Source organism: Malus domestica, chromosome 14, assembly GCF_042453785.1.
Source record: "Malus domestica chromosome 14, GDT2T_hap1".
Taxonomy (NCBI): domain Eukaryota; kingdom Viridiplantae; phylum Streptophyta; class Magnoliopsida; order Rosales; family Rosaceae; genus Malus; species Malus domestica.
In genome coordinates this window covers 4246927-4306666 of record NC_091674.1, presented here as the reverse complement: position 1 = coordinate 4306666, position 59740 = coordinate 4246927, and the positions used below count along the sequence as shown (strand labels likewise).

Genomic DNA, 59740 nt, shown 5'->3' with positions numbered 1-59740 from the left:
AGTGTTCCTTTCCATATTCTTATCATCCATCTCTTCTTGTATTTGTTTGGCTCGCTCTTTATGTCTACACTTCCTTTTTTCCGCCTCACGGGCATTTTGCTCCGTCAGTAATCGAAATGAGGCCGCCACTTCATGTTGAGCGGCGTAATCAGCATTTGCCTTGCCCTTTTCCCTCAACCTTCGGACCTTGTTTCGTCCCATAGCCCTAGGTAAAGAAATTTCGAACGGAGTCGGATTTTCTACCCTTGTTTGTTGAATGGTAGGAGATTCATCTTCATTCATATCTACAGATGGGGATGCAACTTCCAAAGAATGATCTTCAAATAACACCCACCCTTTACAAATTTCCCAACAACCATGAAACTGAAAGGGTTTTGAGCTGCCCTCCATATACAATTCCTCCGCTTAGCGTACCTAGAAAATATAATTAAAAAAATTTTAAGAAATTAATTCACGAAATTAATGTAATATAATTAAACATTTAAAATAAACTGTAAAAACACTAACTTCGTCATAGTAATTGGCGCCGCTTTCATGTCTACTTGCTGCTGCTAATAGTGCTTGATGCCATTTATTCAAACTTGGATGAAGATGTTTCTTCCATCTTGAAGAACAACTTTCGTGGTTTCGGGTATTCGGTGGAATGGTGCCTTCGTAGAACTCTAAGTATTTTTTGGACACACGAGTCCAAACACCTTCACTTGTTTGAGAAATCCCCCTCACACTATCTTCTGAGATTCATCTATAAGCCTTGCAAAGAGCTTCATCTTCTTTTCGGGTCCAAGCCCTACCTTTCATTGCAGATGAGGCCATTTTTTTTGAAAAAAAATGAAGGAAATATTGAAGGAAATATTGCAAATGAAATGAAGAAATATTATAGATGAAGGAAATATTGGAAAATATATTGAAATAAATATTGAAAAATTGAAACAAATATTATAGATGAAGGAAATATAGAAAATATATTGAAGGAAATATTGAAGGAAATATTGAGAAATATATTGAAGGAAATATTGAAAAATATTGAAGAAGGAAATATTGCAAATGAAGTGAAGAATTGAAAGAACTTCACCATATTTATAGAAGAAAAAAATGTTTAAAATAAATTTAAAAAAAAAAAAAAACCAACGGCTAGTTGCAACGGCTAGTTGAGTCAGCTAGCCGTTACATTCAAAAATATTTCAAACTGTTAGTGTCGGTTAACCGACACTAATAGTAGAACTATTAAAAAAAAGCTCTTTAATGCTGTCGGTTTTAACCGACAGCAATAGGAAACATTAAAAAAAAAATAGCCAGCCCGGGGCTGGCTGGCTGGCCGAAAGCAGCCAGCCCTCCAGCCCTCTCCGATCCCGTGGGGCCCTCGCAGATTCCAGAGCCCTCTGGCCTAGCCCTCGGTTGGAGACGATTTTAGGGCTATTTTCAGCCCTCTGGCCCTCTGGGCCTTTCGGTTGGAGATGGCCTTATTTACTCTTCGCCACACAAAACATATTTATTTTTAAAAAAATATTTAATAATTTTGGTGGACTGTAGGACTGTGTGGACCCCATATGGGTAGTACGACGAATGGATACGGGTGTCTTGAATGCGTTGAATGTGAGCGTGGCTGAGAAAGAACATTTTGTAATAGAGCATTAAAGTTGAGATTCTCCGTCTGAACGATATGAATTTCTAAATCTAACGGCTCCGAACACAAATATTTAGAAAAAATCTCAACTCAATTCGAAGCAAAGATGGACCGATGGAGATATTTTTATGGATAAAACTTGTTTTGTTATCATTATCTAAGATTATTTTTTTAGGATACACTGCTAATCTCTCCCTCTCAACTTTTACCTAACATTTGATTTACCTTTAAACTTTTGAATTGGAAAATCAAGGACTAAAACTTTTTTTTTTTTTGCTAATTTCCCCTACTGTTAGTTTTTCATTCATTCCATCCAATTTGAGGTTAAATGAAAACACGTGCACAACATGTGAGCGTTATTTGGTCGCTTTGTATTTTAAAATAATTGAAAACCTTAGATTTCTAAAATGTTGACTTTTGCAAATATGTGTGATTCTATAGGTTTTGTAACCAAATGTCTAGCGAAGTGACATTTTCATTCTCAAAAGAGAGTCATGTGGTCTGCACGTGATAAGAGAAAATAAAATTTTGGATGGAATATATGAAAAACTTACGGTGGGGGAAAATCGGCCAAAAAAATTAGTTTAAGTTCTTGATTTTCCAATTTAAAAGTTTAGGGATAAAACTGAAAATTAGGTGAAAATGCAAGGGTGACACACCTCAACTCGGAATGTCCACGTAGACACTCAAATCGCTATGTGCTGGCCGACACCTAGAAAGTGGCGAAGCCATAAAATGTAGTGATGTGGAAAATGTGAATAAATTAAAACCTAAAAATGACTAACTTAGAGTGTGCATGAGAGCAGGATTGAACTCATATCACACAAGTGATGTCAGAGCATAGATAAATTGTAGTAAAGGAAGAGTAAGGACATTTATACCAAAAGAAGAAGTCTCCTACATAACAGCTTTCACTAACAATCCTTGTCATCAAGAAACCTCTGCCACTAAATGGAGGGGTGAAAAACAAGGGTGAGTGGGCCTGAAAATAAAATTTTGTAAAACCTTTTTGAAAAGTGTAATCCCTCGCTGAAAAATAAGTATATGGTTTCCCAAAAATATTATATTAATAGTATGTAATAGGTACCCTGCAATTGAAGAAAGCTAAAGGATGTAGGCACAACAACAAGGTATCTCAACATCAAATCTCAATTCATTATTATAAGAAATCAATGCTCATTAATTTATGTAGGCACACAAGTCCACTGCAAAGATATTCAACAATGGAACTGACTGGGTGTAGGTTTTACATTCTAGTACTACATCACGTGAGTTGCGCTAGTCACATCACATATGAGTCCAAAACATCATACAAAATGACAGGCTGGCACCTAACTGTGGATCCAAAATGAATGTAAACAGTGCATGTGAACTACACGCGAAGCTAGTCATTGGCCTAGGACAGTACAAATAACTAAGAGACATTGTGCAAACATGTAATAATGAGCAGATAAAATGCAAAGATGTCATGCCACAAGTTTATGCTCACAAATAATATTAAAAACATAAAATGTACGAAAAGTCTATTTGTAAAGCTAAAAATGACATGTCACATCATAATATATAAAAGCAGTTGTTGGGAAAATTACATATACATATACATATACGTAAAAATGAAAAACCGCACTCACAGGTTCTTGCAATGTCACATCCTTTTGAGCTAAGAAAGTCGAAATCTCCGATAGTAATCGCACATAAGCATAATATTGGGACCCATTAGTAAATCTCAACTTAAACAATCAAATTTAGGAAAAAGAAGTGCAGATTCGAAATTTGAGCATCGAAATACACTGAAAGGGATCCCGGGCAATTTTCGTAAAAGGTCAACGAAAAGTCAACGGTCAACCCTAAAAAAGTCAACCGAGACACCCCAGCGGTCAACTACGTTAAAACCTAGTAATTTCCCTAAATGGATGTCAAAAATGAACTCGGGACGTCAAAATTAGCCTAGTAGGGTTTTCGAGAAAATTTTGAAAAAGTCAACTAATGGTCAACAGTTAACTTTAACAGAATATTCCATCAACTAGGAGGTTAACAGAATATTTCAAGGGAATATTCCCTCCAAAATCTGAAATTGACCATGGTCGGATCCGGGTTAGGGTAAACGGGTCGTGGGCTTAGGGCGATTCCAGGTTTAGGCTTTCTTTTTTTCTTTTTTTTTTCTCCAGTCAGGTTAACCTAGTCCTTGTTGCAGGTTTGGTAGTCGAAATCTGGGCAGCGATTCCAGAGCTCCAAACGAGCTCAAAACTCAACCATTTTTCACTCTTCCTACCAAAATAAAGATAAACGAGAGTAGTTTAGGATTATACCTTTCCCCGAGTCAGCCGTGGCTGGAGTTGACTTGAAAAGGCCTGCAACTCGAGGCATAGGCCACTGAAAAAACTGGGGAAGACTCCCCGAGGTATCTCTGCATTCAAATGTCACCAAAAACACTAGAAATGTATAGTAAAACACGATCCACGAAGATTTTGGTGGTTTTCAAAACTTACCTTCATCGGAAACGATGAGGAGTTGCCGAAAGACATGGCATCATCGATGATTTTGGTGCCTCTGCACCGTGAGCATAAAGAAAATGAGGGAGACAAAAGATTGAGATAGAGGGAGAGTGACAGGGGAGAAGGACATGGTGGTTGGAGACAGTGGCGGAGCCAGAATTTTATATGAGGAGGGGCCTCACTTAATGTTAAAAAAATAGATAATGTTTACCAAAGGGTATAATACATGCTGGAGTTGTGATCTAATTAAATTTTTTTGAGGCACTAAATGCTTTTTCCATGTTAAAATTAATCTTCCAATATCAAGTCAATATAGAGAGTAGTTAATCAAGATTAAAGAGGATTAAAAGAAATTAACCTTCCAATATCAAGTCAATGAAAAATGCTAGGGGATCATGTTTTTAGATCATATTATTAGTAAAAAGTTAAAGAGAACACAGAGATTTACAAACCTTAACACTGTTTTGGGTTGAAAATTTGGAGGGCAAAATACATGAAATTCAACAAGGGAAGGAGGAAAAGCTCAAAGTTTATTATTCTTTAGGTTGACAATATAAAAGAATATCTTTTGATAAAACTAAAGTAAATTTTAGATTTTAATTTTAAGAGTTATTGACTTGTATACAAAATAAGAGTTAGATTTAGTTTTAGGATGAGTGTCGTTGGGTGAAAAGAAAAAAAGACCTCTTGTTTTAATTATTGGTGAATAGAATTTAAAGATTTCATGTAAACTAAAAGATGTATAATACTAAGTTTATAAAAAATAAATAAATATTTAATACTAAATATTTAGAGAGCCTCTCCATAAATTGGGGTAAGGCTAGCCGACATTGACCTCTCCCAGACCCTGCGTAAAGCGGGAGCCTTGTGCACTGGTACGACTAAATATTTGGAGAGGCTTAAAGAGTGAGAGTAGGCCTAGGCCTATGCTAGGCATATATTGCCTCCGCCCCTGGTTGGAGACAAGGACGATGGTGGTCGTGAAACAGGGCGTCGGCGATCGCCATGGCTACTTCTATGCAGTGAGCACAGAGTGATCAAAAGAGGTAGGGAGTCCAAGGGAGATGTGAGAGAGTCTGACCCCCTTGAATTTGAGTTTTGGAAAAGATGACAGGTAGTGGCCTTAAGGTGGCGATTCATTAAAGCTCGCCGGAAGTGTGGTGGTGATGGTGGATTTATGCGTTTACAGAGAGTGAAAATAGTGAGAGTGGGGGAGTTAGAGTGTTGAGGCAAATGGGTGATAATGACAGAGCTTTTGTGAGGGATAGCACCTGACGGAAAGAAGAGAATAGAAAGTGGAGATTAAAGAAAACAAAAGAAATGGATGTGATAGTTAAAATAATAAAAGAAATGAATATGAATTAAACGTGGGTCCCACCACTCAATTATAGCAATAGGTAGAAAAAATGCAAATTTTGAATTTGTTTCTTCTAAAAGAAAGCGTAACTAAGGGGGGTGTATTCAATTGAGAATTTGAGAGATTTTAATGGATTTATAAGGGGGGTGTATTCAATTGAGAATGTGAGAGATTTTAATGGATTTATAAATCCAATGATTTTTATGGAGTTTAATTGATTTGTAGAGATTCCATATAAAATTTTGATTCAATTCCTTCGAAATCTCATGGAAAGAGGTGAGATTTGTGGATACTTAAAATACACTATGAAATCTCTCAAATTCCCTCTAATTCCTCAACTTTCTCAAATTCTTTAAAATCAATTTCTAATTGAATACACCTGGAATGTTATAAACTTCTTTAAAATCTTAATTGAATACACCTGGATTTCTAAGGATTTTAATAAACTATTTTAAAATTCTAATTGAATACACCTAGAATTTCAGAGAATCCCTTAAAATCCTGATTGAATATCCCTAGATTCATTAAAAGAATTAAAATACCTTAAAATTCCAATTGAATACACCCCCCTAAATCCATGGATTTTTATGGAGTTTAATTGATTTGTAGAGATTCCATATAAAATTTTGATTCAATTCCCTCGAAATCTCATGGGAAGATGTGAGATTTGTGGATGCTTAAAATACATTACGAAATCTCTCAAATTCCCTCTAATTCCTCAACTTTCTCAAATTCTTTAAAATCAATTTCTAATTGAATACACCTGGAATGTTATAAACTTCTTTAAAATCCTAATTGAATACACCCAGATTTCTAAGGATTTTAATAAACTATCCTAAAATTCTAATTGAATACACCTTGAATTTCAGAGAATCACTTAAAATCCTGATTGAATACCCCTAAATTCATTAAAAGAATTAAAATCCCTCAAAATCTCAATTGAATACACCCCCCTAAGACTCTGAATTCAGTTTTGTTTGCGTCCACGAGTTCGTGTCGTCGAGTACTACAAGGATACACCAAGAGAATGTTTCATACGTCTCACAATATGTTGGTCAATGAAAGTCAACATCCTTGCATATATGGGCATTTTCGTCAATTCACTCTTTTAAAATCAATTTAAAGATACTTTGTCACACTTAAAAATTATATAATTACTGATTCATTGTGAGAAAGTTATATATATATATATATATATATTATTTTGACTAATTCTTTGTGAGGAAGTTATATATATATATATATTTTTTTTTTTTTTTAAAGGAAGACAACTAGTGGCAAGCCACAATTATCCAACCCTTCCAGGGGTCGGGAAGACTCACAAAGGCATGTCAGCCTCCCCCTGGCCACAAGTCTGGCTTCTAGAGAAGCAATGGGTTTCGAACCCGAGACCTCCATTTTTTAGTTTTAAGGAAGTATCGTAATCCGTCCTTAATCACTAGGCCACCAGCTCGTGGTTGGAATTTATTTATTATATTATTATAGTCATATTTTTGTTAGACACACAAGGATGACTAATTGTTTTCAAACTAAATAAATTTACCTACACGTGATATTTAAATACTAATAAATATGATAAACGATTTTGATGTTGAGGTTGTGTGATGAAATTATGAAATGACCATTCATATGTAAGAAGCTAAGTATTACCCATTCTACTTCTAATAGAATGGGCCACACCAATTTCTTCCAAAATTCCACTACCCTGCTTAAATAACCTCTTGATAACTCGTAAACTTTCGCAGCGAGTTCAATCCTTTCCGTCATATAAATGTATCAAATAAAATTAAAAATTATGATCCCAAGACAAGAAAACTCTCACTCTCTTAACATATAAGTAAACTTTGTAATTTGATTTGGTAGTGTGATTGGATAAAAAAACTCATAAGATAAAAGAAGTTAGTTTCTTAGAGGTGCTTCGACCTTTGAGCCCAACCCATTTGATTTGATAGTTGTTGGACCGTTGGGGTAGTAATTTACCACATTTATCATTACAATTGGGCCAATTTACCACCTTTGGTTAAATTCAAGGATCCATCTGAGAAAGTTTGATACCAACAATCCTTGATATTTTAGTTTCTTGACCAAAGTTAGATTTCAACTTAAACAAATTCCTACAAATATATAGGAATTAGGAGGAAGAATCTTGTAAAACAACTTGCATACACCAAGATGCACATTCACGGATTCCTATAACGCTCGTACACAATCATGAGTGTTGATGGAGAAGAAAGCAGAATATATATACTCCGAAACAGACAAATTTTTTTCTCAGAAGGCTTGGCATCGCCATAATCCTTTGTCTTGTCCATTCAAGAATCTAACAATACATATGTGCTTTTTGGCTTGTCCGTGACCATCCATATGTGTAATAGTAAAAGGGTAAATGTGTTGGCCAATAAGCAATGGGCGGTTTAATATTTGTCGTGGTGAGGCAATGTGGCCATTTGGTTGATTGGTAGGTTGACAAGAAATAGAAAGCAACACTACGTCGTCCAATGCCAGGCACCATTAGTCCTCCTGGGATTCCTTCACAAATATATATTATGTGCATCCACGCGAGGAGTGGAACCTAAGTGGAATACATGGCCCTTAAAACTCTCGAGGCTTCCCACCCACCACTAATGGACTATCATCATTGTTCATGGCTTACTATTTGAAGGTCAAAATACTACTCACCCCATGTTTATACTAATGGACTATCATCATTGTTCATGGCTTACTATTTGAAGGTCAAAATACTACTCAGCCCATGTTTTTTATAACTATTATTATTATTATTATTCTTATTATTCTTATTATTTACTCTTGTATTCAAAGTTTTGGGTAGGATTAAGACACATGGAATATTTGGAGATAACGAAAGACTTTACACAAAACCGAGCGCAATGACGTTCTAGAATTCATATAACCAATCTCACTTAGTAGAATAATGTTTTGTTGTTGGTGTTGTTGTTGTTACTCTTGTATTCAATTCCAAGTTCAAATTACCTCTCTTTAATAGTGTTTAAATATATATATATATAAAATAAAAAAATTTGTGCTATATCCTATATATTAGTGCAACTCGCTGTATATGAGTCCATATAAGGGGAGAGATTATCTCATGTCATCAATTTATTATGTGTCAATTGTCTATGAAGTGGATATATGGTGCACTTCTTTTGCACATGACTAACATTTATAGAATGGTGATGCTGCTAACACTAAATCTTAGTTGCATGATAGAATCTCTCGTATATAGGATACTCATGTGAACCATGGTCCATTCTTCTCAAATGATACACCAATTTTTCATCATCTTGTTGAGGGCTGTTTATTGGCCATTTCTCAGTTTTCCATCATCAAAATTGTCATATACTCCCAATATTTTCGCATCACTTGAATGTTGAACCCTATTAGTTTTCTAAAGTTTTACAGAGTCCTGCAAACTGTGTTTCTCGAATTGTTTACTTGGATTATACGTGGCCATTTTCTCAGGCAAAACTTAAAACAATATTTATCAAGTTTTTCAAATTACTTTTTGAGGTTTATTTATTTAGTGTTAATTGCTTGGATAATACATGGCCATTTTCTCAGTATTCCATCGGCAAAACTTAAACAATATTCATCAAGTTTTTCAAATTACTTTTTAAAAAATATGACAATTCTCATAAAGCAGTGGCTAGATATTGGAAATAGAATATGTTGTATTTGATGTAAACCCTAGCCCTCTTCAAGAAGGAAGGATCACTGCATCTAATGATGAAACTGAGACATGAATCTTTCCAATTTACATAGAAAGATTTAATTTGATCATTGGGCTAGATGATGAGTTGGTTGTATATATAGTGAGTTGTGGGAATTGTTGATGATAGTTAGAAGATATTACTGCAAAACAATTGCATGTTTGGTTCTATAATCTTGTATGCGATATACATGATATAGACACGATATATATAATATTCTTTGTATGATTTTATCTTAAAGATTTTCATGTAATCTGGGTTATTTAATGCTTAATACAAACCAATTGTTTGGTATAGATGCATTTGTATGGTTATTGTTTGACAGTACACATATAAGTAAATGCTTTACATATCAATATGAAGCATATCATTTGACTTCGATGAATGCAGTGCAATAGCGCTTATGAAATACCATTCAAAAACCATGTTTGGTGTTGACTCTTATATTACAAAAGAGGTGATGGTTAAGGCCGAGTGAAATGGCTTATTAAAAATTTTGGTTTATCTGCAAATGTAGAACGGTTACAGTGATATACCGATTCATGAAATGATCAGTTCCTTTTATTTTTTTTCAAAAAGGGATGAATCTGAATTGATGCATAGAATCCCATTATTTAAAATGGAAGATGGAATGGCTTCATGCCCGGACAAATCATGTCTTGATAGGGAGGATGCAATACATTGCATATGATTTGACGAAGCCATATCTGGGCTTGATATCCCAATGTGATGTTTTTACAAGCACAAGAGTAGAGGCAAAGTTCTATCTTTAGATTGTTGGAGCAATATTAGAAAATAACAAAAGAATTCTAAGGATAATAATCATAAAGAAAATAACAACATCAATAGTATACAAGATTAATATAAACAACTAGAGATAAAATTAGAAAAACTGACAAATTTAGAGATTGAGGCTTGCATAAATGCAATGTCCTAAATATAGAATTTCGCCTCTACTCTTTTGCTTGTAGTTCGGTAGGTGTCTATATCCCAGGATTCAACAATCTATAATTTGAAGTCAAAGCACTTCAATCTTCGGACTCTGACGAACTTTATATATTCCATACGCTCAAGACATAACTTAGAATTTGACACATGAAGTATGAGTGAAACAAAGTGGTGGGGAAACCCTATTTCTCAAGAGTAAAAATTAACTCTAATTTTCTATCTTAATGATGATGGTTTCATGAGTTTATATAGCACCCAAGTACTTCTTGTTAAAGAGATGTAACATTTTATTTATAAATATACATCATTTGACAAAAGAATGCACTTAAATAACATAACCTTTTTAAGAAATATAATTAACACTATTTTTCATTCAATTATTAAAATTATATATTACAATATTTTATATTATAATATATAATTACCAACAGTTTATTTATTTAGTGTTAATTGGTGTCCAGCATTGTATGCATCACTGCTTTTGTTTCGAAGCTGCCCCTTAATTTTGTCCTTTTTTCTGTGGTACGTCCGTGGGGTTTTGGGGTTCCACAAATCACATCTTGTTTTTACCTTACTTTGGAGTTCCGTTACAAGTCTTTGATTTTAGAAAAAGACATTTGGTTCTGTGCTTAACTTCTTTTTATGACAATCTAAGACGCAGATTTTTTTTAGAGTTTTGTACACTGCTGCCCACCTAGAAGAGCCACTCGCCAGCCTGCTTGCTTGCCGGAAGAATTCACCATGTCGTCTTGTTGCATGAAATGCATCACAGATAGGTTTCATCAAACACAATTTTCGTATTCGCTAGTTTTGAATTTCTAAAATTCGATTCTTCAAAACACTACAACGGTAGGCACATAAATTTAAACATTTAAAAAAACACCAACGGCACAAAAAGTATATTCAGAACTATATAAAATGGGTTAATATAATATGGTGTGGATCTGCTGTGATATATTATTTTATAATTATTAGCTTTAATCAGGGTTAACCAGTTGAGGTCTTACCAGCCCCTTTGACCGGGAAAGTTGGAAGAATATCCGACAGATTAGCTGGTTAATTATTTATAATTGTTTATTGAACAATGAAGTATACTGTATAAAGACAGAGAATAAGTGAATATGTGATGACAAAATATACGTCAAACCAAATCATATATTAGTGTTGAACACGTTAAAAAATTATTATTTGTTTAAACCTTAATATAAGAAGAATCAATCAACAAAAGGCTCCAACACCTTGAGTGTTTAGGGTTTGATGATTGGTCCTGTGGGGTTCTGTATCAAACTAACGGTGTAGGATCTAGTAATATATTCATGATGAACATATTTGGGTGACTAAATTATTTCCAATTTGAATGAGTTTTTGTAAAAATGATTTTCAAATGAAGATTAAGAGATTGAATGATTCCAATTATGAAATATTTACAGTCAAAATACGTTATTTGCAGGTGGGATGATGATCTCATCCCTTAAAAAGAAATGCAAGTATTATCCTTATCATTTAAAGAGTTGGTTAATTAAGTTTTACACCACCAAAATATACACAAACGATGAACAACAAGATAGGGGTTGGTGTCAATACAAAAAAAGCTGGTGTAAGAAAAAAGATAAGCGTACATTATTTTTTTTCCATACAAATATTCTCGTTTGTAGTATTTGCATTCAACAAATAAAATGAGAATCAACAATATAAACAAGAGTGTGCAAATAAAAATGATGTGCATAAATCATTTTCTTTAGTGTAATTACGTTTTGCTATGAACTTTGACACCTTGATTTATATAACATCATGTTCAAAGTTCATGCTTGAAAAAGACAAAAGACTTTTGCAAGTTGCCCTTTCCAAATAATCCAAAGTTCTTCAACTTGAACTAAAGACTTATTACAACCCTGCGTGAAACAACTAAAGCATGGGTAGCCCGTTACAAGTTAAAAATTTAAAACCATAATCTAAGTGCCAAAACTTCTCTATAACCCAATTGTTCTACACTAAAATAAATTACATGATTTTTATATAGTAGGCTCTAGATTAACACCTTCCGATAACCTTCTTAGTTTCATAGTAAAATTCTTTTCATTTTTCTATCTCTATTTTCGTAAAGTTTGAACTCATTTTCTAATTCTAACCCTTGATCTCATAACTCAGCTCACGCGTAAAGGGTAATGCGTATAGTTAAAGCAATATTTACTAGTCATAGTTAAGGGGTCATTTGATAACCATTTCATTTTTCAATTTTTTGAAAACTAAAAACTAAAATTTTATTTGGTAACTATTAAAAAGTGAAAACTCAAGGCCAACTTTTGAAAAATCAAGAAAATAGTTTTCAGCTTTCATTTTTTTGATAATTGAAGTCGTTACCAAAACAAGATTTTAGAGAATGTGAAAACAAAAACTGAAAACTGAAAACGAAATTGTATCAAATGGCCCCTAAGTGGTTTATTTGATATTTGAAAAAGTTTTAAGGCATAGTGAAAAGGTGAAGAAAAATGTCTAAATAATTGTGACTTGGTTTACAAGAAAATTGAGCTTGACGAACCTGATAAAAGCTATGTGGAGCAAGAAAATGATTATTATTAACCAATAAAAATGTTAAGTGATAAGTTTTTTTTTTTTTTTTACAAAATTCGATTGTACGATGAAATTTTTATTAATAATGAAAAAAAATGTTACATCTAGTCAAGGGGATATAAACCTTACCACTCATAAAACAATAAAGAAAAAAAAACACATAAAAAAACTTATTACCCTAGAAACATGAACCTTACCCCTCTAGAAACAAAACAAGAAGATACGAAGAAAAGAAGGGGGGTCATGAAACATAAGCCTCTAAAGTTAAACCTAAAATGTCTAAAAGTCGAATAACACCATAATATTAGGGGAAGAAAAGAAAGTGAGAAGAAGCCAGACAAGCCAACATAGTTAAAAAACAAAGCAGCACGAGCCGCCGACATAGGGTAAACATGGCCTCTTAAAGTTGGAGAAGACAAAGTTAGCAAAATTGTCCGCACAACATTTCTTTCGAGATTATGTGAGAGTGAGGAGTAGAAAGTTATTTTTTGAATGCGGTTCAAACAAATAGACCATTGCATATGAAGAGGTCAATAAGGATCAAAATCAGTTGATTGAAGAGCAGAAATAACATTAAAAGAGTCAATTTTCAACCAAAGACTATGTCAATCACCGCTGATATGCAAACTCTATACCAATAATAATTGCTGACAATTCTAGAAAATAAATGCTACAATGACCAATCTATTGACATAAATTATCGAAAATCCGACCATGGCAATCCCTATAAAGGAACCAAATCCCCTTCGGACCTAAAGGAACTGAGCCCAATGATCAAATGATTCGGACCATTGAAATTTGATTCAACGGCTACAAACAAGGGGTTCTCTAAAAGTTATAATAATTGTAGCCGTTGGATTAAATTTCAATGATCCGGATCATTTGATCATTGAGCTCGGTTTTTTTTGGTCCGGAGGGAATACGGTTTCCCCTAAAAATTCCTAACTGGTGCGGCCGCTTTCTCCTACAGTGACAAGGTCGAGCAATCACTCTCTGGGCCAATAAAGGCCATTCTTACTTGACATATGGCAGGTTTTGATTAGTTGAAGGGTTCTTCTTTTTCATGTGTGATTGTGATTGGTGGTTCTCTCTAGGCCCACGACGGTCCTTTCCTCGATTTGTGGCTACTTATTCCACATGTCGCTTTCTGGCTTTTTAGGGTTTGGACTTTGGAACATTTCTCTGTGCCTGCAGTCTTTTCATGAAGTTGTTGGACGTGTGTTGAAAAAAATATAATTTGCAATTATCTTCTTGCTTGTTGCAAAAGCAATTTAATACACAGACAAGGTCAAATATTTGTTAGTGGTTACAACCGATCATATGAGGTCCTCAAAATCTTCATAAAAGCATTCAAAGATATGGAAGATGCTGAAAGAACGGCAAATTACTTGAATTTTCAACTTTATTTGTGAAATATCACATCCTGGTCCGAGTCTCCATCACATCCTGGACTCGACTTTACCGTAGCACGATATTGTCCGTTTTGGGCCTCGACCACGCCTTCACGGTTTTGTTTTTGGGAACTCACAAGAGAACTTCTCAGTGAGTCACCCATCATGGGATTGGTCTCGCACGAACTCGCTTAACTTCGAAGTTCTGACGGAACCTGAAACCAGTGAGCTCCCAAATGCCTCGTGCTAGGTAGAGATGAGAATATATATATAAGGCTTACAGTCTCACCCCTGGGCGATGTGAGATGTTACAATTCACCCCCCTTAAGGGCTCGACGTCCTCGTCGGCACACTTCCTCCCAATGATTGGCTCTGATACTAAAATTGTCACATCCCGGCCCATGCCCCCACCACATCCCGAGCTCGACTCCACCGTAGCACGATATTGTCTGCTTTGGGCCCCAACCACACCCTCACGGTTTTGTTTCTGGTAACTCACACAAGAACTTCCCAGTGGATCACCCATCATGGGATTACTCTCGCGCAAACTCGCTTAACTTCAAAGTTCTGACGGAACCCGAAACCAGTGAGCTTTCAAAATGCCTCGTGCTAGGTAGAGATAAGAATATATATATAAGGCTTACAGCCTCGCCCCTGGACGATGTAGGATGTTACATCAAACCATACAAACTGAATCTCTATTAGAACAATGTCAAAAGAGCAAATTCTACTTTATTGAGTATTTTCTTTTCGGAGGACATATATTTAACGGGGGCGTCAAAGTGATCGGTGTTTTAAACCAATCAGGCATCACCATGTTAAAAACTTAAAAATGTGCGATCATGTTATTGGTCTTGCATGTCACGATAGAGTTCCATGTGCATGGAGTTGTGTTATTGGTCTTGCATGTTACGGTAGGGTTCCATGTTTATGTACCTGTATTTTAAATCAATCATGTAACATCATTTTGTTTTTGATAAACTTGATCGTGAGTACCTATATCTAAAATTGTAAATTGAATCAAATATATTAGGTTACATTATATACACGCAATGCATGTGAAATACGTAGTCTTGGCTCTTAAGCATGATGAGATATAATCCTTTCATTCTTAGCTCTTAAGCATGATTATATTTAATTTACTACTGTTTTAGACTATAATTTTTCTTATTGGGGATGGCACGGTGGCATGAAACATGATCATGGTTATATGTGCGAATTTTAACAGCTAATACATTAGAGAAAACAATGTGCTAAATTTACGACCTAATTTTATTTTTTTTTAAAATTCAGATTTGATGAAAATATGACTAAATTTAAAACCTTTCAAGTGAAGCTAATTTTTTTTTTTTTTTGAATTGAGATCCAGCTTATGTGGTGGAGCCAATGAATTTGTTAGGTAACTAACTTTAGAGCCCACATATTTAGTAATAATAACTTGATCAATCATGATAATCATCATCTGTAGCTAACATGAGGTTATGATTCCTTCAACTTTCAACCAAATAAACAAGATGCATCCCATCCCAAGTTCAAAGGCTATCTTTAAACCTTCAAAACCAATCCAGTTTCCTGACACAACGATATTAGGGGCAGAGAGTTAGGTTAACCACACAACTATTTAGCAATAATTTGATATCGAACTTCTTTTTTATTTTTTATTTTTTTATGAAATTTGAATCTACTTACATGTGCTGTAAAACAGCACTAGATTGTAGTGTTTGTGGCAAAACCGATTTGAATTTTTTTTTTTAACGAATGGTATTATATATAACTAAGAGGATAGAGGAGTGGGTTAAGCCTTATGATGTGATAGGAATAATGTGGTTCAAATTCGTTTTTGGCGAGAACCGAACCTAAGAACTCTCACTTACAACTGAAGAGGAAATATCACTAAATTGTATTATTAAGTGTCAAAATGATTTGAAAATTTTAAAGTGCAAGAAAACCAAGCTGTAAAACCAAAACTGTCCTTGAATGAAAGAAACTAAAACCCTAATTGAGGTTGGTTTTGGTTTCCCCTTATTTGGTTCACATAAAGAAATATTAAGCTACCTGTATGAGTAGTCTAGCTTCAAAGGTCTTCGATCCCTATCCAACCTATCACATCCCGGTCCGGGCCTCCGCCGCATTCCGAGCTTGACTTTGCCATATCATGATATTGTTCACTTTGGGCCATGACTACGCCCTCACGGTTTTGTTTCTGGGAACTCACATGAGAACTTCCCAGTGGGTCACCCATCATGAGATTGTTCTCGCGCGAACTCGCTAACTACAGAATTCCGATGGAACCCGAAGCCAGTGAGCTCCCAAAATGCCTCATGCTAGGCAGAGATGGGAATATACATATAAGGCTTACATGATCCACTCCCTTGGGCGATGTGGGATGTTACAATCCACCCCCCTTAGGGGCCCGATGTCGTCGTCGGCACACTTCCAACCAGGGATTGGCTCTGATATCAAATTATCACATCCCAGCCTGGGCCCCCACCATATCATGGGCTCGACTTCGCCGTAGCACGATATTGTCCGCTTTGGGCCCCGACCACGCCCTCATGGTTTTGTTTCTGGGAACTCACACGAGAACTTCCCAATGGGTCACCCATCATGGGATTGCTCTCGCGCGAACTCGCTTAACTTTGGAGTTCCGATGGAACCCGAAGCCAGTGAGCTCCCAAAATGCCTCGTGCTAGGTAGAGATGAGAATTTACATATAAGGCTTACAAAATACACTTCTTTGGACGATATGAGATTACCCAACCCATGAAGCAAAAAATGCACATGCAATCGAATCGAGTGCAACATGTGACATGTTTGTAGTGCACATGAAGTCAAAAAGATGCAAAGCAATTAGTTAGAACTCAGCATTTGCAGAAACAGTCAATTCAAAATATCGAAAAAGAAAAAAAAAAGGGTTGGATTTAATTATATCCCACCAAAAAGAAAAGAAAAAGGAAAATGGGTTGGATTAATTTAGACATTGACTCATTGTACATTGCTGGCTATCGAAGCATGATATCATAAGCACAATCACTTGTAGAGAATCAAGCTTTTATTTAAATAGTCATCTTGCATTCCTTTTATATCAATGCAATGAAGGAGCGTTAAAATTAGATGAGTCTATATTAATTTTTTTAGAGTGTCAATAATTGTTTAAAGAGATATAAGCACATTGTAAAAGAAAAGTTAATTGGCTTTGCAGTTAGTTAATAATTGAAAGGTGATGAGTAGAACAAATGGCTGAAGGGATCGAAGCAACTTGAAAGGCATAAAGTCTACAACAAGGTCAAAGCACTATCGATTTAAGATTCAATGTCTAATTCAGGTCCATGACTAATCTTTTTAAAAAAAATGGCGAGCCGAAATAAACTCGGTGCTTTGCTATGATATAGGGCATTTTTTATCTTCGTTTAACCAAGCTGAAGTTTTAAGATTTTATAATCTTTTTGGTATTTGATATTTGTTTATTTTTTTTATTTGTACTCATGAATAATATAGAGTTAAGAGTTAAGACCATCTCTAACCGAGGGCTGGCCATATGGCTCGTTTTAGCCCTCTGGCCCTCCAAGATTCCCCAAGATATTAATATTTTAATGAACAGTACATGACCATATTTGCCTCCGTCTCCAACCAAGGGCCAGAGGGCCAGATGACTCGTTTTAGCCCTGTCACAAAAAACCATCTCCAACCGAGGGCCAAAGGGCCAAACATAATTTATTATTTAAAAACTACAACTAAAATGTTGTTTAAGTTTTATGTTGTATAATTTTTATGTTGGTTAATGTTATTTAATGTTGTTTCATATTGTTTAATGTTGTTTAATGTTACTTAATTTAATTTAATGTTGTATAATGGCTTAGGAAGTTATAGGAAAAAAAATATGAAACAAATTTTGTGAAATAGAAGTTATAGGAAAAAATGGAATTTAAAAAAAAATGAAACAAATTTTGTGAAATAGAAGTTATATGAAAAAAATGGAATTTAAAAAAAATATGAAATAAATTTTGTGAAATAGAAGTTATAGGAAAAAAATGGAATTTAAAAAAAATATGAAATAAATTTTGTGAAATAGAAGTTATAGGAAAAAAAAATATGAAACAAATTTTGTGAAATAGAAGTTATAGGAAAAAAATGGAATTTAAAAAAAATATGAAACAAATTTTGTGAAATAGAAGTTATAGAAGTTATAGGGAAAAAATGGAATTTAAAAAAAATATGAACCCAATTTTGTGAAATAGAAGTTATAGGAAAAAATAGAAATTATATGAAAATTTTTGTAAATAAAAAAATAATAATGTAAAAAAAAAAATCAAATCAAATGCAACGGCTAGTAGCCGTTTCATTTGAATTAAAAAAAAAATACTGTTGGTTATAACCGACAGGAATACATGCCATTATTTAGTATATTAAATAATAGCATGTATTCCTGTCGGTTATAACCGACATGAATAACAAAACTATAAAAAAAAAAAATAGCCAGCCCGAGGCTGGCTGGCTAGCCGAAAGCAGCCAGCCCTTTGGCCCTTTGGCCATTTGAAATTCCGTGGGGCCCTCCCAGATTCCCAAGCCCTCTAGTATAGCCCTCGGTTGGAGACGGTTTTAGGGCTATTTTCGGCCCTCTGGCCATCTGGACCCTTCGGTTGGAGATGACCTAAGCAACCGCTAGTAGATTTTAGTTTAGAGTACTTCGTTTAATTTTTTGGTTCGTTATATCACGTTGTGATATATGGAGTAATTAGGGAAACCCTGAATTATGAAATTCAACCCCCATTTCAAAATTAAAACCCTAATTCCCATTCACAATTTTTTAAACCCTAAAATCATGACACGCCTTAGTAATTTATTCCAAATTAAAACTCTAAATTCTAAAATTCATCCCCAATTCGAAATCAAAATCCTTAATTTCACAGTACCACAATTTGTAATTAGACTTACTTTGAAGGAGATGGACGAGTGAGATGAATTGGTGGTGGTTGAATGTCGTTTAGAACGAGAGGGAGAAAACCGATTATGGAATGATGGTGGCAGCTGGGTTTGAGATGGAGAGGAAAGAAAGGGAACGAGACAATTGTGTGGTTTGGTTTGGCCGAACAAGGAGAGGGAGAAGTCATCGGAGTTTAGAGAGGAGAGACCGTCAGAGTCGAGAGAGATGTGCAGCGTCGTCGAGGAGAGAGAAAAGTTCTGAAGTTTTGAAGTGAGGTCGAGAGAGAGAGTTGAGTTTAATTCAATGGTTGAGATTAAATCTTAAACAATCTGACGGTCACAAAATTTGGGTGGTGTTATTCACACACTCATTTTTACTCCTCACACACCTCTCTCAAATTTCGGTTGTCGAATTGAATGAATTGAAAAAGACTGATCGATAAAAATTGACAAAGGTGTGTGTAGGAGGTAAAAAGAGAATGTGTTAGTAGCATTACTAATAAAATTAAAATTAAATATATATTTTTAATTTCGGTTCAGTTCGGTATTACTGAAGTAACAAGCCTGTGATCCTGCAACTCGGATCGGACTTTCGAAATTGTTCAGTTACAATTACTAAATGGTTTAGTATAATCGGTTCCGTATTGTTCGAGCTGGTATAGGCACGGTTCAGTCTTTTCAAATATTTTTTCGAGCCCTAGTATAAACTAAGAAATACTTGGAAATCTCATATATTATATATATGTCGAGTTAGGCCATGTACATAGAGATGAATCAGATGATGAGTACATATCCTCTCCATATCTAAAAAAGCTGAACCGAATGATCAAATAATCCGAACCTTGAAATTTAATCTAACGGTTACATTTATTATAACTTTTAGAGGGATCCCTTGTTTGTAATCGTTGAATCAAATTTCAACGATCCAGATCATTTGATCATTAAGCTCAGTTTTTTTAGATTCGAAGAGGATTTGTACTCTCAAATGATAGCCACTCAACGGATAACCTAACCATTGTAGCTGCCAGCTGGCGAAAATAAATTATGGATTACAAAATTGTCCTATATTTCCAGTTGAACATTATCTTATTGAGGATAATTATTAAAAATATCAACTCACGTCCAAAAAAGAAAAAAAAGGTTTATTTTTTAGGTAAAAAGTTGCTTTGTGTTGTAAAATCGACGGTGGGTGCAGTGGAATAAATGAAACAAGACACAAAATTTACGAGGTTCCTCTACAGTCAGTGTGACTGGAGTACGTCCTCGGGGCAGCAGTGGTGCTTTCATTATAATTTAGAATAATAGGAGTACAAAGATAACTCTCTCTATTATCTCCTCTCATCTTCCTCTATTCTCTCTCTTCCTCTTCCTTCTCTCTCTTCCTCTTCCTTCTCTCTCTTCCTCTTCCTTCCTTCCTCTCTTTCTTTCCCGTGAACCCTTCACATCTATCTATCCCTTTGTTGTGTTTCATAAGGCTTGTTTTTATACAAGTAAATCACATGCTAAATAGTGGAAGGGCAACTTGCCCATTATTTGAGTGGACATCCATTTCTACAACACTCCCCCTTGGATGGCCACAAGTCTTCGATTGACTCGTTAAAATCTTGATCTGTTTTAGATGCTCCCCCTGATGAGTATCTCCCCCTGATTTCAAATCATTTAGGTTGATCGTTGATTGTTCTGCTTTAGTCTCTTAGTAAGAAGAGTTGCTGAAAGATGTGCTTTACTTGTTAACTTTCCACAGGCTTTTTCTGGAACTGAGTTGTAGGACTTTCTGCTAGACTAGTATCGAAGATCTGAATTTACTCCTTTTATCTGGAGCGGAATTTGATTCAAAAGTGGTGGACAATTGATCTTGAATCGGACTTGTGATTTCTTCAAGGACCTTCGAGGATTGATCTTGAATGAAATTGGACCATGAGGAGCTTCATGTGGCAAGTGATCTTCAGTTTTGTTAGGGATGAATCAGCACGCGTTTGTTGCGCTTGTCTCCACATGCTTCAATGTATCATTTTCACTTTCCTTACCTGCTCCCCTTGCTTAAGTAGTATTTTCCTTGCTTTTCCCCCATGCATGTGTGGCATCTTCTCTTGTAGGATTTGTCCCCTGATGCAGGAGAGGAATGCAAACCCTTGCATTTGAATGGTTCATCACTTCTTGGTGACTGGAGACCCAGCTCCAACCGTTAAAGATGACTACTCGAGAGCAACACTAGGTAAGCAATCAGGAAAGGTTCCAGGCAGTCGGTTCCTTACCGGGAGTTTGAGTGGAAGTTCCGACATATTGCTTTCTTTATCCTTGTCTTCGTAGGCAAGAACAAAGACAAAGGAAATGACAGGGAGATTGCATGATATGAGATAATCTTGCTCTGGTCCCTGAAGATATGTGATAATCTTGCTCTGGTGTGACATGTTTGAAGAGGTATTCTCGGAGAGGAAGAAAACTGAGTATTTCGAGATGCTATGTTGAAGATGCATTCTCGGAGATGAGGAAGAGTTAGGTATTCTTGCAGTGTTGCGGGTCTGCCTTGTTATGGAGAACAGAGGTCGACATATATAGAGATTTCTCAATAGCAAGTGGTGGTGCTGTGCTTTTACTCTTATCAGCAACTGTGGTGTAAATAGAACAGTAAGATTTACGCGTTTTCAACTTTGTCAGAGATCTTTGACAAAATTGCACGCGACATCTGAAAAAGTTGGGATTACGTCTGAAAAATGCCAACGAACTTTATTCAGGAAAATCTGGCTTTTGAAATTCGGAGAGCGGTGCCTCTTCGATCTTTGAACAAGTGGCTCTGCTGCCTCTTCTTTTATAGATACATCAATTGTGTTCAAGGGTATGCTTAGAAAATTGCTGCCTGAGAAATTTCCACCTTCTTGCACTTCTGAAATTTTATTTGACCTCTGTTTTTCCTTCATCATTTCTGAAAAATGACTTGCCCATCTAACATTTGCTTAGATTTGAGTCTTAGGAGTGATACAGACGAGCAGCGTCAGGATAATATATGGCGCCCGTCCTTCTTATCTTCTAATGGTCCTCTTACGGTTGGGGACTCTATGATGAAGAATAACATAACCGCTACTGTGGTAGCTAGGAATCTTCTCACTCCAAGGGATAACAAGATCCTTTCAGAACGGTCTGAAGAGTCGGCCATTCAAGACTCCTTGGCTCTCAGTGTTCAGTGTGCTGGCTCTGTGTCCAATATGGGCCAACGCCTACTTGCTCAAACTCGCCAAGTTGAATCATTGATGGCGGAGGTGGCAAGTCTTAAACAAGAGATCAGAGGGCTCAAGCACGAGAATAGGATGTTACACGTGCTTGCAAATAGTTACTCTACGAGCATGAAAAGAAAGCTCGTCCAACTGCAGGAATCCGAAAGTCGGATTCAAAGTGATCACCAGAGGTTCGTTGCTAGATTCCGAAAGCAACTGATGCCTTCCCCTTCTGGTGTTTTGCTAAGTACTGGGGTGCCACATGATCAATCTCCAGTGCCTCCCCCTTCTGGGGTACTTCCGAGTACTGAGGCTTCACATGAGCAACCTTTGTGAAGGCTCCATCCTGTTTGTTTGTTTTAACTCATGTGTATGTATATATCTGTAATTTCTTGGAGATATTAATAAATAAGCTTTATTTCATTCAATGTATTGTGCCAAATACAATAAAGCATATACTTCACTAAGATGTGGTACTTCTGGACCAAATATTAATTTATCTTTACCCTCACGAAGATAAATGATTATTCTTAGTGTCTTCATCATATGAGTATTCAACTCATAATCTTCAATCCATATGGTTCTTTTAATATCATAAATATCATGGATAAGATTCGTGTTGGTAGATTGTTCGATCTGCAGCTCGAGACAATAATTCCTTCAACACTTTATAATTTTTCTAGACTCTTCAGGAGTCCCAATTTAATATCATCAACTCTTCAAGAGTTATAATTTAATGTCAATGACTTTTGCAAGAGATTGTAGTATGTTGCAACAATATCATAATGATAGTACTCACTAAGGCAATTTATATAATCCATTGGTATTGAGTACATATTTTATGTTTTACCCTTCAGAGGCTTACTTCAAGCAATTTGAATCCTTCAAGGGTTTTCTACACTTCATGATACATTTTCCTTTGGAATTTATACAGAGCAATTCGCTCCCATGTATACTTGAGGGATTTACTTATGGAGATATGATGTGGGCGACTCACAACCCTTCGTATATAATTCTCCATTTATATGAACTCGTTTACAACCTTGTGTCATATCATGTAAGTGTATTACACTGTATTACAAATGCCCATATATAACCTCCTTGGTTCAACATCTTTTGGCTATTTGTATTGTATTCAAATATATATAGGTTCATTTGCCCACGTTCTTACAAAATTGTAATGGAATTGCCTTTCTCCATTTTGGCCAATAATTTTTCTTTTGTCGACGAACAAAAGAACGTGACTCAATATTAACACAGTTCATTGATGAATTTAGTAGCTACTTGTAAAAACCAAAATTACCATTGGTTATCATCAATCCGTGATCCCATATTCTCATGTGCATGCGCATGCATAAAAGCTTTTCATTTCTTTGGATATCCATTGCCTCTTCAAGGGCATGACGTTATCTCTTCCAGGATAGTCATAATTGAGAGAATGTGGATCATAACCTCCTCTTGAGCGTTATAGAGCTTGGATTTTCTCCACTTCCGGGAGTTGAGTCTTTGGAACCTATACATCTATCATGCTACATGCATGAGACATCAATATTCCCATGTCTGTGGATTGTCCTATCTGGGACGTGTATCCATGCGGCGACTGTCATGCTTCTGGCATGCAACAGTTATGCTTCGGGAATGCAATAGTTCAGTAGTGCCATATTATTCTTCTTTCGAATAACTGAACCTTTTGAGTCTAAAAATCTGCCACGCTTCAGGCGTGCAACAGATAAATCATTTACTGTCTCATTATTTTATCCAACAGAGATATCAATTCTTGTAGGCACATTTGCAGTAAGTATATATGATTTCATCACTTTCGTTGTATCATTCAATTATCCATATTTCATTTTCTCATTGATTGCTTCGTGAATCAAAATAAGACAAATTCTCTTCGTTCTTCTGGAACGGTCTTTTCTCATCATTCTTTTGGAATGATATTTTCTCATCGTTCTTCTGGAACGATATTATTTTCTCCCCCTAATGGCAGGAAAATTGTCTTATCAAAATGACAGTCCGCAAACCATGCGGTAAACATATCCCCAATCAAGAATTCCAAATATTGAATGATAGATGGTGTTCAACTTCAATGCCTAATCTGCAATGATGCCTCATTTCAGTACGTTGTGGCAGTCTTACAGGCACATAGACAACACAACCAAAAACTCGTAAATGTATAATGTTTGGTTGGTTCCAAACCCGAGTTGTACTGAGAAGTATTGATGGTCGGTAACATGTCTCAACCGAATTAATAATGCATCATGTAAAGTTTACATGTCCCCATGTAGAAAATTGGCAATTTCGTTTTCATGAGCAGAGCGCGGGAAATCAATTTCATTCGATTAATAAAGGCTTCTGCTAAACCATTTTGAGTATGGACATAAGGAACTTCTGGTCCTTATTTAATAGTCTGTAAACTGAGACTCTTATGGCTTTTATTACAATTAAGTTAAGGCACTGCGGCACTTCAAACTTACGGTACTCATCTAGGAACTTCATGTCCTGATCTTCAGGATCAAGGGACTTCATGCCAGATCCTTTTGTATGATGGAACTTCGGGTCCAATCATTTTATATGATGAGGATCAAGAAACTGCAGGTTCTGATCTGATCAAGGAACTTCAGGTCCTGTATATACTCATAGTAACAAAAGATAAGTACAATAAATAAATTAAAGCAATAGACGGTAATTCCAGCCATAATGAATAAATTGCATTTAAGTAAATAAAGCTTGTGACAAGGGCTTTAATTCAGCACCATCAAAACTTAAAGCAATAGGCGGTAAAACCGTCCATGGTAAATAAATTGCTTTAAAGTAAATAAAGCATGTGACAAGGGCTTTGATTCAGCACCATTCACATAAATATCAAAGCTTTAAAGCAAAGGGTAATAATTCTACCCACTATAAATAAATTGCTTTAAATAAATAGAACTTGTGACATGGGCTTTAAACCAACACCATGCACATAAATATGCCAAAACAGAAAATGCAATGATTAAGTCCTCATGTTTTGCTTTTTCATTTTCTTGGTCTGCCACTTCTTTTGTTTCATCCCTTTTATTTTTATTATTATTTCACAGTTCGAAGTCATTTTGGTTACTCAGTAAATAATAGTAACAATAAGTTCCAATTGGTGTTCCTCTTCCGGTGAGTTTCGAAAAAGTCGAAACGATTCCCATAAGTTTTGGAGTCAAGAGTGTCTGCAACTTATGAGAAGATCAAACCGTTAGATTTAGTTCAAAATTTAGTATGATATGGATAAGAGGATACCAAACAACTTTCGTGAAGAAACAATTTCGATTTAAACTACCGAAATGGAGTTTTGGTACTCATAAGGTGGCTGCCCAGTTTTCTGCGGAAATTGGAAACGGGTTTGGTATTTCAGACATCTGCGACGATCGCACCGTTAACATTTTCTGAAATTTTGATATGTTGTAGATACTGAGCAGACGAACAACTTTCAAGAAGAAAGTATTTCAATCCGAGGTCCGCAAGTTGGAGTTCCGAGGCTATTTACATGGCTGTCAAATTCTCTTACAAATTTTGAGTCTTTTACTCTTTTGCTTCTGCAAAGGATGATATACAGTCATATAACAATATATATAGTTGCTTCAAGAAAATCAATTGTACTGAGATTTGAAGATGAAATGAAATTTTTTTCTTATCTATGAGATTCCAGCTGGAGGAGGTGAACAGGATTTGTGGCGTTGTGCTTTCCACTGACATGAGAGCTTCTCGTGCTGATAACGTGTTGTAAAATCGACGGTGGGTGCAGTGGAATAAATGAAACAAGACACAAAATTTACGAGGTTCCTCTACAGTCAGTGTGACTGGAGTACGTCCTCGGGGCAGCAGTGGTGCTTTCATTATAATTTAGAATAATAGGAGTACAAAGATAACTCTCTCTATTATCTCCTCTCATCTTCCTCTATTCTCTCTCTTCCTCTTCCTTCTCTCTCTTCCTCTTCCTTCCTTCCTCTCTTTCTTTCCCGTGAACCCTTCACATCTATCTATCCCTTTGTTGTGTTTCATAAGGCTTGTTTTTATACAAGTAAATCACATGCTAAATAGTGGAAGGGCAACTTGCCCATTATTTGAGTGGACATCCATTTCTACAACACTTTGTACCTTAATTATACACATGTGAGAAAACGACTCGCATCAGTCAGTGACGGTATAGCGGCCGGAAAATTTGTTGGGAAACGTCTCCGATGTCCTCTTAATTATTCGAGTAGTAATCACTTGTGCACATAAGGTATTCAACAAATTTAATTAACACTTTAGTGGTAGAGTCAAAATTTTAGCTTATGAGCTCAAAAGTTTCAATTTGAAACTCTCCTAATCATGTGGTGAGCAATTGACACTCGTCGTTTTGGGTCTGCTATGGTATCGTCATCATCATCTTTTTTTTTAAAACCTAAACCCCAAACCCCTCTGACTCTCTTCCTCTCTCCCTCCTCCTCCAAGCTCACAAACAACGAATTGCTTGAACAAAATAAGAGCCACTGACCTTAAATCAAATCCGATAAAAGAAATTAAACTAAAAATGTCAGATTGGGGCACCGAGCGTACAAAAAAAACCTTGAAAATCATAACCATAGCACTAAAAAAGTTAGGTGGGCCTGTGACCAACGTCGTCCCTTCATTTCTCCTCCTTTGCAACACTTGGTAATGTCTCTGTGTATACTAAATGGCTCGGTAGATGACTATAGTCTACCAACCATTCGACAAAATGCCACACTAAAAAAATTACAAGTTGCTTCATACAAATTTTTTTTGTGCCTAGTGCGCAAAATTTCATTTCTAACTTTCCTCAGATTTTTTTGGGGATCCACTACTGCGCATCACTTAGTACTATAAATAGGTAATGTTTATTTTATCGGTAAGTAAAATGTTTTAAATTCAATAAGCGACAAGTTTTATTAATATAGTATATCGTTATATTAAAAAAAAACTTTGGTTTGAGAGCGTGAGACAATGAAGTTTGTTTCAGTTTGAGGCAAGTTACAAACTCATAACACTTCCAACCCTCTCAAATAGCCTAGAGGACGGCGGATTAAATCCCCTCCCTCCCCCTAAAACTCCTCCACCGCATTCCAATCCATTGGGCTCTAGAGGAGCCTAATTGCTCACCTAGGCTAAAATTGACTAGCCAAGCCCCTAGGCCATGTGATGCAAGGATAATCTAAGTTATAATTAAAAAATTAATACTAAAAAAATATATAATTAAAAATTAATAAAAAGTATAAAAATATAAAAAAGTAATCATAAAAATTAATTAAAAATATAAAAATATAAAAAAAAAATTGTTTTTTATCTATAAATACCTAACAATGTTCTTTCACCTCACATCACATTCCAATATTTTCAAATACTTTCAACCAAGCTTTATTATCATCCGAAATTAAAAATAAATTATTTTTATTATTTTATAAAAAAAAATATTTTAATACAAATTGTCTGGACTATTCAGTTTAGGATGAAGATGCACTTAGACAATTACTACCCACTAAAGGTAGTTATTATTCACTTACGGGGATTGAATTGCCTATTTCCTGTGTGCTTTTTAGGGTGGAAATACTCTGATAGATAACAACTTGGAATAGTGATTGCACTACGAAACAAAAACATATTCATTTCTTCGATAATAGTTATGCCCTCACAGAAATATCTCTGTTTACAAAAATGGAGGGACAAAATACTTGAAAGCTCCATCATTCAAAATACAGAAATATTTAACTAGAAGAGTTAATAAATAAATAAAACATATATTTTAGCTATATTCACAGGCGGCGTTGCAGCTAGCCTAAGAAATTACAAACAAATTAAGAAACACCCCTCGATTACTATGGTGATAATTGCAATTAAGGGCGCTAATACAAGATCAAGTGTATTATGTGATAATTGCATTGTTACACTTCTTCAAATGACTATGGTTGAAGAAACACCCCTCAATTACTTGAATGTCTCTAAAATCAGACTGATAGAACAAAGATATTGTAAGTTCATTCGTAAATTATTGTTCATTTGATAATATGCGGAGGAATTTAAAACTTCGTAGAGTATGTTTTGTTTCTTGTTTATTTAGGTTTTTTTTTTAAATGATTGAAAGCGTTTTTGGTGAAAATATTTCTTAAACCAATCTTTATTAAAAATTCAATTGAATTTTGATAAAACACTTTAAGTGGTCATAAGAAGCACACATTTGATGCTTCTTTCAATAAACACTTAAAGTACTTTTGGAACACAAAATCTATTTCACCACAAGCACTTTTAGTTATTTTAAAAATACTTCCAAACAGGTCTTAGAAGGAAAAGCAACTTAAGAGCTTAGATTTTTGTTCTCAAACTATAATTCCCCAACTTAATGTGACACTATTGCATGGAGAAGGATTCTCCTCTCTTTTTTTTTTATCCCATTTCCTCTCCTCCTATTTGAAAGGTCACGGTTAAACTACATCAATATCTTATATTAATTTTTTTATAGAAAGAGAAAGGCAAAATAGAGAATGTGAGAGAAAAAAATGAAAGAGGATGGAAAGAGAGTGGGAGAGAATTCTAATCCCTATTGCATACGATATAGTGTTCACCCAAATGTGATAATTTTACTGTCGATCAAAGAAAAGTTGATAGGGAAAGCTGAGGGTTGTGTAGCATTTTGCTGTTTGTTATACATTTAACATATTTTGGACATATTTTTTTTCTCAGGCCTTCCTCTGTTTGTGAGCTAGAAAATCGAGTTACTCTTCCAGTAAGTCGGAGAGTTTGAATTCTATGAGAGTGATACTAATTCTTAAATTGGATCACTATATTAACTTCATGACTTCGATTCTTATATGATAAATCGCCAACTATTAATAATAGTGTTATAAAAATCGAACTTGAAATGTCTTATTTGTATACAGTATTTTAAAAGCTCTGCATAGGGTTGCTTAGACATAATCTAACCCTTGCAGCAAAGTTCAAATTTTAGGTTCTACATCTACCCAAACTTGCTCTAACCCTTGGGCAAAATATGAGTTTTAACCCAAACTCATTTTTGAGACAAATTTAACTCATGATTCCTCTTGGGTTAGTGGGTTGCCCCACCATATATGTGTATTTTTTTTAGTTTTATATTTATAAATTCATAGAATTTAATGGGTAAGATCTAATATAATCAAATCTAACATTAAAAATAAAAGATCTAACAGTCCAAATTTAAATCGAACGGCTAAAATAATTAATTTTTTTTTCTTCCATGTGTTTCATATTCTTTCATAATGTTGCACGTGTTTCATGGTGATGGTTTAGTGATTTTTCAATATTTATTGGAATCTAAATATTTATAGATTAAAATGTCGATAAAATTAAATTAGAACCGTCTACATAATTTTTTTTTAAAAGTTACTTAAAAAAATTATCCTAAATTCATTCTTTAATAATCTAGGGCTAAAAATTTAATTAGAAGGTTGGAACAGAAAAACTATTTCTCGGTTAAAAATTTTAGATTTTAATCCAAATGTTAGAGATGATTTTAGACTTGCCCAAATGCTAGGCAGTTGGCTAGCCACAATGAATCTCTAGACGTTTTACAAATAAATAAAACACCTAAGCCTTATTTGTATTATTGTATATATGAAAATCATACTCATCTGAACAAATGTGAACGAGTTTGATTTATTTTCAGCATGGAGATCTTTAACAAAGAAAAACAACTAAGAAAAACGTGATGCATTGCCCAGTCAACATAAGAGAGAGCATGCTGCACAACGTTTTTCCACCTTAACAACCCCAGGTGACATAACAACCGCAGACAGACAGTAGACTTCGAAGCAAGTATGGTGTGCGTTACAGCCAAAGTCAACACGCCTTGTCTTTTAACACGGCTTTAGGTTGTATACGTGAATTAAATCAGTTGATAACGATATTCCGTCGTTTTTTTTATTCTAGTTTAACACACTTTATTGATAGTGTTTATTTTTTTTATATTTTTTTTACAAACAATTGTGGGGAAGAGATGATAATCACACTAGGGACTTGAGGTCATGCAAGAGCATGGTAGAAAAAAAAAATAGTGTTATCCACATATTTTTTTTTCACATTCTACACATCCTTATTAATTTTGACAATTGATCTTCTTTAATTTATTCGATCTGAAAATCGAGAATAATATTTTGATAAGAATCAATACGATCTTTATAAGGTTCTTCCTCCGAATGAAATTCAATGGGATCCAGAGAGACCATGTCTTCGTTCATAGAATCCCAAAAATTGAGAGAGGTTTGTCAGAAGTAAAAGTTAGTGTGTGAATAACTACAAAAAAAATTAACGTTATTAGGTTCGTTATACGGTATAGGAATTACCGGTTATCGGTACTGCGTAGAGAGTATAAACTCTAGGGTAGAGTGCGACTAGTAACCGTAGGTGAAATATTTAACCCAAGTAAACAAAAAAAGGACCCAACCAAACTCAACCTTTTCTCCTACACTGGCAATACAGGCACAAAATTTTCCTCATTCAACCCTCTTCGCTATACTTTCTCTCTCTAAAATTTCCATACCAAAATTAACGGCATATTCCTCTCTCTCTCTCTCTCTCTCTCTCTCTCTGTTCTTCCTCCCAAAGTTTCTCGGAAAATCCTTCACTGCAAACCCAAGAACCCATCTGAAACATTTATTTTCCCGGGAACCAAACAGCCCCCAGAGTTTTTTTATTTTTTTATTTTTTATAATTCAGATTAAGGGTTGCTCTCCTCAAATTTTCTTTTCCGGCTTGGTGGGTCGGTGGGTAGGGACTGATTCAAAAGAATGGTGGTGAAGATGATGAGGTGGCGACCGTGGCCGCCTCTGACGACGAAGAAGTACGAGGTGAGGCTGGTAGTGCGGAGGCTGGAGGGCTGGGATCTGGTGAGCGAGGGTGCAGGCGAGGCCGGTCCACAGGACCAAGAAAAAGAGGACAAGTGGTCGGCGGAGATTAGGTGGAAGGGATCCAAGGTCAAGGTTGGGGCTTTGAGCTCTCTCCGGCGCGCCGTCGTCAAGAGGAACTTTACCAGAGAGGTCGTGGCTTCGTCTGAAGACGGCGTCGTTTCCTGGGACGAGGAGTTTCACAGCGTTTGCTCTCTCTCGGCTTACAAGGACAATGTATTTCACCCTTGGGAGATCGTATTCACTGTCTTTAATGTAAGTTTCGATTTTTCGCTTCGATCTTTCTCAAATATTTTTTCTTTAATTTGAAATTATGAATTAAATTTGTGATTTTAGAGAATTTATTGTGAAATTAGCTTGAAATTAGAGACATGGTTTTGTGAATTTAAGTTGAGATAGTTTTTTTTTTTTTTTTTTTTTTTTTTTGTAATTACAGTTGCTTGCATTTGATTTGGACGGATGATTTGTTTTTAATTTTTGTTCATGGTTGAAAAAAATAAATCTTTGTGTATAATCGAAGGGTTGGAAATTAATTTGGTCAATTTTCGGCTATGGGACTTTTTCGGAGGGGCATTGACCGGAGGATCTTTCACTCGACTGAGAGTTTACTGATTGAGTTGGGGAAGGGTTATTTGGAAATGAGATCCTGATCCTCAAAGGGTTTTTTTTCATCCCATAAGTTTTACAAGTGTATGAATAGTCGCTTCAATTGCGGATTCGTTGGTTTAAATCGCTGCAAATTGTAATCTGTTTTTCACTTGGTTGCATGATTGGTTTGAATTCAACACCTCTGTACTAAGAATTGGTTATTTTGTTATGGGTTTTCCGTGATTTGGTGCCCAAAGCAGATGTGATTTTTTGTAAACTTTGATTACTATTTTGTAGAGAACTAAGGTGCAATTATAATACAGGGTTTGAATCAAGGTGCCAAAAGTAAGGCTCCTGCTGTTGGAACGGCATCAGTGAACCTTGCTGAATTTGTTTCGGAAGCTGAACAGAAGGAGATTGAGTTACATATCCCCCTCGCCTCATCTGGTTCTGCTGCTGAACTTTGTGTATGTTTCTCCCCATTAGTTTCTAATTCTTTCTTCTTCCACGCGTGTTGTCCTTTCTCGGTAGAATTAGTTTGGTTCTGCTGCTGCCTAACTCTTTGAAGTTCTACAATTGCTGATATCAAGTTATGCTAAACTTTCAGATATCACTCAGCTTATTGGAACTGAGAACTACTCAAGAAATTACAGAGCCAGTGCAGAGATCAATTTTGCCTGTTCAATCACCTCCCCAGTCAGCAGAAGCTGTATCTCTAGAAAAAGATGAACTTTCTGCTCTGAAAGCTGGTCTTAGAAAAGTAAAGATTTTCACAGAGTATGTATCTGCCAGAAAAGCAAAAAAGCCCTGCCATGAGGAGGATGGCGGTAGTGAGGGCAAGTGCTCTGCTAGGAGTGACGATGGTGATTATAATTATCCTTTTGACTCTGATTCGCTTGATGAATTCGAGGAAGGTGAATCAGAAGAGGTCAAAGAGGATTCCAGCGTTAGGAAGTCATTCAGTTATGGCACGCTGGCTCATGCAAATTATGCTGGGGGATCAATTTACTCCAATATGAGAATCAATAGTGAAGGTGAGGACTGGGTTTACTACAGCAATCGCAAATCAGATCTTGAATGCTCACAAACTGAGGAGCCCACTGCACCAGTGTTTGAGCCGCCTGCAAGTTCAAAACGAGGCTTACTATCTTGGAGGAAGAGAAAGTTGAGCTTCATTCGATCTCCCAAGGCCAAAGGAGAACCTTTGTTAAAGAAGGCCTATGGTGAAGAAGGTGGTGATGACATTGACTTTGATCGTCGGCAGCTTAGCTCTGATGAATCTCTATCTCTCGGCGTAAGTATCCACTTCTATATCTTCTCGTTATCATGGTTTAATAAGATCTTGGTGTTGTGGTATACTCATTTTGTTCTTCAGTAGCGGATAAAAAACTGAAAGCTAAAAATCTCATATGGTGTTTTGAAAGATTAGATAGGTTGTACTGTCAATTACTCACCACATGGCTAATTAGTTGAAGCTTGATTACTAAGTTTGTTGATTGACTCAGGTTTAGTTGTAATTTGAATTCTAAATTCCTTGGAAACATCTCTCTTAATGGTTTTCTGTGTGAAAATTCTTGTGCAAATCTCTCAACTTGTCCTGAAATTTACAACGAATTAAGGTAGTTGAACCTAGACAAAAACCAACATCCAATCAAAAGTGTCTGAACATAGCTAAAGTATTAGACGTGTTTATCATTTTCAGCATCTAATAGTTAATTTCCTCTCAGAATCTCTTAAAAATAAAAGTTAGTTGCTTAAGTTCTGATTATAGTCAATACAATTTGGCAGTGGAATAAGACGGAGGAGGATTCATCTGCTAATCGGTCGTCAGTGTCTGAATTTGGGGATGATAATTTTGCCATCGGCAGTTGGGAGCACAAGGAAGTGACAAACCGCGATGGACACATGAATCTTCACACCCAGATCTTTTCTGCTTCTATTGATCAGCGTAGTGAGCGAGCAGCGGGTGAGAGTGCTTGTACAGCTCTGGTTGCAGTGATTGCTGATTGGTTTCAGAATAACCAAGAGCTCATGCCCATAAAGTCTCAGTTTGATAGTTTGATTCGGGAAGGCTCATTAGAGTGGAGGAATCTCTGCGAAAATGAGACCTACAGGGAGCGATTCCCCGACAAGCACTTTGATCTTGAGACGGTCCTGCAAGCGAAAATACGTCCTCTTTCTGTAGTTCCGGGGAAATCGTTCATTGGGTTTTTCCATCCTGAGGTTGTGGACGAGGGACAATTTGACTTTTTACATGGTGCAATGTCCTTTGATAACATTTGGGATGAGATTAGCCGTGCTGGATCAGAATGTGCTAGCAATGGCGAACCTCAAATTTATATCGTCAGCTGGAATGACCATTTCTTCATTCTCAAGGTTGAAGCTGAAGCTTACTACATCATCGACACATTAGGGGAGAGGCTCTATGAAGGCTGCAACCAGGCCTACATCTTAAAATTTGACAGCAACACGACAATTTACAAAATGAAAAATATTGCACAATCATCTGATGATAAACCGAAAACCAGTGATCAGCAAATTGTGGCAGCAGAAGCAGGAGAATCCAGGAACCAGCAGGTCAGTGCAAAGGAGGATGAATCTACAGCAGAGGCAGAGATAACCAAGCCAGAGGAGCCGAAGGAGGCAGAGGAGGTGGTGTGTCAAGGGAAGGAGTCCTGCAAAGAGTATATAAAGAGCTTTTTGGCTGCGATTCCAATAAGGGAGTTGCAGGCGGATCTCAAGAAAGGACTAATGTCGTCCACACCTCTCCATCACCGGTTACAGATTGAGTTCCACTACACCCAGTTACTAAAACTGCTGCCGGCTACTCCAGCAGCAGAAATGGCCGCAGACGCTTCACAAAGTCCCCAACTTTCAACAACAGAGGTTGCGGCATAGGAGAAACGTAAATGGTAGGAAGTGTGATTACCCTAACTGTATTTTCGCTTGTATTATCTTTTTTTCTTTCAACTGAGTGTTCTTAATGGGAACTGGATTAACCGATAGGAAACCACTTAAGCGTTTTGAGGGTCGTGGGAGAGGTAAAAGCTGTGTGTCTCTTCTAAGTTAGGCTGGAAAATGGAAGTGTAAGTTTCCACTGTTTTGAATCTCACTGGGAAGTGAGTAATTCTGTAACATGACCCTGTAAATTGTAATTTCACTTTCAGTTGACTCAGCTCTGGCTTCTTACCGATATCGAAATCTTTTGGCACATTTCATATTTCCTTTTTGCATTGGCTTTTGACTTCTGCAGTTTGATGTAGTGAAAATCCAACTATTTTGTTCTGCAGCTGCTTTCTTTGTGATTTCAATTTCCCATGTGATTTCTGAGAGTTTTCTTCCAGGATTGAATTGCACTAATAGTCCCTGTAGTTTACTTCGATTTTCAGTTTCGTCCTTATAGTTTCGTTCTGTTGGCTCCCTTGGTCTATCCTATCAAATAAGGCAAAATTTCTCCAATTTTGGTTTTTGAAATTAAAAGATGTGCACAAATATGAATGGAAAGATAAAACATGGTTTGTTTGGGACTGCTCATAAGTTATGTCAAATGTAGCCAGAAGTGGTCTTGGTTACTAGAAAGCCTTGATCTAAATTGAAAATACAACAAACTTACACCGACTCAAATGTAACAAAAAAATAAATATAACATGGATGAAAGTGAAAATCCTAATAAACAACACTGACTGTAGTGCAATTTTCTCCATATTTTATTGATGCCTAGATATTCCATTCTCTATGTTTGTGGTAAAACCAGATATTCCATTCCCAAATTTGATGCATCTCATTAGCTGTAAAGATGCATGGGAAATCTTCCCCCCCCCCCCCCCCCCAAAAAAAAGAAAATATATATATATATATATATATATATAAAAGATGGATGATGAAGCTTTCAAGTTTTGGTGTTGGAGGACATGAAAAAGATGCTTTCAAAAAACATGCACGCTATCTTGGAGGAAAAGTTGTGGTCTGAAATTGGTTTCCACCACTAGGGCACTACTATACCTAAAATAATATGACATATTTGTTAGGGTTAGGGTTAGGTTTTTGCATCATCCAATCAAAGGCGTGTGGGGTGTTTGTTATTTTGGCCCTCTGTAGTGCACTTTGAGAAACTATGGATTGTTGGTACAAGTTTCTGTCATTGTTCCATGTTGTTTGGTTCAACTTGCCCCACGTACATGTCACTCAAAGCTTGGCTGAAACGTCATCTAATCTAATGGGAGAGTGAATTCGAACTTGTGAGTTCGTTTGTGATGTTATCAGATGAAGAATGAGTTTGTGATTGAATTAAGTGAAATGAATGTGGTTTGATTTGATAAAAATATAATCCGTTGGATTTCTTTTCAAGTATGAATGCGTGATTCAAATTGACAGTGTGATAACACATAATATAAACAAAATGTTCAATGATTTTCTATAACCATTAAATTTCACATTTATAATCCTTATTTGGCCTAATCTACAAAAATGACTACCACAAACTACTTCACTATTCTATTTCAATTTTTGTTTTAATATAAGTGAGATTTTATAGTACATTTGTTTAAATTACGACGGAGATGGATTTAATTTTTGATGCAGAAAGAGGAAGCACACTGCTCTAACTAACTTAGATAAGTCAAAATCAACTTATTTCTGATATCTTTTAGGCAATGTATGTAGCATAATCTAAATAGACGTTTGTTGATACTATATTCTAAAGTACAAATATCTCGTCATTCATATTATAACACGTGACTACTTATATTAAGCTACAGTATTTTTTTGGCCGGTTCCTTTGCATTTTCAAGTCAAATTTCGATTTGTTTCTTTTGATAATTACCATGTGATGGTCAACTTCCGGCTTGAAGAAGTAAACAAACAGAAGTGCCAAGACAAAGGCCTTGTTGAAGTAAGGGATGTGATATCTACAAACTCCATTTTACTTCTCATACATTTTTTTAATTTTCGGCCGTTGGATTAGATGAATTGAAGAAGATCAACGGACAGAAATTATCAAGGGTGTGTGAGAAGTAAAATGGGGTATGTGGATAGCACATCCGTTGAAGTAATTGTATTTACAACACAAATACAACAGCTTGAATGGAACAATTGACAAAATGTTAGAAGGGCCATCAACATAAAGGATATGGTTGAGCCATATTTTTATATTTCAGTCTGTTTATACCATATTTAGGGCCTCGTATTTAGACCTCGTATAAATACTCGAGGGACTTAAATGTAATTATGTGGTAAAGGAAAGGGTAAATATGTAATAAGTGAGGAGTCCTTATTCTATAAAAGGACCCCTCACCCTCACAATTAGGGGAGGGCCATTTCTGAGGCCAATGCCTAAAGCTCCTCACTCCCTCTTCAAGCTCTCATTCACAGAGCTCTCTCTCTCTCAAATAAATACACAATCAGTGTGGACGTAGCCCAAACCTTGGGGTGAACCACGATACATCTTGTGTTATTTACATTACTTGCAGATTCACGGTCGGATTTACGTTGTTCCAAGATCTCCGGTTTTGTGCATCAACACAGTCTATGAAAAAAAAAAAGGAGGATTTTTCACTTACTAAGTTTTTTCTTCTGACAACTGATAGTAATAGTGGGTTAAATTGTTAATGTTATATAAGAGGAAAATTAATAGAAATCGAACTCGCACCAAAGTGCACAAGCATTTCCGCCACTGCAAAACGAAAAAAGACAAACTTTTAATACAAAGCTTTTAATATTTTCTCAATTGGGACCGATCTATGGGCTTCAAAGTGGGCTTCATCATTTGGTAGACCAGTTTTTACACAACTTGGCGTGATGGCCACACAGTTAGCTCGTGAATAGCAAACAAGATTGTGAGCTCATTCATTTTCTTAAACAAGTCTTCCTTTCGCTTTTGGAAGGTAGATTTTCGAACTTTATCATTCACTATCCAGGCAAGCTTCACCTCTTTCCTGGTCATGGTTGATATGCTATTATTTCAATATCTCTCTGTTTCTAAGCAGGTTCTATTGCTTTAAACCACACTATGAAAGTATATATAGGAATAGATATATATGACTCAACGACCTTATTCTAAAAGCAAAATTGGAAAATGAAACAAATCAGCGGTGCAAGCTGTTTTGGTGAAAAGTGGTTATGCATAAAAGTTTAAAACTATATTACGGTTTTTTCTAATTAGTAACATAATTTAATTTCGCATTTAGCTACTTTGCGCAATTTGTTATTATTAAATGCGGTATATAAAAAAGATATCTATGCATTCTAGAAGCCAATATGTTTTTTAAAAGAATTAATTGTATGTATTATGCTACAAATTAACTTTATTCGTAAGGAAATAGGGGTGTGTTTAGACTATTTTCATTGAGGAGGGCTCAAGTCTAAAGGGCTAAAGGGCCAAAATATGTATTGATTTGTACAAAAATCATCTCCATCCGAAAATTAGGCTAAAATTCAATGAAGCTCGTCATGCCAAAACATGGTCGAAAGGTATCGGGCTAGCCAAACTTAGCCAAGTTTTAACAAAAGCAGTATGAACGACAAGTGTCCCGATCTGCTTTAACCATACCCAATGTCAATGTGTAGGCACATTGTTAAAAATGTGATGAGACCCTCCTCCCCTTGGGGATGAATGTTCCATACCACGAACCAAATGGACTTGGCCTTCTTGTAGGGGTGCAAAATATGTTAGGGCATCTCCAATGAAAAATGTAAAATCTACATCTTCGCCAAATAATGTAAATTAAAACTTAAATATATATACATATTTTTTTTACATCTTTTGGTAGTGGGTCATGCCAATCAAAGAGAGAAAATTAAATAGAATCTCAAATTTACACCTCTCTCATTGGAGCAGATCTCCCATCTACTTCCAAAAATGTAGAATGGAATGTAAATATAATTTTTGCATCTTAAATTTACATCTCGCCATTGGAGATGCTCTTTATTTGATTGGTATCTTTTCTCTCCTCTTGCCCATCAAAATACAAAAGAATTGAGACTAAAAGTTATGAAACTTAAAGCCGCTACTACATTCTTCTTCCCTTATAAGTGAAAGATTTCAGGTTTAACTCCTCAGAATGACGAGTTTGACACTAAATTATTATGACTTAGTCCAAATTTTTAACTCTTAGTGTAAATATTCATTATGTTTATAAAAAAAAAAATTATATGCTTTATCCCTTTAATATAAAGTTGCTGGCCTGAATGTTCATTATTATGAGCCCCACAGCATACATTTAGTATATAAACATAAACTTTTTAATACCAATCAATGACTTTTTATCCAAAGTTTAGGAAGAGCCATGTGCATGTTCTTCCATAGCCCATCATTGGAGAATTTGTATCCGACCACAATTACAACTTTCATATCTACTTGCAACCTCACCACAATTCAGCATAATCAATTCCTAAACCCTATACTATTATGACATAATCCAAACTAAATGAGTCTAAATCTAGTTCAAGCATGATGTTTTATCTAACACAGATGCGGTGTTCCTTGGCGTCTGAAGGATATTATTGAAGACATTCGGTGGATCGCTTCCTCTTTTATCCATATTTCTTGAAGCTATATTTTTACCTCTTTTATCCATATTTCTTGAAGCTATATTTTTAGAGAGGCAAATTTTCTTGCAGATGCTGTTGCTAATTTATTGGGAGCAGCCTCTCCATAAATGGGGGTAAGGCTAGCCGACATTCACCTCTTCCAGACCCTGCATAAAGCGGGAGCCTTGTGCACTGGGTACGACATTTTTATGCTGTTGCTAATTTAGGCCGAGAATACTCATATTTGGTGATAGGTCGCCACCGCCAGCAGCGTACCCTGATTTTTTATTTGACAAACTTGGCTCCGGTTGTACTCGTTCTAATGTATCTTCTTTCTCTTAAAAAATGCTGTTTTGCAGTTGTTTTGGCTTTGAAACCAAAACGAATGGAAATGAAAACTTCCTTACGAAAAGAACATTATAAATATTACAATCTACTATACATATCAGATCCCTACAACTGAAATTCTACAGCATCAAATTGTTAGTTCTTCGTACTTCGGACAAGCTAAGGCATCACAAACACTAAGCGTCTTACAACTCAGAAAAGTTATAACAAGAAAACAGGAAACACTAGTTTAGTTTTCAGCAGCAGATGGAGCACTTAGTCAAACCATTTTCGTTGCACTCCGGACATCTAACGCACAACTCGTCGTGTTCATGATCACCATCCGTGAAAACTTTGCGACTGCCATTGCAATTGACGCACACAATGAAGCGCACGTTGGCACAGCCGGTGCATGGGGAGCTAGACAGGTTGATTGGGATTCCTTCTAAGAGCTTCTTCAGCTTGCCTTGCTCATGAAGTCTTATAACTTCTTCAGCTCCACCAATGTGCCTTCCCTTGATGAAAAGACTCGGAGGGATCACTCTACCGCCAAATAACGTCCACAACTCTTCCCTGAATTCCATGTGCATCGAAACGTCCCTTTCATACACTGATACTTTGAAACTTTCCAGTAAAAACCGGATTGCCTTGCAGTCCTCGAATGTTTTCCTAACGCCTGTCATGCTTGTTGAATATAGAATGACAGAATCGCCTCCTCCTGGCGGACACTTCTCTTCGAAATCTAACAAAGACGGAAGTTCAACATCCTCATCATCATCCTCTGCATCATGAAAAATGTCATCCTCCACACCTGTTTCTTTGGTTTCCATTGAGGGTGGTGTAACATTCTCCTTATAGACAACATTAAAACCCAATCCCATATCTTCATCTTTGTATTCCTTAACTACATGCTCCGCTGAGAGATTGTTCTTCCTCTGGCCATCTTCGTGTCTAAGAACGAGCAGAGACGGTGTTTGATGGTTCGGATTGGAGAACTTTTCCGCCGGGTTGAGCTGAAAGAGCAGGCCATGTTTCAAAGTGCCAATTGTTGGGATGGACTTCAGTTTCTTGAGAAACTTTCCTCTCATTCCCTTCATCTCTGACTTTTGTTTTGGTTCATGGAATGGCATGTGATATGATCACATTGAGATGATCACAAAGAGTGGGTGGGAGACGATAAAAGGAAGAGTGTTTTGGGGTGAAAAGGACTGGTCAGGAGATTGAATGTCCATAGTTGATGACATTTTTCCTTTTGGTTTCCAGTTGCTCCAAAGTGACAATTCAAAAAGTTAAAAAGTGTTGGGATGCTTTCTAGAGTTTTCGGTGGGAGGCTGGGGCATCCCCTCTCCCTCCCTCTATTAGTGCTAATTGACCCTTCACCAAATATAATTCATGATTTATTAAGTGGTGTAATTGTGATTAATTCCACCACCTAATTTGAAGAGTAAAGGACTCAAATACTCATTGATGAAAGGACATAGTTTTTCGGGTCAATAGTACCATGTTATGAATTTTAACTTTCCACATGGCAAGAGGTGATGGGTTATGGACAATGCCACCTTGGTGTTGTCCTCATCTTTTATGTAGGTCACTCTTCGTTCTAATTTATTTAGGAGGAACGGATATGTCGGATATTCATTTCCTAATATATCTTGGGTTTACTAACTCAAGAAATAAAAAAATAAAAAAAAGTGGATCCTATGTTGAAATTAGGTTTGTCATACTTAAACAACTCAAGATGACCGATGAGGGTTTATCTTGTACCTAAATAACCATACATAAATCCCACAAAATTCTCTTTCATAACTTGTCTAAAATAAACATACCCTGAGCAACCTTTTTATTTTGGTTTTAACCCACATCTTTCGTGTATGAGATTGAATTCAAGATTTCCTCTAACTAAATAGAGAACGGATGTCACTACAACAAATAATCGCGAGTAATCACAAGAGTAAATTAATTGGTCGTGTGACACAGGACAAGAAATAATTCCGGGGAGACATGGTGTGCCACTTAGGCCATGATTGGATCTCAAGCGAGCAAAATCAAAGCTCTACTTTTCCTCTTTTTATCAGTTAGGAGGAACCCTTCGAGGTAACAGCTAAAGTGAAACTCAAAACTTTTTGTACACGCAATCACACCCGAGCACGATGATACCCATCATGTTCAGCTCAAAACCCTCCACTAATTGTGCTAATTAGTAAACTAAATGTTTGCAAGTCAGATTATGCCCACGAGTTCGAATGATTTCGTATAAACGTTATTATCTCATCTCTCTCCTCACGTGAAACATCAAAGAGAAGACAGTGGTGTAAACCCGACATACCTAAGTTTGGCAACGATGGGCCACCGTGACGGACGGCTGAAAGCAACCTAGTTCTCTTTAGGACATCAATACGAAATTGATGAATCCGAATTTGAGACCTCCTCGAACATTGGGAAGAAATTTACCACAAAACCAAGAACAAGTTCCACATATCCTTACCATACGAACATTCATTCGTAGCCATCCACCAATTTCTGTATGGTGTTTGAATTTGAAGGACAGGTTTCTGAATGAAACAAGGCACTCTGGAGTTGCACATGAACTTGTGTGACGCCAGTGGAGCTATTCAGTGATTTGGTTAATATAACGGTGAGCCGCAAGAACCAAAATAATTAGACAGAGCTTATCATCCTATGATCATACTTAACCATGCATACTATAACAAGATCTCGCATTTTAATTCCTGTTCCATTAACTTTCAATTGTCTCAACAAGAAGTAGATGGAATGATAATAAATTACACATCACAACATACCAGCGAAGTTATTAGTATGGAACGAGAGAATTCTTCTTACATGCAGTATAACGTTCTAGATAGTTATATCAAATGACCAACATTTGACGCGCTTAACTATCAGCCACAGATGATACAAATCCGATGTCAAAATCGAAGGCAATGCATGTCAACTCATGCTTGCTTCCATCATACAGCCTCATTTTAAGAGAGTACGAACCCTGCATTTTACAAACTTGGTCAGAACACTGGACATTGCAGACAAATATAAACAAAGAGATGATGAAAGTGGCAATGATGACGGGGACAGGGTGATTAAAAAAGCAATTAGAGAATCCAAGAGGAAACAAATCAAACACAATGCATTAGCAATTTGATTTACGAAGCAGAATGACGTATATTATATACACAGATAATCAAATCATTATCCCATGAGCTATTTGCTACTTGTTCTCCGCAATTAACATTGTAAATGCAATTAAAGAATATATTGACTCTAAAAAACATGGATGATAACAGTAATTTTGCATCACAGGAATGTCTAATATATGGAGATTGAGACTCAATTAAAGTCAAATCTCTACTTTCATATACAAAATTCTATAAACAGAGCTGTAGTAAGTTATGATAAGTAAGCGGAAACTGAATTGAATATGCCTTTCAGAAATGACATACTTCCTAGACAACTTAAGGAATGAACTAAAATATGTTAGATAGATGGGATTTGAAATGCACTTCTTATCATTACAAAGGCATATGAGAGGGAATTGGAAATAACCACTTGGGAGGAGCCACCTCATACATGCCTCTGCAATGCTCATGAAGTGCATTTCTATTCCTCCATAGTTTATTTCTTCCGCACTTGGCCTAATTCCCTTGGGACTTGGAAGTCCCTCTCACAAACATAGCGTAAGAGTTTGTTTTAAAGGATTACATAACTATCCAGAAAAGAGACATACAACGCAAAATTGAGGGGTAGAAGAACAAAAAAGAACTCAATATGTTTGAATATTCTTGACGTAGTATCAACAACTTGGTTACAAAAAAAATCGCCATTGAATCCCTAAGACTAGGCACTTTGGCATAAGTCTATCAATTAGGCCTCCTAGGTTCAAATAAGTACTTTAAGAGTCATATCAGAGTTGGTCAAAGAGCCAATCAAGCCCCCGGTGTAACCAAAATAGTGTCAATCCAATAAAGATTATATGGCGGTGCAAGAAAATTTTGTTTGTTTAAGAATATACCAACAAATTTTTTAGCTTAGTACAAAGAAGAAGGTGCAATGTTGCACATGCAAAGAAAGAGTGAAAAGGATAATGTACTGCTAGAAGCCTTGATTGGCTTCTATTAGGAAAAACACAAAAACCTTGATTGGCTTTATGTCCTTTTTGCACTACACAGAATAAGCGCGATGAGGAATATTGGCAAACAAGCAACACTTTCCAAACATGCATTCAATAGAGCGATAAACTGTGCAACATGGTCATCAAACGTGATAATAAGGCATTCGACTGTCTTCATTCCCCTTCTAATGTGACAAGACAACCTAACAGTAAAATAAATTACTTCATTGCATTTCGGACGGGATCACCTTAAACCTTGTATAGGCATAGATGGAAACCAACAATTACACTCGTAGGCTTATACAAGTTTGTAGAGACAACTCACAAGTAACACTGAGAAACTTAAAATGAGGACTTACAGGTGGAGTATATCCGGGTAAATCTTGCGAGTGGGCAATCACGAAATCGCCAGTTGAAACAGGGCAAGATGTTTCTGCGCAAAGGTCATGAGTCTCACTGTGGATGTGCCAACCAAAGTACGAAACCTCAATCACCAAATTTCCTCCAGAGATTGATGTACCTGTTACGACATATACAAGTTTACTCTAGTCAAAACTAAACTCCCAAAAAGTCTTCAGACGATGTTCGATCATCCAGAGTCGTTTTTGTGTTTATCTAATAACAATGACATGTAAACAAAAAGTCACTCAGAAAGTTTTAAGTGTTAGATAGAACTAGGACCTGTAGTTGCAGAAATGCTGAAGCTGGCAGGCTTGCCTCTCGCCACGGGGTAAGGAGTAATGTCAACCGCGGAAACCTTGACATCATAGTCAGCCGTCTTATCTGAACATATTCCAAAAATCCGCTTAAGTTTCATTTAACCAACACCAGTATAACAAGAAATAAACAAACCATAATAAAATTCGACACCGAAACACCATTCCATTGAACCATACATCCGATACCAAAATTATCGAAAGAGAAACAAAACCCAAATTTTATTTGTTTGTTTAAATAATCAAATATTGCAAATACATATCAAAGATGTTAACCAACTTTGTCTATTCAGCTCGAGAGTTTAGATGCATATACATATTAAAGATTCCTTCTTGTTGTGATTCCATAAAAAACAGAAGAACCCAAATCAAAATTGACTACAAACAACGAAACAATCAGTTAAATTACTGTAAAAAGTGGAAAACTTCCGATTTTCTCAGGAAACAAACAGAGAATAGAAAACTTGTTCCGAAAGGAAAGTACGATGCTTTCATAAATCAAAGGAAACAGAGAAGGGCTAGAGAGAGAAACCCACCGCAGTAGTTGACGTCCTTGGCTTGGATGAGAGGGGCAACCAGAGAGAGAGAAACTAGGAGGATGAGGGGGACCATGAACTTCAGCTGGAAAGCCATATCTTCACAGATTGCGTTGCTCCGATTCGATTTAATATCTATAAATTCTGTGAGAAATTAGAGTTTATAAAAGTAGAAGACAGCGGAGAGAGAGAAAGGAATTTGGATGAAGGAAGGAAGGAAGGTATGTATAGGAATAGGATAGCTAAGAAGAGAAGAGGAAGAAGTAGTCTGAAGGAGCGACGACTTTTTGGTTGGAGAAAGACAAACAGGAACGGTAGTTGAAACCAATTAACAGAGTCTTCTTATTTACGGTTTTCTTCGCTGGCTCGTACTCTATATTTTTATTTCTTTTCTTTTTGGTTTAGGTTGAAACAACTATTTTCTTTACTAGCTCTAAAAGTAGGTGTAAATACTTGACAAAACAAGGTGTAAATACATATTTTAATAACAGAAAACTTTAACGAAAAGTTCCTGTCACTGTTCATTTTTGATGAAAAATTATATTTTTACACTAAAAAATCAATCATGGTACTATTTATTTTACCCTTTATTTTGTCTTTATCGTTAAAGCTCAAAGTTTTCAAGTCATTTTCATTTGTTTTCTTTTAATAATATTGATTTTTCAAATTTGTATGAAGATGTTTTATTAAAGATTTTCAAGTTGTCCTAATCAATTTTATTTTAATTTCTCATTTAGATGTACTTTTACAATAACTATAAACGCTTTCGGTGTTGCAAGCTGCTAATAATAATCATCCCTTAGGTCCCATTGTTTTGGCCTGCAGAGAATTGCTTTCAAGATCTTGGCAATGCGAACTTCGACATGTCTACCGGAAAAAGAACTTCGTGGTAGACAGTTTAGCGATCTATAGTCTTAATTTAGATTTAGGTAATTTTTATTTTGATACTCCTCCTTGTTCAGTTAGTTTCATCCGTGAGGATCGACTTGAGATGTTCCGATCTAGATTTATTATTGAGTATGTTTTTTTGTGCCCTTGCTTTTAGCCCCGTTTTTTCAACCAAAAAAGAAAACTTTTTGGTGAAATTGATTTTGGGTTTCAAAAGCACTTTAAGTGCTTTTTAGAAGAAGCACCAGATATGTATTTCTTATATGAAGCATTTCACGTGCTTTTCTAGGATCTACTTGAATTTTTACTAAAAATTGGTTTCAAAAATATTTTCACCAAAAACACTTTCAATCGTTTTAAAAACTATTGGAATAGATCACAATCGCAAGTATGGGTTGTAATTGTCACTATAGCTAAGTTATGAGTTAAAGTGATGACTACAACCTTCCAACTTGTCATCTCATTTCTTATTCAACCATACTTCTCATTTGTCAATGTTTCTTTCCCTAAAATCTAGGATTTCCGTACTTGTATATTGTTTTTTGTTTAGTCCTTGTTTTGTCTGGTTGTTAGGGCAAAAATAATGGGATTGTGTAGTGGCTGAAGCCCACTGTTTTGTAGTTAGGTTCTTTGGCTCTTTAACGAGCTTGGATCTCTCCTTGTAAAAGTTTATGATCAACATACAAACCTTGAAATTCAATATGGTATCAAAGCAGTGACCATAGTGGTCTGTCTTTGCATCTCTTCTTCAATCTCTTTGTTCTTCCATCTGTTTCAAATGGCTAAGGACAACCCTTTCAGTCCTGATGTTGCAAGCTCTAGTGTTTCACCCACTTCAAATTTTACTGAAGTAGAAGTTAATCCAAATCAAAGACTCAGTTCAGTTTTGCTGAATGAGTTCAACTATCTTCCATGGTCATGAGCAGTTTCACTTGCTCTCGGTGGAAGATCAAAGCTTGGTTACGTGAATGGAATCATTCAGGCACTTGAAATCTCATCACCTCTATATGAGACATGGCTATGCAAGGATCAACAGGTCATGTTTTGTCTTCTCAACTCCATGGAGAGGAAGCTAGCTGAGATCTTCAGCTACTCATAGTCTTTTTTTCATCTTTGGAAGAATGTCTGTGAAATGTATGGAAATTAAAACAATGTTGCCCGGATTTTTCAACTAAAAAGGGATCTTGCAGGTTTGCAACAAGAGAGTAAGTCTTTTGTTCAACACTTGGGTGATATCAAGAGTACGTGGAATGAGCTTGATGTGTATAGGCCTCACACCACATATGCTTCTGTGCTTTTGAAGAAAGTTGAAGAATATAAGATTTTTCAACTCTTGGCGAGTCTTAGCTCAAACTATAAAAATCTACGTAGTCATATTCTGATGAATAATGAGTTTCCTTCTTTCTTAAGTATATGTGCCATTATTCAACGTGAAGAAACTCAGAGGAAAGTGATGAGCCTTGAAACCAAAAAACAGCTTGCCTGAATCTAGGGCATATGTTTCTAACCACAAGTTCTCGGATGATAAAAGAGACAAAGGAAAAGGTTTGACCTGAAGTGTAAACATTTCAACTATGGTGGACATACCATTGACAAATATTGGATTCTCCATTCAGAGCTCAAGCCAAACTTCCAGAAGAACAAGGGGTTCCAGAAAAACTCACAACCACCTTTGTACAAGGCTAATCATGTAGCTTTAGCTACTCTTTCTTCCTCAAGTGAGAGTTTGCTTGACTTCACTTCAAATCCAGTAAGCTTGATCAACGATTTTGTTGTTTATTTACAAGGAAAACAAAGAAGTGGAGATCTAGAAAACACAACTAGGACTGGAATTGAAAACCCTACTGCATTTCTGAGCAAATTTGCTGGGTTTCTTGCTGATTCTGATCATAGAGGCTCAAGTAACCAGATTCCAGGTATATTGAAAGCTTTCTCCACTGCTTTAAATGTTAGTCTTGTGCATGATTATTGGATAATAGACTCAGAAGCCACATACCATATGACAAACAAATCTTCACATTTACATGGCTTCAAAAAAATGAGAAACTCTTCACAAGTGTTAGTAGCAAATGGTAAGGGTATTTTAGTTGTTGGAAAAAGGGAAAATTAAGTTGATCTCTGATCAAATAGAGTCAACAGCCTTGTATCTTCCTTCATTTCCATTTCAACTTTTGTCAGTAGGAAAAATCACAAGACAACTAAATTGTCATGCTGTTTTTTCTCCTGATCAGGTCACCTTTCTGGACATAGTCACCAAGAGGAAGATTGGTAAGGGTTTCTTCCTAAATGGGTTGTACTATCTTTCAAAGGATCCTTCAAAACCTAAAAGTCTTCAAGTCAACTCAAGCCATTCTCAGGAATAACTAATTTGGCATCACCGACTTGCTCATCCTTCAAACCATGTTTTGTCCATTTTGTTTCCCACAATGTGTAAAAGTAGTTTGGAGTGCGATACTTGTCACTTCTCAAAATCTACTAGGTTACCTTTCAATTCCTCAGTGTCTAGAGCTAGTAAATTGTTTGAACTTGTTCATTCATACATATGGGGACCTACAATTGACTCTTTTGATGGTTATAAGTACTTTGTAACATTTGTTGATGATTATTCAAGAATTACTTGGTTATACCTTTTAAAGTGCAAGAGTGAAGTCATGAATGTGTTTAAAGATTTTCATAAACTTGTTCAACTCATTTTGGTTGTCATATTCACACTTTAAGGTCTGCCAATGGCACTGAGTACATGTCAAATAACATATCTCAATACTTAAGTTCCCATAGGATATTTCATCAAACAAGTTGTGTTGGCACTCCTCAACAAAATGGAGTGGCCGAGAGGAAAAATAAGGATTTGCTTGAGAAGACTAGAGCCTTAATGTTGCATATGAATGTTCCCAAGAAGTTTTGGTCCCAATGTGTGCTTTTTGCTACCTATTTGATCAATATACTGCTAGTAGGGTGCTGAACCAAAAATCACCCTATGAAGTAATGAAAGGAAGAAAGATTGACTTGTCTCATTTGAAAGTTTTTGGTTGTACTTGTTATGTTCATATTGCTTCAATACATCGTGACAAGCTTGATCCAAGAGCTAGCAAATGTGTTTTATTGGGATATTGTTCAACACAAAAAAGTTACAAGTGCTACAATCCTTCTTCAAGGAAAATCATCGTCTCAAGGGATGTAAAGTTTGATGAAACTACACATTTCTTTAAACAATCAGTGGAGGATTTAAATCAAAGGGAGAATGTTTTTGAAAAGTTCCCTTTACCAAGTCCAACAACTAGTGATGGAAGTATATCCGTGTCCACTGACAGAGAATATGTGAATCCTCTAAGTGATGAAGAGGAAACATTGCTAGAGTCATCAATTCAATCACCTACATCTCATTCACCTCCTGAAGATCTAGAACAATCACATGTATTTCCTCAAGGAAGAATAAATCATTCTCATGATCGTCACCCTCCTTCAAGGCTGTTGGATTATGTGACTTACAATGCAAGGTATCCAGTTGCTAAATACCTTTCATGCCAAAGAATGGCACCTAAGCATGCAACCTTTCTCAATTCCATATCCAATGCTTTTGAACCAAGAAGCTTTCAGGAGGCAGTACAACAAGATGAGTGGAAGAAGGCTATGGAGGAAGAGTTGAAAGTTTTGGATGACAATAAAACTTGGAGTGTTACCAAACTACCATCAGGAAAAAAGGCAGTAGGAAGTCGATGAGTGTATAAAACCAAGTTTCACTCTGATGGCGCCTTGGAAAGACACAAGGCTAGACTGGTAGCTCGTGGTTTTACTCAAACTTATGGGGTAGATTACAAGGAGACATTTGCTCCTGTAGCTAAGATGAACAAAATTCGAGTATTGTTATCTGTTGCTATTAACCATGCATGGCCTTTATATCAAATAGATGTAAAAAAAAAAAAAGCATTTCTGAATGGTGAACTTGAAGAAGAGGTTTACATGAAACTCCCTTCTGGTCATCCTCAATCCAGTGACTCTGATTTGGTTTGTAAGCTACACAAATCCATTTATGGATTAAAACAATCTCCTCATGCTTGGTATTCAAAGTTGAGTTCAGTTCTTGAAGAAGTTGGTTTCAAGAGAAGCAACACAGATTCATCTCTCTTTGTTCGAATTGGTTCTAGTGGAACCCTAGTGGTTTTTATTTATGTGGATGATCTCATTGTCACTGGTGATAATCCCAGTGAAATTGTGTTACTTAAGAACACTTTCAAGCAGAAGTTTGCCATTAAAGACCTTGGGACACTCAAATATTTCCTTGGCATTGAAATGGCAACTTCTAAGAAGGGAATGTTTTTAAATCAACGAAAGTATATTCTCGATTTGCTTCAAGAAGTAGATATGGTGGATTGTAAGCCTGTCTCTACCCCTCTTGACTACAAACACAAAATGACCATGGATGGAGAAGCACTAATTGATATCAGTTACTACTAAAGGTTAGTTGGGAGACTTATTTATCTTACAATAACAAGGCCTGACATTGCCTTTGCTGTTAGCCTTGTGAGTCAATTTATGCATTTGCAAACAATGGATCATTTGCAAGTTGTTAAGAGTATACTACGGTACTTGAAAGGTTCTGTGGGACGTGGTATTTTGATGCAAAACAATGGTCACACTCACATTCTTGGTTACACTGACGTGGATTGGGCAGACAACTCCTTGGATCGCTAGTCAACTACTGGTTTTTGTATTTTTGTTGGCGGTAATCTGGTAAGTTGGAAAAGTAAGAAGCAAAATGTGATTGCTCGATCTAGTGTTGAGGCTGAGTATAGGGCTATAACAACTACTGCTTGTGAATTAATCTGGCTCAAAGGCTTTCTTTTTGATTTAGGGTTTCTTAATTCTCAACCAATGACTCTCATGTGTGATAACCAAGCAGCCATGCATATAGCATATAATCCTGTTTTCCATGAAAGGACCAAGCACATTGAGGTTAATTGCCATTACATATGTGAAAACGTCTAATCAAAGATCATACAAACTCGTTACACTCCAAGCTCTCGACAGTTTGCTGATCTCTTCACCAAGCCATTGGCAACTGCTGTGTTTCAAGGCCTTTTGTCCAAGCTTGGATCAATCAATCTCCTCGATCCAAGCTTGAGGGGGAGTGTTGGAATAGATCACAATCACAAGTATGGGTTGTAATTATCACTATAGCTAAGTTATGGGTTAAAGTGATGACTACAACCTTCCAACTTGTCATCTCATTTCTTATTCAACCATACTTCTCATTTGTCAATGTTTCTTTCCCTAAAATCTAGGATTTCCTTACTTGTATATTGTTTTTTGTTTAGTCCTTGTTTTGTCCGGTTGTTAGGGCAAAAATCATGGGATTGTGTAGTGGCTGAAGCCCACTGTTTTGTAGTCAGTTTCTTTGGCTCTTTAAAGAGCTTGGATCTCTCCTTGCAAAAGTTTATGATCAATATACAAACCTTGAAATTCAATAAAAACACTTCCAAACGAGCTCTAATTCATTAACGTGGATAATTTATCCTTTTATTGTTCCAAATATTATTTTCACACCAGCATTCATTTTCGATAGTTTGTCCTAATCACTAAGCAGCACTGAACCGGTGAAACATATATGAACAAATGCCACATTATTATATCGAAATGGGAAGCAATGTTTCTGTTTAACGACTAGGCACAAACATTGATAGTCTCAGACAGATACGAAAATACTAAGTTACTATCAATGTGCGAGATTGAAATGCAAAGCACATGTGTTCACAAAAAGGAAAGGAGATCTTTCATGTGGATCAAAGGTACGAATTCAGTTGTTAATCCTCAAAAGACAGCAGCTAAATGGAGCCCATTGGCATGTTTATAGCAGAGGCAAGTATTCTCTTTAATTTGTTCTACTTTCTTTACTCAACATTTGTGATTTGGATTCTAATTATATGGGACATTGTGTGTGTGTGTATATATATATATATAGGCTTAGATGCCCTTTACCTTTTGCCTTCGAGTTTGAGGAGGGTTGACAAGTGCTCAACATATCAACTATCGATCTGGTTGCATATGAAAAATTGATGGAAATGCTAGTACGACGTTAGTTAAAATTAACGAGAGAGACTAAGAGGTACTAGAGGAGGCTTCGATAGATGAGCGAGCTAGTATAAACAATGCGAAGGAGAATGCATAATTTTCCTTTTTTTTTTTGAGGCCGATTTATAGTTGGATGATTTTGAGAATTATTTGTGTTTAGTTCACTAGTATGCTCACATATATATGCAGTCAGTTAGTTGGGATTTATTTAGGGTATTGGAAGGTAGGTATCTGTTTTGTAGTGCTTTATTATCTATTGATTTATTGATTCAGAGGGAGGTGGAGAAAGTTGTTTCGGATTCATGCCCGCGTATCATGTTAAACCTTGCCGAGGAAGGATCTAACCACAGATATTATGAAGTGGACATTGGTTTTCTGCACAATGTCGGGACCAGTACTCTTGTGAGCAAGTAAATTTTCGGACGAATACAATGACTCTCTATGTATTTGGCTTGTAATTACTTGGGTTACTAGGAAAGATAGTGACGCTTGTTACTAAATAGTATTTTCTCAAGATCTCCTTTTCATCTTGTCTTACTGATGCTTAAAGAAATATGGAGATCGGCATTGCAGAGAAGCTTTGATGAACTACAGAGGAGCTAAAGGCATGCTATAAAGAAAACTTCTGCGAGTTGAATGGCAGATCAATGTCTGGTTTCATTCATGCTTTGGAGTTTGGTGTTCAGGATGGACAGAAAATTCTTGTCTTCCAATTTCCGTCAACGAGAGCGGAGAAATTTTTTTGATTCAAGTTTCAATGTTGTTGGAAATATCCATGAGGAGAAGGGAATTTGAGGGGGTGCTTTATGAGGGATTACTAGACTAAGAATTTGTTCGTTCGGGTTTTGATGAATAGAGTTGCTCCAAGGCTCATCCGTAAGGTCCTTGCATCTTCAATTTCAGCAGTTGAGTTATTAATAACGGTAACCTGCATTGGTAAATGACTTGCATAGTCTTCTGAGGGTGTTTATTTTTATTGTCGAGTTATCAGAGAGACAGGCTAAAGACCCACTTCCAACAATATCGAAATTATCCTCAACTTGTTAACTACCACCTGCACAAGTGTGAGACATTATCACAAAAAGCCTCGGTGTTAGGTAGAATGAGATTGAGATATTTAAACTTTTTTCTTCTTTCCCTCACCAATGTGGGATAGCCAACACGCCCCCGCACTCGGAGTTAAGTTGGAACTCACCCAACATGCAGGGCTAAAGGGGACCCACCCCAATCATTTGGCAGTATGTGGAGCCAAGTCAAGACTCCCCCATCGCGCAGAGCCAGAGAGGACCCATTCAATCGTGTGGCAACACGGGCCTGGTCCCTGGCTTTGATACCATATTGTAATTACCATCTACCAAATCCGTCAGGTGTTGAGTTTTATCACAAAAGCCTCAGTATTAGTTAGAGTGAGATAATTACACTCTTTATTTCTTCTTTCCCTCACCGATGCAGGATAGCCAACATTTATCTCCAAGCATTTTTTGAGCATGTATATATTGGCATTGCCCCATTTGATTTGCAGATAGTTTCAAGTAGCTATTCTGCCAATAAAATCCTAAGTTCTTCCTTGCCTTAATATGCTTTATCAGTGGAGCCTGAATTTTTTATTTTTTTTGGCAACGTTGTCATGAGCATTATGGGCAGCAGCATCGGTTTTTTGGAAACCATTTTAGCTATTTTAAAAACACTTCCGGTAATCTCTCCTGTTTCTCAAAGCAACCGAAATTTTTAGATGACACTATTGGCAGTATTGGCAATGATCACATGAAGGGTCAAGATGAGACCGATGAGAATTCAAAATGGCCATGACGATTGGAATTGTTAGAACTTCAACCACAACCATGACGGTCGCGATCATGACCCTTCCTTGATTCATAAGAACCAGGACCATGATGAGAAGGGCCAGAGTGTTCGGAGGAGGTGAGTTTGGCAGTGAGGACCACACCAGTGGTCAACGAGAGAGAATACATCATTTTGATGAAATGTTCTTCCTGAACAAGCACATCGTAACAGTCAATAAAGGTGAGACAGGGACGAAGATGAACGGAGGTCGTGAATGCCTTGTGCTCTTGGCCAAGTCCGTAATGAGTTCATCCTCATTACTAGTAGAGCCAGCAGAGGCAAGTGAATCAGCAAGGCTCTTAGCATGTAAGAGAGTTAGTGATGGAGTGCGCGGAGTCTCTCTTTAGAGTGCGGAGGTGATCATGGACAATGTGCATCACGCGTCATACGTCATTGAGCAAGGAATCAAGATGGACTTGACAGAGGAAGAGAAGTCACCTTGATCAAACTAAGAACTAATTTGTCCAGAGTGTAAGCTGGATTGAGGCAGCGGATCTGTGCAAATAATCGATTATAGTAAGGGTTTTCGAAGATTATAATATAAAGGTCTCATCGGTCCTCATTTTTATTTAATAGGGAACCATTATCGAACCTTTTTGAATGTGAAGTGTTGCTAGCCACAGTGTCTTCTAAGCTACGGATTTCAAGAACATCCATAAATGGGACACCATGGGAAATCATTGTTGCGATCCATGGAGGTGGTTATCATATTGGAGATACTGAAGGAGGGGGGAAGAGAGGCAGTCAGGATGGCCATGAGAGAGGTGGGAGGTTGTGGCAGTGGAGATTATTCAGGGTCGATAACGATGAGCGTTAGCTCTGATAAAAAGGCTAATAACATATAAGAAAACATAAATCGGTAGGGAGTGAGGGAGTTAGCGCAGAGAGAATTAGCGAAGAAAAGAAAGATGCCTGTATTTTGGAAGCATAACTCAATGGTTTGTGTATTACATAGCTTTGAATCTATACATTTTACAAGTTAACGGTGTACAACCAATTAAGCGACATAATAAAACAACAAATATAAGTGATTCGTGGGTTTGTTGAATGGTTTAGATTCACGGTACTCTTTTCAATATTGTCATTGCCCCGTTTGCTTTATCTTCTCATGGCTTGCAGATGAGTAAACTTTATACCAGTTTCTGTTCCTGCCAGAAGAAACCATATGCTCCTTAAACACTGTATGAAATGAGATCTCAAATTATTCCGAATTCGTACAACCAGATCTCAAGCTACATCAAAAAGAAAGAATTGAAAGAAAAAAAATTGACTATGGAAGCATAGCTCCATCAACATTTGGGAGAGAACTCTAATGATATGTATTCTAGTGGCTTTTCTGTGTACAAATAATGAAGAAAGACTGAAATCAATCGGCTCCGCCATCAGTCACGCCTGCTCGCCAATGGAACCACCTCGGCCAGAGGAGTTGACAAGGGCGTTGGGATGGGAGACGTTCTGCAGACCGGACACGTAGGGTTCAACCGCAGCCATGGATCAATGCACTTGAGGTGGAAGAGGTGTCTACAGTCTGGCAGTAGCCGCAGCATGTCGCTGTTCTTGTAGTCCGCAAGACATATGGAGCAGCAGGAGGCAGTGGAGTTTTTCTTTTGGAGCTTGGCCTCGGAGTAGAGCATTTTCGGGTAGCTCTGAATGGTGTTGTCATCAAGTCCTATGTCCACAACAAAGTTTTCCAAGCCGGGCGGATCCATGGCGTCGCGAGTGTTCCTGCGTGTGGGCGGGGCAGGCGGCTGCTGAGTTCTGGCGCAGAAGTAGGAGGCAAGGGTGATGGTTGTGATGAGGAGGAGGATGCCAACTGATACACCAATGCCATAACCGAAACTACCAATGTTGTTGGAACCGAGGAAGCCGCCAGAGTCGCTTGTGGCGTTCATGATCTCTCTCTCTCTCTCACTTCCTTGAGAAAAAAGGATTGAAAGGGAAGGAGGAGGAGCTGCAGATGACGATAGAAGCGGTTTTGGTTTTGTCAGCCATGGCCTCAATGACAAAAGAATTGGTTATTTGGGGAATCCAATTTATTTGAAGTCAACTAGTAGCTACATGAGAGAGAGAGAGAGAGAGAGAGAGAGAGAGAGAGTTTTGGTGGAGTTATAATTAAGGGAAGATGCAGTTGTACCTACGTAAAGAGAGGGGAGGTGAATGAGGGATTACCTGTGAATTTCTTTGCGTTAGATTATGGGTTATGTGTCAGCAGGTTTTGAAGGTCAACGTTTTGTGATGTACTTTTTCTGGTTTAGCTGTTTGTCTTGTGAGTAACGTCTATCTTTCAACTTAGCATCTCTATTTCTTATATGATTAACTGGTTAATTAGTCAATTATGGGGAAGTGCTAGCCAGCTACCTCTCATGTAATCCTTCATCTTCTACAGTTTTCCATCTCGTTTTCATCATGTCATGTCATTTGACAATCAAAATTGTCTAACTTTTAGACTATCTTTTAAAAAATTATCTCGACTTAAAATTAACTAAGCAGAATTGGTGTTATCAAATAAATAAACAAACATAATGCTTTGACTATCACACTACTAAAATGACCAACCGATTTGCAACATAGTTGATTCTTTGTAGGAATGATCTCTTCTACCGTAAATTGTTTCAATCATAACATAACATTGCAACATGAAAAAGGAAGATGAATACAATCATCTAACTTCTGAATAATCTTTTGAAAATTATCTCTACTTAAAATCAACTGAAATAGAATTGATTTAGCTATCTAATTATTATAAAATAAATAAATAAATAAATAAACGTAGTACTTTGAACGTCAAAATACTGCTAAAACGACCAACTGATTTGCAACATGGTGGATTCTTTGCAAAACTGATCTCTTCTTCTGTTAACTATTTCGATCGTCATACAACATTACAAAATGAAAAAGAGAAGATGAATACGGTAAAAAAGTATGGTACATAGTAAGATGGCTAATATTCTCCATTAATTAATTATGTCTCAACTCAACCAATCATCTCCACATCTGGTGTCATTCTCTCTTATTTTATTTTATTTTTCCAATCTGTTTGGGCGTGCAAAGCACGTTCCATGCACTGCAAGGATGGTTGGTGTTTACTGCTATTTTATATAAAAAAAGAGGTAAGCTGATTTTATGTGCCCACAGAAAAGTTGATGATACAGTTATTTGAATATCCTCTCTGTAGACTATAGGTAAGATATAAACTGGAAGTCAGCATTTGTTTTTAGTAACAGCCTTATTATACAAATAATTAAATGAATAATAATTTGGGGGGTGTGTGTTGTAGACCCTTCAATGGATGTAACTTTTCATCTTTTCTTAGTTTTTAAAATTTTTGATGATGTATTTGGTGGCTGTTAGATTCTCGGTTAAATATGTAATGACTAAGATTTTACGGGCAAAAACTCTAGAGTATAGATACTCCGAGCATAACAAATTTTTCGGCAAGACCAGATTGTTTCGTTACAAGTATGGAAGGTTGCAAAAAGTTGTTATATCGAATCAATTCCACGGCTTCCTTTTGGTGCTTTTTCTTGTAATTAGGAAACTTATCTTTTATAATCTCAGCAAAATGCAGGACTGGAAGGGAGGGTTTCCTTCATGACTTGTCGATCTTCTAACTTTAACGTTAAGAAAATTTTGAGTTCTATTCCATTTCTTCTATCAACATACTTTCAGTATATTGAATCATTCAATCCAGTCCAAAGTTGGCCGTTATGTTATTATGAGTAGGGATGGTCAATGGGTGCCCATGGATACTTCATGTGTCACCTGTTGGAAAAATTAGTTATAATATTATTGTTATTCTTGTGGGTCAAGGATTAGGATTCTTTGCCTGTTAAGTTTGTTTGTCTTGCTCGTTAAGCTAGACTTTACTTTCGTTTTCTTATAGAATGGTTTGTACCGGAGTTTGAGGTAAATTTGTTAGTCAGGATATAGTCTTATTAGGTTAACCTTCTTGGCAATTTGTAGTGTTTCTTTACTTTCAATTAATAAAGTATTATTTTATATTCTGTTAGCATGTTCTTTGCGTATTTGATTTTAACTTCACCATCATCACCATCACAAGCATAAACACCGTTGCTAACCACCATAATTAACACATGTCTACACTAAAATGGACCTCTAATTATTTATACACATCATGTCGTATATTCGTACGGATTTTGAGCCCTCATTGTTTAAGGCCTTGGGCTTTTGCAAACAGTTCTTTGCTTTTCAGGCCCAGTTTCAATCTCTGTTTTCTCCAACAACTGGACCCACATAACTCCGCTTCCTTTCCAGCTTAACAAAAAACACATTTTCTCTGTCCTCCAAGAATCCCCAATCGCCGGATCAACCATGGCGGTGATTTCTCCATGGACGACGACCTTGATGATCACGATTATGATGATAACGACGGTCATGCATGTAATCGACGGCAGCGACAAAAACCCCGTGTACTCGCCGTGCGCGGACACGAAGGTGGAGAGGTCCGACGGGTTCACCTTCGGAATTGCCTTCGCCTCCAAGGAATCCTTCCAACGAAACGGCACCGTTCAGCTGTCTCCTTGCGACTCCAGACTTTCTCTCTCCTCCAATGCCCAGATCTCCGTTTTCCGACCCAAAGTTGACGAGATCTCCCTCCTCTCCGTCAACTCCTCCTCCTTCAATCCGGTTCGTTCTCTCTCTCTACGATTCCTCTTATTTCTTTCAATTATTTTATTTTTCAATTGTTGGCTTTAATTAGGGTTTTGATTAGCTTGTTCATTAGATTGAAATTGCATTTTTTTTTTTGTCAAAATTTGAATAAAGTTACAAACTTTATTAAAATAATTGCAATTTTTTTAAATTTATTGGAGGCATAGATTTTTTACTGGTTTCGAATTCAACCCATTAATTCTGTGTTCTTGGTACTGAAATATCAGGATACTTATGGGTTTATGGTTGCGTTTGCTGGGCGAAAATATGCTGCAAGGTCCCTTCCTACTTTTGTTGCTAATGGTACCTACACTGTCACCAGCTTTACCCTTGTAAGTACTGACAATGGAACCGAAATCGGACTTTGAATTGGAATTCTTTCCCTGCCATTGTGATTTTCGGCGTAATGCTGTATATATTGAGTGAAATTTCGTTTACGCAGGTGCTTGAGTTCAACAAGGGCAGGCTGCAGAACTTGTACTGGAAAAAGGATGGGTGCTCTAAATGTTCAGGGAGCTCCGACTTTGTTTGCCTCAACAATCAGCACTGCGCCTTCAAGACCTCGAGCTGCAAAAACCATGGCGGCTCTGTGGACTGCAGCCTCGGAATCCAGTTGGCATTTTCCGGCACAGACAAGCACCTTTCGGTTCTTAACTCATGGTATGAAGTGGCAAACCTTAGACAGTACTCACTCTATGGTCTTTATTCGAATTTGAAGGACTCCCTCAGTAGCCAGTACAGCAAGATTTTCTAATGTAAACGGTTTCTGCCATTAGTCTTGTAATTTTCCTACTGCTCGTACTCACTAGGTTTCCTTATCTGTTTCGTTGCGTTTGAGGCAAATAGTTGTTGTAAATTAATTAACTTTGAGGATCTTTTTGTGATTACGGAAAAGGAGATCGATGTCTTCACATTCGTGTTCTGCTTATTTGTGACATTTAATTCGAACTCCATTTCTGCAATGCAGTATGTTGCATATTTACTTTTTAGGTTGCATTATTCGTTACTATTTGCAGTCGTTGTTGATGTCATGGAAAATAAAAATGTATAAATAGACATAAACTCCCCAAGGCTTTTTAGCCAAATGGTTCCATGAGATTGGTATAACTCTTCATTTTAGTCCATGATAATGAAAATTGATAGAAGTGGTTTCTAAGTTTGTACATTGTAAATCATTTTGGTTTTTCTATGAAAAATATATCGATATTCTTGTTAAATTGTCATGTAAATGACTACATGACCATTTTTTTAAGGGTATTTTTGTTAAACTAAACTCCTCCACTTGATGAGGATATTCT

The 59740-nt window shown here is 36.5% G+C and overlaps 5 protein-coding genes across 5 annotated transcripts; 2 read left to right on the top strand and 3 right to left on the bottom strand.

Moving 5' to 3' along the window:
• Window positions 1–30583: 30583 nt before the first annotated feature.
• On the top strand, window positions 30584–34936 carry LOC103454177 (uncharacterized). The gene is made up of 4 exons (XM_008393767.4): window positions 30584–31410; window positions 32067–32210; window positions 32351–33037; window positions 33532–34936. Exons 1-4 carry the CDS (start codon window positions 31039–31041, stop codon window positions 34639–34641), a joined length of 2313 nt encoding a protein of 770 aa, XP_008391989.3. The 5' UTR covers window positions 30584–31038; the 3' UTR covers window positions 34642–34936.
• Window positions 34937–39656: 4720 nt separating this feature from the next.
• LOC103454176 (uncharacterized protein At5g39865-like) lies at window positions 39657–40964 on the bottom strand. Its single transcript, XM_008393766.4, has one exon. It carries the CDS (start codon window positions 40725–40727, stop codon window positions 39855–39857), a length of 873 nt encoding a protein of 290 aa, XP_008391988.3. The 5' UTR covers window positions 40728–40964; the 3' UTR covers window positions 39657–39854.
• A 1352-nt stretch (window positions 40965–42316) lies between these two features.
• Window positions 42317–45357, bottom strand: LOC103454175 (uncharacterized). Its single transcript, XM_008393765.4, has 4 exons — window positions 44973–45357; window positions 44402–44503; window positions 44080–44240; window positions 42317–42598 (listed from the first exon to the last, which is right to left on the bottom strand). Exons 1-4 carry the CDS (start codon window positions 45067–45069, stop codon window positions 42491–42493), a joined length of 468 nt encoding a protein of 155 aa, XP_008391987.1. The 5' UTR covers window positions 45070–45357; the 3' UTR covers window positions 42317–42490.
• A 9594-nt stretch (window positions 45358–54951) lies between these two features.
• Window positions 54952–55874, bottom strand: LOC103454174 (RING-H2 finger protein ATL70-like). Its single transcript, XM_008393764.4, has one exon. The coding sequence runs from the start codon at window positions 55661–55663 to the stop codon at window positions 55154–55156; it is 510 nt and encodes a 169-aa protein (XP_008391986.3). The 5' UTR covers window positions 55664–55874; the 3' UTR covers window positions 54952–55153.
• A 2109-nt stretch (window positions 55875–57983) lies between these two features.
• Window positions 57984–59424, top strand: LOC103424296 (uncharacterized). Its single transcript, XM_008362383.4, has 3 exons — window positions 57984–58418; window positions 58670–58774; window positions 58885–59424. Exons 1-3 carry the CDS (start codon window positions 58104–58106, stop codon window positions 59194–59196), a joined length of 732 nt encoding a protein of 243 aa, XP_008360605.3. The 5' UTR covers window positions 57984–58103; the 3' UTR covers window positions 59197–59424.
• Window positions 59425–59740: the final 316 nt, after the last annotated feature.

Bases quoted from the DNA above. Each gene is read 5' to 3' on its own strand.
- LOC103424296 (XM_008362383.4), top strand. From the start codon at position 58,104: ATGGCGGTGATTTCTCCATGGACGACGACCTTGATGATCACGATTATG. The intron at 58,419-58,669 runs GTTCGTTCTCTC...CTGAAATATCAG, and splicing joins ACTCCTCCTCCTTCAATCCG to GATACTTATGGGTTTATGGT. The intron at 58,775-58,884 runs GTAAGTACTGAC...TCGTTTACGCAG, and splicing joins CTGTCACCAGCTTTACCCTT to GTGCTTGAGTTCAACAAGGG.
- LOC103454175 (XM_008393765.4), bottom strand. From the start codon at position 45,069: ATGGCTTTCCAGCTGAAGTTCATGGTCCCCCTCATCCTCCTAGTTTCT. The intron at 44,504-44,972 runs GTGGGTTTCTCT...GAATATGTTCAG, and splicing joins CAAGGACGTCAACTACTGCG to ATAAGACGGCTGACTATGAT. The intron at 44,241-44,401 runs GTCCTAGTTCTA...ATGTCGTAACAG, and splicing joins CAGCATTTCTGCAACTACAG to GTACATCAATCTCTGGAGGA.
- LOC103454176 (XM_008393766.4), bottom strand. From the start codon at position 40,727: ATGCCATTCCATGAACCAAAACAAAAGTCAGAGATGAAGGGAATGAGA.
- LOC103454177 (XM_008393767.4), top strand. From the start codon at position 31,039: ATGGTGGTGAAGATGATGAGGTGGCGACCGTGGCCGCCTCTGACGACG. The intron at 32,211-32,350 runs GTATGTTTCTCC...CTAAACTTTCAG, and splicing joins GTTCTGCTGCTGAACTTTGT to ATATCACTCAGCTTATTGGA. The intron at 33,038-33,531 runs GTAAGTATCCAC...ACAATTTGGCAG, and splicing joins ATGAATCTCTATCTCTCGGC to TGGAATAAGACGGAGGAGGA.
- LOC103454174 (XM_008393764.4), bottom strand. From the start codon at position 55,663: ATGAACGCCACAAGCGACTCTGGCGGCTTCCTCGGTTCCAACAACATT.